General features: G+C 33.8%; 5 protein-coding genes and 1 long non-coding RNA gene across 9 annotated transcripts; 2 read left to right on the forward strand and 4 right to left on the reverse strand.

Annotated features, from left to right (window-relative positions):
- The first annotated feature begins 2,156 nt into the window (after positions 1-2,156).
- Positions 2,157-5,167, forward strand: LOC136066750 (DExH-box ATP-dependent RNA helicase DExH14-like). Its single transcript, XM_065771521.1, has 7 exons — positions 2,157-2,433; positions 2,831-2,892; positions 3,026-3,191; positions 3,677-4,127; positions 4,239-4,304; positions 4,471-4,575; positions 4,707-5,167. Exons 1-7 carry the CDS (start codon positions 2,324-2,326, stop codon positions 5,049-5,051), a joined length of 1,305 nt encoding a protein of 434 aa, XP_065627593.1. The 5' UTR covers positions 2,157-2,323; the 3' UTR covers positions 5,052-5,167.
- Positions 5,168-6,789: 1,622 nt separating this feature from the next.
- Positions 6,790-42,394, forward strand: LOC112039464 (DExH-box ATP-dependent RNA helicase DExH14). Its single transcript, XM_065771498.1, has 39 exons — positions 6,790-7,061; positions 7,459-7,520; positions 7,654-7,819; positions 8,305-8,755; positions 8,867-8,932; positions 9,099-9,203; positions 9,335-9,637; positions 11,526-11,642; positions 11,728-11,787; positions 12,285-12,356; positions 12,513-12,629; positions 12,721-12,882; positions 14,749-14,814; positions 14,936-15,088; positions 15,170-15,253; positions 16,930-17,004; positions 17,091-17,222; positions 17,310-17,375; positions 19,550-19,615; positions 19,736-19,858; positions 22,396-22,545; positions 26,842-26,937; positions 27,012-27,137; positions 27,284-27,346; positions 28,233-28,321; positions 28,706-28,817; positions 29,343-29,734; positions 29,851-30,122; positions 34,609-34,898; positions 34,983-35,126; positions 35,407-35,474; positions 35,601-35,766; positions 35,841-35,903; positions 36,635-36,730; positions 36,863-37,030; positions 40,303-40,473; positions 40,683-40,832; positions 40,899-41,030; positions 41,918-42,394. Exons 1-39 carry the CDS (start codon positions 6,952-6,954, stop codon positions 41,990-41,992), a joined length of 5,379 nt encoding a protein of 1,792 aa, XP_065627570.1. The 5' UTR covers positions 6,790-6,951; the 3' UTR covers positions 41,993-42,394.
- LOC136066751 (DExH-box ATP-dependent RNA helicase DExH14-like) lies at positions 22,649-25,968 on the reverse strand. Its single transcript, XM_065771522.1, has 9 exons — positions 25,728-25,968; positions 25,223-25,378; positions 24,875-25,099; positions 24,696-24,797; positions 24,505-24,585; positions 24,270-24,350; positions 23,560-23,763; positions 23,335-23,451; positions 22,649-23,228 (listed from the first exon to the last, which is right to left on the reverse strand). Exons 1-9 carry the CDS (start codon positions 25,860-25,862, stop codon positions 23,049-23,051), a joined length of 1,281 nt encoding a protein of 426 aa, XP_065627594.1. The 5' UTR covers positions 25,863-25,968; the 3' UTR covers positions 22,649-23,048.
- On the reverse strand, positions 32,794-34,054 carry LOC136066752 (uncharacterized). The gene is made up of 3 exons (XR_010628223.1): positions 33,883-34,054; positions 33,594-33,778; positions 32,794-33,502 (listed from the first exon to the last, which is right to left on the reverse strand). It is a non-coding gene; the product is annotated as an uncharacterized LOC136066752 (long non-coding RNA).
- A 2,057-nt stretch (positions 42,395-44,451) lies between the features above and the next one.
- LOC112039479 (protein CANDIDATE G-PROTEIN COUPLED RECEPTOR 2) lies at positions 44,452-49,424 on the reverse strand. Of its 4 annotated transcripts, none has more exons than XM_065771523.1 (6): positions 48,936-49,424; positions 47,896-48,087; positions 45,340-45,502; positions 45,144-45,252; positions 44,769-44,850; positions 44,452-44,648 (listed from the first exon to the last, which is right to left on the reverse strand). In XM_065771523.1, exons 1-6 carry the CDS (start codon positions 49,218-49,220, stop codon positions 44,571-44,573), a joined length of 909 nt encoding a protein of 302 aa, XP_065627595.1. In that variant the 5' UTR covers positions 49,221-49,424; the 3' UTR covers positions 44,452-44,570. The 4 variants fall into 4 exon arrangements, with proteins under 4 accessions (XP_065627595.1, XP_023928121.2, XP_065627596.1 ...); XM_024072353.2 differs by having other exon boundaries at positions 45,150-45,252; positions 48,936-49,421; XM_065771524.1 differs by having other exon boundaries at positions 47,896-48,090; positions 48,936-49,050.
- A 2,098-nt stretch (positions 49,425-51,522) lies between these two features.
- Positions 51,523-57,581, reverse strand: LOC112039462 (flavonoid 3'-monooxygenase). The gene is made up of 3 exons (XM_024072338.2): positions 56,579-57,581; positions 54,758-55,201; positions 51,523-52,358 (listed from the first exon to the last, which is right to left on the reverse strand). Exons 1-3 carry the CDS (start codon positions 57,503-57,505, stop codon positions 51,711-51,713), a joined length of 2,019 nt encoding a protein of 672 aa, XP_023928106.2. The 5' UTR covers positions 57,506-57,581; the 3' UTR covers positions 51,523-51,710.
- Between the last annotated feature and the right edge of the window lie 13,758 nt (positions 57,582-71,339).

A 71,339-nucleotide genomic window follows, 5' to 3' on the forward strand; every position in this document is an offset into this window, starting at 1 on the left:
TGCTACTTTTGCAACTTTTGAGGAGGTAGAGGGAACAACTAGAAATTTATAGTGTTAAAAATAACATAGTTAATCACAAGAGTGACAATTGAAGGGTTTAAACTTCAAAAGAGCGAAACGGTTTTGAAGTGAAAAATGAAGAGTTGAGAGTTGAAAGAAGGCTAAATTAATGGTGAGTTGGATTTAATAAGTTAAAAAAAAATAATGTGTAAGGTTGTTCATAGTGAGTTGGATTTAATGAGTTAGAGAATGTGTAAAGTTGTACTAATTTTTTTTATATATTAATATTGTTTAAAAAATGAAGGAACAAAATGTGACATAGTCGATGATGTTACTTAACTAGAGTGTAATAACAATAAATACTACACTTCAACTTATATATATATATATATTTATATAGATTTTGTGTCACGAGTCCTATCTAATATAAATTTTTAAATTTTTGTACCATGTTAGTTAACCAGTGTAAAAATTAGAATTTAATTTTGTGCCATGTGTCTTATCTAATGTAAGTTTTTTAATTTTTGTGTCAAGTGAGTTAATCAACTACCTTGTAATCCCATGCATATGCATGAATATACTCAAAAGATATACATTAAAATATGCATAGTATAATTCTTACATATATAATTTAAATATTATTGATAATCGTTATTATATATTTTTTTTAACTCTTTAAAAAGTCTTGTAAGAATATTATTAGGAAGAAAATGTAAATTGTCCATTTTTAATTTTTTTTCTTCTATTCATTAATTATAGACTCTTTGGTTTTTATACGCAGTAACTCACTTGGATGGATATTTATGATGTGGTTTCACATTTGACTCCAAAATTAAGAAATAAAATTCTCTCTAAAAATAAATTATTTATGACACATAACGCAAAATTGGACTTCAATTGTAGAATCTTATATATATATATATATATATATATGAGTGTGTGTAAAGTTGAGAGAAAATTCAATTAGATTTCAAATTGTAATTCAATTAGAGTTTAACTTTGTGTCACATGTTTCATCTAATCTAAATTTTTAAATTTTGGTGCCAAGTTAATTAATTCAGTATAAAAATTGGAATTCAATTAGAGTATAATTTTGCGTCAGGTGTCTCATCTAATGTTAGTTTTTTTAATTTTTGTACCAAGTGAATTAATTCAATGTAAAAAACGAGGAATTCACTATAAGTAAACCATAAAAAACCTAATCTCACACGCGCGCGCACACACACACACACACATAAACCAATGCTTAGAAAAAAATTAACTAGATTCAAAATTGAACTTTGCTTTTGTTAACTTTCCAAACAAATTAGATTTTTGTTGTTATTTTTTCCCTGAACTAATGAACATATTTTTTTATACTATTTTTATTCAGATATTTTGTATGCCAAAATCTTGAACGTAACAAATTGTAATTGAGCTGAACGATCTCATGCACCCATCCCCATTCAATTTAGAAGATATTATTAGATGAATTTATTATTTTATTTCATATTATATTTAGTAAAATTTTATGGACAGTAATTATGAATTGATATTGTATATGTAGTATCCAATAGCGATTTTCAAAATTATATACATAATAGAAATGTAATGAGAAACTTGACATAATCAATATCATAAAAATTACAAGAAAAAACTACTTCAGTATCTCTAAATGTTCTGGTTGAACCAATATTTTATATGTTATAAAACTCAACCTAACATCAATAGTACCACTACAATTTATAATTCCGGTACTAATAATATTAATAGAAGTACGCCAAGAGTTCTGTAATTTAACTAATACTTCTGTTGTGTTTAATAGACACATTCAAAATTCAAATTTATCTTCCCTTAACTATCAAATTATCTCTCTCACAGACACATATTGATAAATGCGCACCTAAGTGCAAAGACTTCCCAAAATTTAGGTGCATAATGTAAACTACGAATTGAATTAAAAAAATTTACCAAAAAAAAGAATTAAAATGCATATTCTAAAAATATAATGTGATAAATTTGAAATTAAAAAGAAATATTGGAGATATTTGCTAATAATTATGGAGATTTAAAATCAAATTGAAGTTTGGGCATTTGGGGTGTCGTCTGACTGAAAACGGCATGCCGTCTTTGCGTTTTGCCATTTTGCCATGCCTCACACATATAAATACGGAACACACCTTCAACTTCTTCTTCAACCTCTCGCTCCGGCGAAAAAAATTGCACCAAGAAAGAAACGTTTCAAGAATTTCAGAAAAAACCTTCGCACAAAGATCTTCTCCGAGAAGAAACGCTTTCTAGAGTTTCAGAAAAGTTTAAAGCTCCACACGCAAAATCGGCAAGAATGTTGGTCCAACTTCCTCGCTTGACTAACTCTCTGAGAAACCCCTTCGATGTCGACCAGGCCTATCTCCATCGGAAACTCATCCTCGAGAACCTCAACAAGCCTCGAAAGTAACCATTCCTCTCAATTCATTTTCATTCTTCGTCTATTCTCTGTTTGGTTGCCAAGAAAATCATAGGAAAGTATGGGAAACCAGAATTCTGAATCCTATATTGTTTAAATAATTAATAAAGAACAAGAATAAGAACAAGATAAAATTATATTTTCAAATCTTTTCAAGTGAGTTTAGTACAGTTTGGAAAATTTTACCAAATTTAAGGCACAGGATTTAAAATGTTATGTAATCTTGATTTTCTTTTGCTTTCTTGGCAACCAAACGGAGAGGTAACGCTTTATAGGGTCTATGACATTGATTGCTACGTTCATTTCAAGCATTTCTTTAGTTCTTATTGTTTTATGCTTGATATTATGAAAAATAATTATTTGAATTTTGTACTGTATGATTAGTTCTGCGAGCACAATTGATGAATCTGAACTTGCACGGAAAATTGTATATCAATGGGAAGAAGGTATTTTTCTAAATGCTTATATATTACTCAATATATACATGTGTATATGTATGTATCTTTGTGTAGATGTATTTATTTAGTTCTCATTGAATTTGTTATGATGTTCCTCTGTTAATGCAAATATGTGGAGCAGCTTCTTCTGAAGTTCGACAAGCATATAAACAGTTCATTGTGGCGGTAGTGGAGTTGATTGATGGAGAAGTGCCCTCTGAAGCATTTCGTGAGGTGGCACTCACTGCTTATCGTCTTTTTGGTCCAGTGGAGGAGGACAATGTTGATAGAAATATTGCTGAGAAGAAGTAAGAGTTAGATGTCCTTTTTTATTTTCTATTTTTATGTTCTTTCTGTTCAAATTGAAAATAAAATCACATTATGAAGTGTCATTTGCTATATAGTATGTGGTAAGCGGCATGTTGGTTTAATTATGATTTTCACCAATGAGCTCTAGCTCAAATGACACCTCCTCTATTTATAAGAGCAAGGTGAAGGGTGAGGTTGTTGGTTCAAATTGTGTAATTTACGAATAACACTTAAAACAGAGTTGGTTTAACTATGATTGTCGTGAACTATATTGGTGAAGAATTTGCATAATTTGAGATAAAAATGGTGACACATTAAGCATAAATTGCAGCCCAGAAGTAAAAATTCATAAAAACGGATATTACTTTCCAAATGAAATACACCATGGTGCATGAATAGTCCCCTTCATTTGGTTTATCTTAAATGTAGATTGAGTGTGTAACTTGAGCTAGTAGTGATTACAGTTAGTGATTCTGAAATGCAGGTTGGACTTGCAAAAACTTCTTGGTCACATGGTTTCTGATGCTAACCTGCGGAGAGTTGCCTCTCTAGCTCAAAATCTTTTTAGATTGCAGCCTAGTGACCATGGGCCTCCACTTGTTTCAGAGTGGCATGTAAATGGGAGTGGTGATGATATAGAATTTGGAGCTGACCTCGTTTTTCAAGCACCTGCTCGGTTTCTGGTAGATGTTTCTTTGGAGGATGGGGAATTATTGGGTGAGGAAAGGACTGTACCTTCTTTGTTTCATGAAGGCTGGTATGAACATGACAGCTCTCCACATTACCCTTCTGCTTCTGATGGGGGAAACTATAATTTGAGTTGGTTAAGAGATGCATGTGACCGGATAGTTGGGGGAAGTACTTCCCTGCTTTCACGCGACGAACTGGCGATGGCCATTTGCCGGGTGCTTGATTCAGAAAAACCTGGCGAGGCGGTATCAATAATTATTCTTATTTTGGCTTTACGAGTGTAGTTTTTGATCATGCATGTGAAGAAAATAGGTTTTTGACGATTTAAAATATCTTTATCTTGAATTTTTGTGAAGATTGCTGGTGATTTGTTGGATCTTGTTGGGGATGGTGCATTCGAGACTGTTCAAGAACTTGTATTGGTAAGAATATGAACTGTTCTTATTGATTCATGAATTTATCTTGCAACATCTGTCCCCCCATCAAAAGAAATTCATATTGCAATAGTCTTGAACAATGGATGGCATAATGTTGAAATTTAATCTGGAATTTTCCTGATGGTGGTTTAAATATTCTTTCTTTTTCCAGCATCGGAAGGAACTTGTTGATGCTATCCATCATGGTAAGCTTGTACTGAAATCTGAAAAAACGACTTCGAATACACAATCAAGAATGCCGAGTTATGGCACTCAGGTACCATCTCAATTTTGAATGAAAGAAATCTATCAAATCTCTGTGTGAAGAGAAAAAGATGTTCTTATTGATCTATAATTCATTGAAAGGTTAGATTTGTCATCAATTCTTTGCTTCCACTTCTGTTTTAGGTTACGGTTCAAACAGAGTCTGAAAGGCAAATTGATAAACTTCGGCGCAAGGAGGAAAAAAGGCATAGACGAGGAACAGAATATGGGGTTGAGAGTGACTTGTCTGCTGCAAATTTTTCTTCTTTACTTCAAGCAAGTGAAAGGAAAAGTCCATTTGATGATCTGATTGGATCTGGCCCAGGACCCCTCTCACTAGCAGTTACTGCTCTTCCTCAAGGAACTGTCAGGAAGCATTATAAGGGCTATGAGGAGGTCATCATCCCCCCATTGCCAACTGCAGAAATGAAACCTGGAGAGAAACTGGTACCTCTCTTTTGTTGTGTTATACATTCATATTCATCATAGTAAATCATCAATATCTTTTTATTGGGTGATCTCTTGTCCTTTGTGCTTTAAATTGATGACTTTGAGACACTAATTGATAAGAGAGCAAGATTCTGGGAAAAGAAAAAGATAGAACATTTTAAGGTACATGGGAAGATTTGATAATGAGCAAGTTGTGTGGCAAATTGCTGTAAGTAAGAAAAAATCTGGTTGAGATATGCTTGTTATTATTCTTACTGTACAATACTAAGGTGTTTGTTGTTTGTATGTGTGTGTATATACATATAATTTTTAAAGAATTTGTCTAAAACCAAAATCTATTATGTTCACTTAATACCTTTTTAATCCTGTTTGCCTGTTTGCATGGTGCTCTCTCTCTTTCTCTCTCTTGCTGTGTCTTTTTGACACTTTGAGATTCTATATTTCTACTGGAAGTAGTTGCAACCAAATCTGCATTTGAATTAATGTAATGTGATTTGATATGGGAAAAGTTTTTTCATTGATTTGTGGCATTGATAAGCACTTGATTTATCATTATTTTACTTGTCATTATGGGCCAAGTGTTTGGATAATTATGATAAAACACGTCAATCATTTCCTGTTCTGTATAACACTATAGCTTACTCATATCATATGACATTGGTACTGGATGAGTATAAAATCTTCCTTGTGAGTTTTTTTTTATAGGTAATAAGACTTTTATTGAAAAATTGAACATCATGTTCACGATGGTGAACACTTTGAACAATGAAACAAATACAAGAAGATCAAGAGCTAAAAGAAATAGAAACTAAAAAATCAGCTACAGCAGTACAATTCATACACCCCCAAATACGAGCCCAAAGAAACAAAGTACGAAAAAGTAAACATTTTATGTGTTCCAAAGTTCTCGCCTTGTCTTCAAAAAATCTTCCTTGTGAGTTGTAAAATGATTGTTGGGGGAGGGAGGCATTATCAGAGGATACAGTGAAAAGAAGGAATCCCTTTGTATGCATCAGATCTGGACCTCTGAATTTTAACTTCTTAGAGCATGACCCTACAATACACAGAGCCCCTTATGGGATATAAATGGCATCACTTTATGAATATGCAGATTCTTTAGTAAAGAATTAAAGATTGGCACACTTTGTTAAGAAGCGCAGTCAAGAGCAAAAATTGCTGTGCAATTTCTACATTTCGTAATAAAAATCATAAGAAATTAACTGCCAAGAGTCTTGTCACTCAATGGCATTGTTTGGTCTCCTTTAAAAGTTTTAAACCCCCCTCCCCACTTGTTGTAACAATTGAATTATCAAAAAATTATAAGAAACTGACTATTGCCATTTGTGACAGCACTAAAATATTGTCTGACCTGACTTGTTTACCTTATAGAAACTTCCCCTTTTCTTTTCTCTTTGACATTAACTGAAGACAAAGGCTTAAAGATATAAATGATTAATTTACACTAGTCAATGAGCTCTAGCTCAAATAGCACTTCCTCCTCCCACAATAATGGTATGGAGCCCACAATAATGGGATGGAGGGTGGGGTTGTGGGATCAAGATCCAGCAGGTGTGTGTAAAACAAAAAAAAAAAAAAAAAAAAAATGTGATAAATTTGAAATTAAAAAGAAATATTGGAGATATTTGCTAATAATTATGGAGATTTAAAATCAAATTGAAGTTTGGGCATTTGGGGTGTCGTCTGACTGAAAACGGCATGCCGTCTTTGCGTTTTGCCGTTTTGCCATGCCTCACACATATAAATACGGAACACACCTTCAACTTCTTCTTCAACCTCTCGCTCCGGCGAAAAAAATTGCACCAAGAAAGAAACGTTTCAAGAATTTCAGAAAAAACCTTCGCACAAAGATCTTCTCCGAGAAGAAACGCTTTCTAGAGTTTCAGAAAAGTTTAAAGCTCCACACGCAAAATCGGCAAGAATGTTGGTCCAACTTCCTCGCTTGACTAACTCTCTGAGAAACCCCTTCGATGTCGACCAGGCCTATCTCCATCGGAAACTCATCCTCGAGAACCTCAACAAGCCTCGAAAGTAACCATTCCTCTCAATTCATTTTCATTCTTCGTCTATTCTCTGTTTGGTTGCCAAGAAAATCATAGGAAAGTATGGGAAACCAGAATTCTGAATCCTATATTGTTTAAATAATTAATAAAGAACAAGAATAAGAACAAGATAAAATTATATTTTCAAATCTTTTCAAGTGAGTTTAGTACAGTTTGGAAAATTTTACCAAATTTAAGGCACAGGATTTAAAATGTTATGTAATCTTGATTTTCTTTTGCTTTCTTGGCAACCAAACGGAGAGGTAACGCTTTATAGGGTCTATGACATTGATTGCTACGTTCATTTCAAGCATTTCTTTAGTTCTTATTGTTTTATGCTTGATATTATGAAAAATAATTATTTGAATTTTGTACTGTATGATTAGTTCTGCGAGCACAATTGATGAATCTGAACTTGCACGGAAAATTGTATATCAATGGGAAGAAGGTATTTTTCTAAATGCTTATATATTACTCAATATATACATGTGTATATGTATGTATCTTTGTGTAGATGTATTTATTTAGTTCTCATTGAATTTGTTATGATGTTCCTCTGTTAATGCAAATATGTGGAGCAGCTTCTTCTGAAGTTCGACAAGCATATAAACAGTTCATTGTGGCGGTAGTGGAGTTGATTGATGGAGAAGTGCCCTCTGAAGCATTTCGTGAGGTGGCACTCACTGCTTATCGTCTTTTTGGTCCAGTGGAGGAGGACAATGTTGATAGAAATATTGCTGAGAAGAAGTAAGAGTTAGATGTCCTTTTTTATTTTCTATTTTTATGTTCTTTCTGTTCAAATTGAAAATAAAATCACATTATGAAGTGTCATTTGCTATATAGTATGTGGTAAGCGGCATGTTGGTTTAATTATGATTTTCACCAATGAGCTCTAGCTCAAATGACACCTCCTCTATTTATAAGAGCAAGGTGAAGGGTGAGGTTGTTGGTTCAAATTGTGTAATTTACGAATAACACTTAAAACAGAGTTGGTTTAACTATGATTGTCGTGAACTATATTGGTGAAGAATTTGCATAATTTGAGATAAAAATGGTGACACATTAAGCATAAATTGCAGCCCAGAAGTAAAAATTCATAAAAACGGATATTACTTTCCAAATGAAATACACCATGGTGCATGAATAGTCCCCTTCATTTGGTTTATCTTAAATGTAGATTGAGTGTGTAACTTGAGCTAGTAGTGATTACAGTTAGTGATTCTGAAATGCAGGTTGGACTTGCAAAAACTTCTTGGTCACATGGTTTCTGATGCTAACCTGCGGAGAGTTGCCTCTCTAGCTCAAAATCTTTTTAGATTGCAGCCTAGTGACCATGGGCCTCCACTTGTTTCAGAGTGGCATGTAAATGGGAGTGGTGATGATATAGAATTTGGAGCTGACCTCGTTTTTCAAGCACCTGCTCGGTTTCTGGTAGATGTTTCTTTGGAGGATGGGGAATTATTGGGTGAGGAAAGGACTGTACCTTCTTTGTTTCATGAAGGCTGGTATGAACATGACAGCTCTCCACATTACCCTTCTGCTTCTGATGGGGGAAACTATAATTTGAGTTGGTTAAGAGATGCATGTGACCGGATAGTTGGGGGAAGTACTTCCCTGCTTTCACGCGACGAACTGGCGATGGCCATTTGCCGGGTGCTTGATTCAGAAAAACCTGGGGAGGCGGTATCAATAATTATTCTTATTTTGGCTTTACGAGTGTAGTTTTTGATCATGCATGTGAAGAAAATAGGTTTTTGACGATTTAAAATATCTTTATCTTGAATTTTTGTGAAGATTGCTGGTGATTTGTTGGATCTTGTTGGGGATGGTGCATTCGAGACTGTTCAAGAACTTGTATTGGTAAGAATATGAACTGTTCTTATTGATTCATGAATTTATCTTGCAACATCTGTCCCCCCATCAAAAGAAATTCATATTGCAATAGTCTTGAACAATGGATGGCATAATGTTGAAATTTAATCTGGAATTTTCCTGATGGTGGTTTAAATATTCTTTCTTTTTCCAGCATCGGAAGGAACTTGTTGATGCTATCCATCATGGTAAGCTTGTACTGAAATCTGAAAAAACGACTTCGAATACACAATCAAGAATGCCGAGTTATGGCACTCAGGTACCATCTCAATTTTGAATGAAAGAAATCTATCAAATCTCTGTGTGAAGAGAAAAAGATGTTCTTATTGATCTATAATTCATTGAAAGGTTAGATTTGTCATCAATTCTTTGCTTCCACTTCTGTTTTAGGTTACGGTTCAAACAGAGTCTGAAAGGCAAATTGATAAACTTCGGCGCAAGGAGGAAAAAAGGCATAGACGAGGAACAGAATATGGGGTTGAGAGTGACTTGTCTGCTGCAAATTTTTCTTCTTTACTTCAAGCAAGTGAAAGGAAAAGTCCATTTGATGATCTGATTGGATCTGGCCCAGGACCCCTCTCACTAGCAGTTACTGCTCTTCCTCAAGGAACTGTCAGGAAGCATTATAAGGGCTATGAGGAGGTCATCATCCCCCCATTGCCAACTGCAGAAATGAAACCTGGAGAGAAACTGGTACCTCTCTTTTGTTGTGTTATACATTCATATTCATCATAGTAAATCATCAATATCTTTTTATTGGGTGATCTCTTGTCCTTTGTGCTTTAAATTGATGACTTTGAGACACTAATTGATAAGAGAGCAAGATTCTGGGAAAAGAAAAAGATAGAACATTTTAAGGTACATGGGAAGATTTGATAATGAGCAAGTTGTGTGGCAAATTGCTGTAAGTAAGAAAAAATCTGGTTGAGATATGCTTGTTATTATTCTTACTGTACAATACTAAGGTGTTTGTTGTTTGTATGTGTGTGTATATACATATAATTTTTAAAGAATTTGTCTAAAACCAAAATCTATTATGTTCACTTAATACCTTTTTAATCCTGTTTGCCTGTTTGCATGGTGCTCTCTCTCTTTCTCTCTCTTGCTGTGTCTTTTTGACACTTTGAGATTCTATATTTCTACTGGAAGTAGTTGCAACCAAATCTGCATTTGAATTAATGTAATGTGATTTGATATGGGAAAAGTTTTTTCATTGATTTGTGGCATTGATAAGCACTTGATTTATCATTATTTTACTTGTCATTATGGGCCAAGTGTTTGGATAATTATGATAAAACACGTCAATCATTTCCTGTTCTGTATAACACTATAGCTTACTCATATCATATGACATTGGTACTGGATGAGTATAAAATCTTCCTTGTGAGTTTTTTTTTATAGGTAATAAGACTTTTATTGAAAAATTGAACATCATGTTCACGATGGTGAACACTTTGAACAATGAAACAAATACAAGAAGATCAAGAGCTAAAAGAAATAGAAACTAAAAAATCAGCTACAGCAGTACAATTCATACACCCCCAAATACGAGCCCAAAGAAACAAAGTACGAAAAAGTAAACATTTTATGTGTTCCAAAGTTCTCGCCTTGTCTTCAAAAAATCTTCCTTGTGAGTTGTAAAATGATTGTTGGGGGAGGGAGGCATTATCAGAGGATACAGTGAAAAGAAGGAATCCCTTTGTATGCATCAGATCTGGACCTCTGAATTTTAACTTCTTAGAGCATGACCCTACAATACACAGAGCCCCTTATGGGATATAAATGGCATCACTTTATGAATATGCAGATTCTTTAGTAAAGAATTAAAGATTGGCACACTTTGTTAAGAAGCGCAGTCAAGAGCAAAAATTGCTGTGCAATTTCTACATTTCGTAATAAAAATCATAAGAAATTAACTGCCAAGAGTCTTGTCACTCAATGGCATTGTTTGGTCTCCTTTAAAAGTTTTAAACCCCCCTCCCCACTTGTTGTAACAATTGAATTATCAAAAAATTATAAGAAACTGACTATTGCCATTTGTGACAGCACTAAAATATTGTCTGACCTGACTTGTTTACCTTATAGAAACTTCCCCTTTTCTTTTCTCTTTGACATTAACTGAAGACAAAGGCTTAAAGATATAAATGATTAATTTACACTAGTCAATGAGCTCTAGCTCAAATAGCACTTCCTCCTCCCACAATAATGGTATGGAGCCCACAATAATGGGATGGAGGGTGGGGTTGTGGGATCAAGATCCAGCAGGTGTGTGTAAAACAAAAAAAAAAAAAAAAAACTTATTAATTTACACTACTTTTCATCCATAAGCTTGTAGAAACTACTCTCTTTTGGAGAACTTTATGTAAGATAGAATGCTTTGTTGCCTTGCAATGATCATTTGACCATATTTCGTTGCAGCATAGAGATTGTGACAAATTAGAGTTCTCTTTCTGGATAAGTCTATCTTGCTGGTTTTAATAACCAATTGGGTTGCTATTGCTACTCTATTATTACTTCTAGTTGTCATTTGTTCATGTTGATTTTTCTCTTCATTTTGTGTAAAACTATCGTATGCTGTCAGATTGAGATAAAGGAATTAGATGACTTTGCACAAGCTGCTTTTCGTGGCTACAAATCTCTGAACCGCATCCAGAGCCGGATATTTCAAACAGTTTATTACACTAATGAGAATATACTAGTGAGTCATCGAATTTTAGTAACAGGAACACCTTATTAGTAAAAGCGCTGCTTTTAATATTTCTGAAGTGTTCGTATACTTGCAGGTTTGTGCTCCAACAGGAGCTGGCAAAACAAATATTGCTATGATTTCTATTCTACATGAGGTGTGCAATCAGTTAGCTGTACCTTGATTACTCTACTATTTTGGGGTTTTAGATTTTGTTATTCTTTACACTTTGAGGTGGAAGTAAAATACAATTTTGGTTTTATAATAATATGTGATTCCTTGAGCACATTGTGCCGTTATATGGAAGAGGTCTATGATTTTGTATGAGCTGAGGAGTAAATACATCCAATATTTTTATAGATATCCCTCTTATTTTCACTTATTTTTTTTTAATTGATATAAAGGCATGCCTTTTGTCACATATGCATATGTAAAATTTTATGCTCTATATAAATGAGTAAAATTCAGTTTTTGACTGTTTAAGATTATTTTTAACTTATTGGTGATATTATGATATTTAAAGTTCTTCTTAGGTGTGATACATGAAATATTTTTGAACTCAAATTTAAACTTAAATGATAGAAATGATACTGGCAGTGTCTGTTGTAGTTTCTGAAATTCAGATGTATGAGTGAGTGTTATGATTTATTTCAGATTGGTCAGCACTTCAAGGATGGTTACTTGCATAAAAAAGAGTTTAAGATAGTTTATGTTGCTCCTATGAAGGTAAAACCAACCCATACATTACTCTTCCCCCCCCCCCCCCCCCCCCCCCCTCTCTCTTTCCTTCCCCTTTTTCTAAATTTTTTTTTTTTGAGGGATGGGAGGGAAGGGGCCTCAGTAACCGTGATTGATAGGTTATTTCTGGTCATGTATTTCTAGGCATTAGCTGCAGAGGTCACTTCAACATTTAGTCACCGTTTATCTCCACTGAACATGACTGTGAGAGAACTTACTGGAGACATGCAACTTTCAAAGAACGAACTTGAAGAAACTCAGGTTGCTTGTTTTTTCTTTTAAAGGCATGCTTAAGGGTGCTTTGGAGACATGCGTGGTGGAACTAATGGTTTACTAATTGCTTGTCAATCAGATGATAGTGACAACACCTGAAAAGTGGGATGTCATTACGCGCAAGAGTAGTGACATGTCACTTTCAATGCTGGTGAAGCTCTTAATTATCGATGAAGTGCATCTCTTGAATGACGATAGAGGCCCTGTAATAGAGGCACTTGTTGCTCGGACCCTCCGTCAGGTAAAGATTTAGTAGATCATCATTTCTTCTCATTGTTGTAAGTAATCACTTTCATCAATGGAAGTTAAATGGATTTGTTCCACTGTAATATATTGTTCATTATCACTCTCAGGCCTTAGCTTTAGATTACTTTTTTTAACATCATATAAATTTTATGCCCTCCTTTACTTGTGCCTCTTTTACCAGCTTGGAGAAGTCAGATACTTATGTATGTTATAATTTGATCAAGCGTTAATCCTTCTTTCCTTTCCTTTGTTGTTTTTTTGGTGGGCCACAAGTTTTTCCATTAAAATTTTTACACATCTGGTCCTGAACCTGTAGAGAGTACCAGAAAGGTTTTGATAGGTTGACAGTTGGTGTAGAACACTGTAATTTATGTGACCACCATCTATTAATGGAAGAATAATTTAAAGGACATTGCATAGAGTTGAGAGTGTGATGGATCAATAGAGATTTTTTATTTATTTTTTGATATGTAATAAAACTTTTATTAGAAATCAAAAAGTAGAAACTGGTACACAGGATATGTACAAAGAGGACAATAGGCTAAGCACCAAAAGAACAAGAATCAAGCATCCAAAACATGTTATCAATAGAAAACAGAGACGAAGCATTCATCCACTGAAATAAAGATTTGAGTCTTAAGATCATGTACTGATTTCTCGTCCCTCAAAGGTCCATGCGTTTCTTTCACACCATAGGCACCATATGAGACAATGGGGATTCGTCGATTGATGCTCCAAATCATGACTTTTGGGTCCACGCAGCCTGCGGTTCCAGCTTTTTAGGAGATCCTCCACCCCTTCTGGCTCTACATAACTCTGAACAATGCGAAAATCATGCCCTACAACTCATAAGCAATAGGGGAGTGAAGAAGTATATGAATTACAGTTTCCCCGGCTGATTTACACAAACATCACATCAACACCAATAGATTATTTTTATTGGTCAATTGGATTTTATTTTAGGACTTAATTGGTTAATTAAGTTATTAATATTATATTTAATTTCTAGAGTTGAGGTTATTTTTGTAGTCCTAGTAGTTATTTTATTTATTTATTTTTTTTGGGAGCTCAAAAACCCTAGTAGTCTATATAAGCATGTTACTCAACATTCGGCTACCACATGACAATCCAAAAGCAATCCTAATGCACAACAAAACCAAAACTGATACAACAACAACAATAACAATAACAAAGTTCAGAATGAGTGTGGCATGAAGAGATTTTTCGAGTTTGGGGGCAGCATAAGATAAACATTGAGTAACATCATATAGATTATTGGATCTTCTTGTGGAAAGTGCATTTGTGAAAATCTGAAGAAAGTGATTTTGGTACCAAAAAACCTTTGTTTTGTCATGTTTTACACTGGATAATTGTATTGAGAGTATTGGATCTTGTTGGGAATGGTGCGTTGTAGAAGATTAGGGCACCGCAAAATGCCTTAAATGCCGTATCTTATAAGATTGAATCAATTGACTGTTCCAATTATTTACATTTTCTTTTTGTAATACTCTTTCCAATTGCACAGACAAAAAAGAAAAAGAAAAAGAAAAAGAAAAAGAAAAAGAAAAAGAATTCAGTTAGTCCTATAAAGTTTAGATTTGTATCTCCAGTAACTTGTGACTGGGTGGATCATTAACTATTTTAGTGGAAAAATCTGCAATTTTTACTTGTTCTTATTGACAGACAAGTTTCACCCAACCTGATGATGTGTATGACTAAATGTCTCGGTGATGCCATGTGGATCAATATGTCAGTTTTGCAAAAGTATTTGGTTTTTGTATCATACTTTGGAAATTTAGTAGTTGTAAAATAATTGGTTGTAATTCTATGTACTTGCTTGTATTTTTTTTTTCTCTTACAGGTGGAGTCATCACAAACAATGATACGTATCGTGGGGCTTTCAGCCACCCTACCAAATTATTTGGAGGTTTTTTGGCCATATAATTCTTACTTATAATTTCCTTCTCGTTAGCCTGTAGGGGCTAAATTTGAACCTCATTTGCATTTCGCTTTTTAATATGGATTCTATCTCTTCTGTGAACACCCAGGTGGCACAATTTCTGAGAGTGAATCCAGAGGCAGGACTCTTCTTCTTTGATTCTAGTTATCGTCCTGTGCCTCTTGCTCAACAATATGTTGGAATTAGTGAGCAGAACTATTTAGCTCGCAATGAATTGCTGAATGAGATTTGCTATAAAAAGGTTTGTGCTTTCAATCTTGGCTAATGTGAGTGTAATTTGTTGAAATGTCAATATATTAGTTTATGATACTTTTTGTGCCAGATTGTTGATTCATTAAGGCAAGGTCATCAGGCAATGGTGTTTGTTCATTCACGTAAGGACACAGCAAAAACAGCTCAGAAATTGGTATACCCTTCTACTTTCCAATTAAATGTAATCAATTTGGATGTATTTTTGCCTTGAACTCCTTTTTATGCAGGTTTCCATTAATAATGTTGTTATCACTACATTAGCTTGTTATTAAGAAAGCTTTTGTGATGAGGATACCAAAATTAGTGACCATTTGGATTTGAATCACCAAATTTAGTGCTAATTGGATTGTGGAAGGCTGATGAGGATGGGATTTTAATGTAGTTATATTTCCCAGTGAAAGGCTGGCAGAAGCAGGTCCTCTCTAGCTATGTGGGAATTTTTAGACTTCATTTCTGGGCTAGTTTTGACGAAGGTTTTTATTGATGGGTGGGCGATTCATGCGGTCCAACAATCAGGAAGTTCCTTCCATATCGAGATTGGATTGATTTCTGGTTTCATAAGATTGGGAAGTACATTTTACCTCCTTAGCTCAAAGCTTGCTTCCTACTACACTTTGGACCATTTTCCTATCTTGCTTGAAAATGGGAGTTTCAAGGGGGGTAAGTCTCACTTTTAAGTTCGAAAATATGTGGCTGAGGTCAGATGTGTTTGTGTAGAAGGTGAAGCAGTGGTGGGAGAATCATCATTACCGAGGTTCTGAAAGCTTCGTTTAGGAGTTTATAAGGGAATGAAATAGAATGATCATAAGAGAATGAAAATGAATGTATTTAAGCAAGGGAAATGAATGGAAAAGAATGGAATGGAATGAAATTAAGTAACCTTGATTGAATGTTTTAAAATAAAGGAATGAAAATAAATGGAATGTAAGTAATATTGTTTGGGAGTAATATAGAGGAAATTTTATGATAATATTACTATTAGACTCCTATTTTAAAATAAAGGGTTGAATATGTAGGGGTATTTTGGGAGTTTTAGTAAAAAAATTTATTAAATCTAATTCCATTATTTCCCATTCCTCCTAATTTCAGGGAAATGAAAATTTGAGATTTTAAGGGAATAGAGAGGAATGAGTGTTCCCTCTTACCCATTCCATTCCCTCCCACTTAAACTCTCAAACAAGGGAAGAGAAGAATATTATAACATTTTTATTTTTCATTCATTTTCATTCCATTCCATTTCCTCCTCCCAAACGAGGGCTAAGTTTTGTACTTTGTCAAAATTAAGAGCTGTGAAGCAAGTCCTAAATTTGATGGAACAAAGACAAATTTGGAGATGTGGGTGTTTGGAAGAAAGAGTTGCTAAGGGAGGTTAAGGAATTGGATGTGAAAGAGGAGATGAGAGCTTTATTTGTGGAGGAAAAATCCAAATGGGAGTTGAGTGGAGGTGAGTTACAATAAATCATGTTGATTGAGGAGGTAAGTTGGAGATTGAAGTCAAGAGTTTTGCGGCTTAGGGAAGAGGACCGCAATGCTAAAATTTACATGTAGAGGAGAAAACTATTATGGATTAAGAAGAAATTAGAGAGGGCATTGTATTTTACAAACATGTATAATATTAGTGCTCATTTGAATTTGAATCACCAAATTTAATGTTTATTTGAATTTGAATTTTCATTAATGTTTTGTTATGATTGAGGATTGTGTGGGATTATGTTATTTTCCTAATTGATGTTTATGGGTATTATGTGTGTCTATGATGGGGCAATCTTATTTGAAGTTTATCAGTGTGTTCTATGCTTACACTAATCTTTTTTATGGCATGTTGAACAGGTTGAACTTGGCCGAAAATTTGATGATCTTGATCTCTTTAGCAATGATAAACATTCACAGTTTGACTTAATCAAGGCAGGGAACTTAATGCTTCGTTTTCTTTGGTTGTTCTTAGGACCTTTTTCTCTTTTTGTTCTTAGATTTTCCTTTATGCTTTTCAGAGGGAAGTAGTTAAGTCTAGAAACAAAGATCTTGTTGAACTTTTCGAATATGGAATTGGTGTTCATCATGCCGGGATGCTACGTGCTGATAGAGGTTTGACTGAGCGGCTTTTCTCTGATGGACTCTTGAAGGTAAAGCTCATTCAATTTTCACTTATAGTTCAGTACTTTTGGATTTTTACTGACATATTTGCGCATTTTTATAATTTGCTGCTTTAGGTACTTGTTTGTACAGCAACTTTGGCATGGGGTGTAAATTTGCCTGCTCACACTGTTGTGATCAAGGTTTGTGGTAATTGTTTTATTTGTTCATTGCAAGGGTTCTCTGTTTAACTGTTGCATCAGTGCAATTTAAGTAATCTATTTTCTAATTGCATAACCAAAGACAAGTGGATAATAGGCTAGTAGGAATAAAGTTTTACATTATCCTCAATATCAATTATTTTACTTCTAAGTCTGTCTATTCTTTGCTTGGTCAAACTTTTCTACTTCTTCTTTTACATGTTTTTGGAATAATAGACGAATTGGGTCGTGCTTTCAACCCTCCCTGCTGTAAAGTTTGAGCACATTTTTTTTTTTTAATTAAGGATTTTTNTAATGAAAAATATATTAAAATTTAAAAAAGAAGTGTTGCCTGAGTATACAGGAAGTATACATTAGAGACAAAGTACAATCCAGTGCATAAAGTACAAGAGTCCATTAAACCATGAACAAAAAAAAAAAAAGAACGAAATCCTAACACTGCAACTCAGTCCAAAAGGGTCTCAATGAAGAAAAGTTTAAGATCTGGAACTGTTTTTTTTTTTTTTTTGAATCCTCAAAGTGCCAGTTATTTCTCTCCCACCAAATGCACCACATCAAAAAATGAGGGACAACCATCCAAATAGCACCATTCTGATGTCGCCTAAAGTTTCCTTGCCAACAAGCCAAAAGCTCAACCATTGTCTTTGGCAAAACCCAACTTTGGCATAACCCAATGAATGCCAAACAAGGTGAACACCATAGACTATAAGTCAGAAGCAAATCGGACAATGGATAAGGAGGTGGTCTACTAATTCCCTGTTTCTCATATACAACACCAATCTAAAATCCAAAATTTCCGTTTCCGTAAATTATCAATTGTCAAAATATTCCCTAAAGTTACAATCCAAAAAAAAAAAAAAAAAAAAAAAAAAAAAAAACCTCTAGGAGGGATCTTAGGCTTCCAAATAGTCTTCCAAGGGAAGGATGGTCTATTCTTTTTGTCAATATCTGGTAATACTATTGAACCTCAAAACCTCTTCTCTTAGCAGGCATCCAGCAAATATTATCTTCCCCAACTCCCCTCAAAGAGACTCCATAAATACTATCCATGAAATTGGATAAAGACTCCAATTCTCAATCCTGAATTGCTCTTACAAAATTCAAATCCCAAAAAAGAACACCATTTGGGAATTTCATTAGATCAGCCACATAAGCCTCCTTATTTCGACTTATAGTGAATAATTCTAGATAGCACATTCTCAAAGGGGTGTCCCCACACCAAATGTCCTGCCAAAATTTAACAGTAGACCCAACCCCAACCTCAAACTGGATGTGACGAGAGAAAGAAGGCCAGTCATGGCTAATGGACTTCCACAACACTCACTCCATAAGGATCAGTTATAGGAAGAGAGCACCAACCTCCCCCTTTACAACCATACTTAATCCCTATCACTCTCCTCCGCAAAGCCTGTCGCCCATTCCTAAATCTCCTTAGCCATTTTCCAAATAGTGCTTTATTAAAAATTTTTAAACTTCTAATAGCCAAGCCCCCAGATTGAAGAGGAGCACAAACTGTAGCCCACTTCACCAAGTGAGTTTTTTTATCATCCCCCATACCACTCCAAAGAATGTTTTGTTGAAGTTGTTCAATACGGTTTGCAACCTCCACCGGGATAGGAAAAAGAGAGGAAATAAGTTGTATATTAGATAAAGTACTCTTAATTAAAGTACACATGCTGCAACTGAGATGACTTTCTTTTTGTTCAGCTTGTTGAAAACTTTGACTTGCCAGTTTTAGCAAGCAGATGCATGGCTCTGTCTAGCAGTGTGCTGAAACTGAAATTTGCATGTGCTATTACGGTTGTTTGTTACCAATAGGATCCCTTTTTCAATTCAGTTGGTTTATTTTGCATCTTTGCATAACAAGAGGACCCTTTCTTTGAAACACTTAAATGAAGTGTCGCCCCATTAAGAGAAAAGCTAGAATGAAAAGTGGTAACTTTGATGGAAATTTATGAAAGTACTAATGTTCAAAACCAATTTTGACTACATTTACTGATTTACACACACACACACACACACAAAATGTGTGCGCACACGTGTATACTTGCAAATGTTATTGGTTATGAATATATTAGCACTTGTAGCCTGATAAGTCTCATATAATTTTCACGTTTGTCCTCTTATGTTGCCATCTGCGTGGTGTCATCCTTCAGGGGACACAATTATATGATCCGAAGGCTGGTGGGTGGCGAGATCTAGGCATGCTTGATGTTATGCAGGTAAGACCTGAAGTTTTCTGTTGGAAATACATATAAAAACAAGTTCATTTAATATACAGCTGCGGTTGTTGATTTACTGTGTAGCTGTTTTTACTGATCACATTGATATATTTGTTTTAGATCTTTGGACGGGCTGGTAGACCTCAATTTGACAAAAGTGGTGAAGGCATCATCATCACATCCCATGACAAACTAGCCTACTATTTGCGGTTGCTGACGAGTCAACTCCCCATTGAAAGCCAGGTTATATGTCGTTTAACTGATTTTAAAAGATTAAAACATTTCATTAGAGATGTATGCTGTATTTTTAATGTTCATCAGAGCTGGGTCACTTAAGGAATAATTAACTCCAAAACCATATCTGAAGGTTACTTTCCTTGGGTGTTGAAAACAATTGCGACACCATTATGTGAAAATTTGGACCATGGTTAACTTAAAGTTCAAAAGCTTCGCCCTTATCATCTATTACATAGGACTATATCTATATGGTTGTTGAATTTCTTCAAGGAAGCTACACATGCACATTAAAAAGAACTCTAGTGGGTATAGTTGGGGAGTTATGGAGAAGGATGTTTTAGATTTCTTCGAGGAAGTTCATGCTTCTTGTTGCTTTGTGTGCGTTTGGCAATTGCTTATTTGCTTTTTGTCTTAGCTTGTTTGCAAATAGTCTTAACTTTTAGCCTTTTGGAAATAAACCAGCTTTTAGCTTTTTTTTTTTTTTTTTTTTTTTTTTTTTTTTTTTTTTTTTTTTTTTTTTTTTTTTTCACACATTTAACATAAAAGTTACCAAAAACTATATATTTTTTTATAAACACTATGCAAATAAGCTATTGCCAAATGGACTTGAGAAAGATTTCATTGCTTATTTATTTATTTTTTGAGCAAAGATTTCATTGCTTAATTAGCACTAGATCAGGAAATAACATTATGCTTCTTGCTTTTTCAAGTGATCAAACTGCCCCTAGAAAGGTACAATATCCAGTAGTAGATCTCCTTTTTGAGGGTGATCTTACCCAATTTAAATTTGTGAATGCTTCCACACATAAATGACCATTTTCTTTATACAAAAATCAGTGGCTTGGATGTGCTTTGAGATACTTCACAATCCTATGGGTTTTCTAGTTTGCTCAACTAGTGAAGTCTTTTGTCATCGAAAAAAAGATATGGGATTCGAACTCGTTTACACCAAAAACCAATTGGTGTCTTGGCCTAATGATAAAGAGCAATCACCGTGGAGCATATGCAATAGGTTGAAATTCTATTATATATATAATTAATATATATATATATTATATATTAATTATATATATAAAGATACTTCACAATCTTGAGAATTGCCTCCCAATGTGAGAAATGAGGAACAACCATTTACTAAATTTCAACACTAATTGCAAAGGATATAGCTAGACGAGTGATGGTGAGATAATTCAACTTACCAACTAGATGACGGCGGCGCTTAGGATTGGATAACAACTTCCCCAAATCCACATAAAGTTGACATTAGGATCCATAGGCATTTGTACAAGTTTATAGCCTAACAAACCTGTTTCTTCTGAAATGTCTTAACACATATTTTCGCTGTGAGAAAATAATTCCTTCTTTAGATTGCACCATCTCAATGCCCAAGTAGTAGCACAACTTTACTAAATCCTTAGTGCAAAACAAGTTTTGAACGAATGTCTTCCAACTTGTTAATTTCCTTCTTGTCCTCACTAGTGATAATTATGCAATCAACATACACAATTAACGAGATCTTTCCTCTTTCAAAGGTATAAGAGAAGATAGAGTGATTAGATTGGTAATGATGCGATTTAAATTTGATCACTGCTTCACTGAACTTACCAAAACAAGCTTGAGAGATTGCTTAAGGCCATGTATGGCTTTATGAAGTCTGTACACCTTACCTGACTTCCCCCGAGCAACAAAGCCAGGTGGTTGAATGTTGTACTATGTTGGGGTACCTTGTAACTCTTTGGTTGATTTCATGGATCTCTAAATCTACGATTGTACTTCCCCCACACCACCCCCCCCCCAACTATGTTGGGGTACCTTGTAACTCTTTGGTTGATTTCATGGATCTCTAAATCTACGATTGTACTTCCCCCACACCACCCCCCCCCCTCTCCCCCCAAAAAAAAGAAAAAAATCTAGTGGGTACTGAAGTTTTAAACATTTATGCTTATTCTACACCTAAATGTGTTTGAAACAAAAATAGAAACCATAATAATAATTTATTGAGTTTAGAGTGTTGTTGTTTATGATCTGAGTTACTAGGATAAGATGTAATAGAATAGAAGTGATAGAAGGGTTGGGCTTTATGCAAAATTTTGTTAATTTACTTAGTTAAGTTATCTCTATTATGCCTCATTCTCTCTCGTAGGATTTATGCACAAACAAGATGTTGAAAACAGCCCCCTTTTTGGTTGGTATAGTTTGGGCAAATTTCATGATGAAGTAAAGGTGTTAATCAGACTGGAAAAAGGAAACTTTTCACAAACTATATTTATCATTAGACCCCCTTTTTTTTTTCCAAGCTAGTGCAAAGTGAGATTTTAAGTTCATAAATTGTTTGTAAGAGCAGGAATTAGAAGGAGATAGATAATACATTTGGTGTTTCATTATTTCAGATTAATTATTCGGCGATGCTGCAATTCATATGTTTTTTATTTCCCTATACTGCAAGTTTTTCCATGTATGCATCGTCCAATAAATCTAAAGATTATATTGTTTATTATTGCTTCACTTTTTTATTTTGTGATTTCTTTCTTTATATTTTGCAGTTTATTAGCTCCCTAAAAGATAATTTAAATGCGGAAGTAGCTTTGGGTACAGTCACTAATGTTAAGGAAGCTTGTGCATGGCTTGGATATACATATCTTTTTATAAGGATGAGGTTGAATCCGTTGGCATATGGTATCGGATGGGATGAGGTATTGTATGTCTGTTCATACTATTCTCTGATGCAAATATGATGATCTGATTTGATATAGTCTAGCTCCTGATAATGTCTGGTTGGACAAGTAAATATAGACATTTACTGTTTTTGGGTTTCCTAAACTCTAACCCAATAACTAAGCATCCATATAATTTGACATACTACTAAAGGAGTATATCTAGCAATACTGATTTGCCCATCAATAGAATTGCCCAATCAGCAAACATCCACCCAAAAAACCCTTGTCCTTTTTTTTTTTTTTTTTTTTTTTTGGTATTTGTCTCTATCATATTGTTATATGCTGATCCACTTTTTGTTGTGCAGAGAAAATTTTGTACACATCTTTGTATCAGACTGAGGTTTTTTTCCTGATACGCATATTTCATTCAAAAAGAAAACAAAACGGTTGTAGCCTCAACACATGAAAAATATATGAGAGATATGCAAAAGAAGAAAGAAAAAATGAAAGAGGAAAAAAATAAAAAGCAAAACTAAGATCTATAGAGACAATACTCTTCTAGTTTTATAATGCACGGAGAAAATTAATTTACATACCTTCATATCAGGCTGAGTATTAAAGAGGCGAAGCATAGCAAGTTCAGCAGATATGGTTTTCCCACTTCCAGTGGGAGCTCCTAAAAGGACATTATTGTCTGTGTGATACAGGACGTGAAAAGTCTGCCCAATTCCAGCAAATGCATCAAACCACAAATTCAAATTGTCATTGTTCTGAAATAGTAAAGTATCAACTAACAATACTTGTGCTAAAATTTTGGAACCAAACCTGCGTTTGTATAGGATTAAAATGTGAAAATTTGTACAAGGCTTCATAAGAACTGTTACCCAGTGAAGTCACTGGAAGAGGTTTTAAATCTAGAAGTTCTGTGTGTGAAGTACGACCCTGAAGGAACCATAGTCTTTATATGAGAAAGACTGGCATGAGCAAGTAGCAATACAAAACCACTACAATTTGAGTTGAGTCAAAATTGAAAAAATAAGATATTGATACCTCTGGCAGTGCTAAATTATGGAAAGAAATGGTATAGAAAGCCTCTGCATGCAACCAAGAATCACAAACAGCACGAATGTAGTATTGGGGTGGATGTGGTTCAAATATCGGCACAGTGAAGGAAAGCTTCTGAGGTTCCCCTCTAGCCATCCGCTTTGTCAGATTGAAAAGTTCAGAGTGGTAGATATGGTCATTCTCTGAATCCTGTTTTAAAGATTGATCAGGCATCCAATGCAGATGTTGGAAAATATGGAAACCTAATTATTACCATGACCCACAAGGAATGACAGTAAAACCTAGTCAGGACGTATTTTCCACCAAAAGTTTTAAACTACCAGTAGTGTACCAAGAATGAGATCAATTTCAAATGACATGAGCAATCCCTAGAAAACCTAGCAAAGTAAAATTTTCTATATTTAATCTAGTACAAACAGAATTGCCAGATATTAGCCACCATGATAAAAATTAAAGATAGCATTGGTTGCTGAGAGTCTGAACTCATCAACCCTATTAAAATTTAAAGGATTTTTTCCTGTGCACTTAAAAATTCACATTCTACACGTATTAATCAACAATATTTTTCCCACAATTAAACCCTCAACCTTTTAAAGTGAAGTGATTCTTTAAGACAATTTAGCAGCTAATAAAGTAGGTGCTAAATTCCCAAATTTTAACCAAGAAAGTAATTGTCAAGTCAGCAGACTCAGCACCTCAACTAGAATCCACCAACGCAAAGCAACACCATGAAAACGATCTTTCCATGTAAAGTCTGGCGTTATGAACAGATCCACCTGAGAAATAAAAATTGATTACATAAAAAATGATAATCAATTTAATCCAACAGAAAAATATATAAATTTTAATTTCACATGGTTAGAAAGAAAGTTTCAATTTCAAAGATTTAACAGGAAAAATTCATTGGTTTCAAAGATTACACAGAATTACCTTCAGAACAGTTCTGGTGATTGGACTTACAGTTGCTGATAACTGGATCCATGGGAAATATCCTAAATATTGCTTAACCAACTTCCATCACCCAAAGAAACAAAAGAGAGAGGGTTATTTAGAATCTAATTTTCATATGAATCCAAGACTGTTTAAAATTTTAAAACACCAATTTATGAAATGATTGATACCTTTCCTCCATGTGCATAACGAATCAGTGCTCCAATATCCTTTTCCTGCATCTCATACAGGCGATCTAAATCAGCCCCTCGTTCTTCAAGCTTTCGCGTTATCTGGACCAACCAACATAGTTAATAAAAGAGGCAACAAAAGTTTAGTTTGAGAGATAGTAAAGGTATATCAGACAAACTTCTGCTGAAATATCCCTATCAAATTGTCTAAGTGGATGTTGATGGGGCCAAATTTGCCGATCCACAGCCTTGCAATATTCCAACATTAACAAAGACATCTCGGACCAGCCTCTGCGCAAACAAATTTCAAATAAAGCCCTCATAATACGAGCCAAACTAGCACTTATATATGCAGCATCAGAAACCAATGAAAAGGTATCAATCGAGCCTCGAGATATGTACAACTGCAAGTAAAATAACCAATATATTAGTCACTACATATTTCCTTTTCTTTCAGTTAAAAATTAGCAATAGTGCCAACTGCCAAAAAAAAGCAAAAGAAAAAAAGGCGAAAGAAGAAATGTAACCTGAATAAGAATGGAAATTTTTCCATGTTTATTTGAAGGACCACCCTTAACTTCCAACGGACATGAATTGCGTGCCATCATCTCTAACTCATTCTGTTCCTCTTCACGAACAACAATATTTTCAAATTCAGAGGAATGGGCAACCATTTCAATTACCTACAGTAGAAACAAAGTGGTATCAGGCATCAGCATATATAAAATGAAATGAAAATTAACACAAAGAAAAGAACCTTGAGAAAAGAAACTACAGATAAGTGTTTCATAGGGCTCTGCATCTAGAGAATTAAGACAACACAAAAGAAGACCAATCACTGAAAAGGTAATTGGCCTTTGGTCTCTAGGTAAGTATTCCTTAATCTATGTTTTCTTTAAAGGAATTTTTTATAAGTAAAGTTTAGCATAACAAAAGAAGTTAAATAATATATCAAAAAGTAGCCCAAAAAATTTAAACATCAAGTACACCAAAGGAAACATGTAGCATAAGCAATAGGTTGTAAACAATAACCTCGCTATCATTCATGTGGCGTCTCAACATTTCATTGTAAGTTTCAACACTAGAATACTGAATATAGAAGTGGCTTGCAATGCGACCAAGCTCTGTACAGTAAAAATTGCCACTTTTCTCATCAAACCGCATCATTTTTGCTTTGTCAAGTGACCGTGCAGCGTCTGTTACAAGAGCTCTTTGCTTTGAACTTAAACCAGGATCTGCAATAACCTGTCAAAAAAAAGTAAAAGATCCATTGTGTAAGCACCCGTACAGTCAAAAAAAAATATACATTTGTGAGCACTTTATTAGTACCAAATTCTGACCAATAACCAAGAAAATGTTCAACAAGTGTCAGAGGAGGCAAAATGTCAGACATTTCTTCCAAGCTAAGTGCTCATAGTATATGCATTCCTTAGACATTCTACCAAGAAGAGAAACTTGCCCACTGGAGAGAGAAAAAACTGGAAAGATCAACCCTTGTAGAAAGTTTAGTAATTGGGACTCGGGAGACATATTCCTCTCACCGGGCTGCTCATTATTCATTAACAAATAGCCACCCACAGATTAAATCTGTAGATTTTTTATTCATTCTGTATTGATTTTATTTGCATTTGCATTAAGGCTTGTTACATGTCACCATCTCTCTATGTATCATTTCATAGCTAATATCCAAGATCACTCATTGGACTTCAAGGAGTACTCAACGGGTATTACTAAAATTTTCATTAGGGAAAATCTTATTCAATGTGTGGTAACAGATATTATAGTAGTCTGTTAATCGGAAAATGTGAAAAAGCTAAAATCCAAAAATGTAGGGGAAAACAAATGGCATAGACATCAGTAAAAATGTTCAACAAAAGAAAAAAAAAACAAAAAAAAAAAAAAAAAAAAAGAAGTAAAGAAAAGAAAAGAAGAAGATGTGTTCTCACCTTAAGATATGTCCATTTTCATATGGTACCAGAGTATATGTTTTTTACACGTTCTATGGTTCTTTTAAAAACATTATCAAAAGACAAACTAGGTTCCTTATTATGCAGGTGAACTAAATGGTTTCATAATCAGTGTTTTAGTCTTTAAATTTTTTAGATACTTTATTTCATGAAGGGCAGTATGCTTAATTGTTGTCTAAATGCAGGTTATTTATATAGCACCATTGAAGGCTATTGTTCGGGAAAGAATGAATGATTGGAAAAAGCGTCTTGTCTCTCAGCTTGGAAAGGAGATGGTGACAGTATTTGCTTATTAGTCATTAACGAATTTTAACATTGGTACTGGTATTAACAAGATATTTTTTATCAGGTTGAAATGACTGGAGATTATACTCCAGATATGATGGCCCTCTTGTCAGCTGATATCATAATATCTACTCCTGAGAAGTGGGATGGTATCAGTCGTAATTGGCATAGTCGAAGCTATGTCACAAAGGTGCATCTATTTGTTGTTATTTTATTTAATGGAATTTTTTTTTTCCTTTCATTTTTGTACATTTTATAGATATTACAATACTGAATTGCTAGATCATATGCATATTTCTGCCAGTTAGGTATTGATGTGTAATATCTAATCAATAGGTTGGTCTTATGATTTTGGATGAGATTCACTTACTGGGAGCTGATCGTGGTCCTATCCTTGAGGTATTACTCAACAACTGCTGTAACCTTTTCCTTAGTGCTGCCACTATAATGGAATCTAAGTTCTCTGAGTTTCATTATTTTTGTCTTGTCTTTCTTGATGGTTTTCTTAGTGAAGAACTGATTCTTTATTATCTTGTATCAAAATGTAATGCATAGCACATTGAAAGAAATTTCACTGTTAAGATTTCCGGACTCACTGGTCTGTTAGATTCCTGTTGTGAAATATTGCTAGGTTTTTTCACATTAGAGTTGTGTACATTCATGTAATTTCCGCAAGTGGATATCTTTTTTTTTTGATTTTCAAGAGAGATACATAATTTTTTTGCTGGTGAAAGGGCAAAAATGGACTGGAGAAAAATTTACAGCAGAAAATAGCTGAGACATTTCTCATTTTATTTGAATAAATATTCTGTTTTTTTTTTGCTAACGAGGGTGTTGCAAGTTCTTTGAGCACCTGATTATCCCCCCAGGGAGTGTCTCCCCTCTTCACATACAAAAGTAATTATGGGGAGGAATTGGGTGGCCCTTGATGCTGGTTAGAGGTTTCAAACCTAGTACCTCTCAGTTTAAAGGAATAAATATTTTTCCTTTTCTTTCTTGTTTCATTAACCTACAAATTTATAATGTTATATTTAATTCTACAAATTTTTTCTTCATTTAGTCTATGGATGGTCATCTGTCCTGGGTCTTAGTGACAGTGGAAATCTTACTGAGTTTGTTTATTTGATTTCTTTTGTTTGGAATTCTATGGTTACAATTCTTTAGGCTATCTTTTTTTTTATATTGGTCATGAGGTGCTTCCAATGTAATAAAATCCTTTTCTTATCCAAAAAAGAAAAAAGAAAAAGGAAAGAGAAATCTCAATTATAAAACTAAATGTTTCCAGGTTATTGTTTCAAGGATGAGATATATATCCTCACAAACAGAGCGGGCAGTACGGTTTGTAGGCCTTTCAACAGCTTTAGCAAATGCAGGGTATGTTTATACATAATTTTATAGTTTCTTTGAATCTTCAGAATGCTCTTGCTTCTTTTCTGTTGGATCTCACTTCCATGCCTAGAATTATCATTATTATGTTTGTGTTTCATTTCTCAACTATTTGGCCTCAGCAGAGCATAAATATATATATATATATATTTTTGGCTTCCATTCCTGTCTATCTATAATAATATTTTGTGAAATAATTTTTTGATTAAGTTAATGTCATGAAATATTTTTTGTTAATTTTATATGTTAACAAAATGTTTGCACTACTACTTAAAAAAAATTTGTTTGAACATTGAATAACCAGAACAATGTCTGCAACCACTATGCTCAATACCTTTTACTTTATGATTTTCTCATGTTCTTTTAATTTAGTGATTTGGCTGATTGGTTGGGCGTTGGGGAAATCGGTATCTTCAATTTCAAGCCAAGTGTGAGGCCTGTACCTCTTGAAGTTCATATCCAGGTAGTTACTTCTTCTCAGACTGTCTGATATTTCTTGAGATGTTCTTCAATTATATTATGTATTCTATGATATATACTCCCTCTGTACTCAAAAGCATTTTCTGTGAAAGAGACACTTGTTTGGGGTTTTTTTTTTGGGGGGGGGGGGGGATATAAAATCTTGGCTAAGGTTTTGGCAAATCGTATGAGAATGGTTTTAGATCCATCGATTTCTGAAACTCAAAATAGCTTTGTGGGTGAGAGACAAATCCTTGATTCAGTTCTTATTGCAAATGAATGTGTTGATAGCCAAGTGAAGAGTCGGGTTCCTAGGGTCATATGTAAACTTGATGTTGAGAAAGCCTACGGTCATGTGAATTGGGAGGCTCTTCTAGATTTGTTGAATAGGATGGGCTTTGGGGTGAAATGGTATAAGTGGATTCGTACTTGTATATCCATAGTTCAGTTCTCTGTCTTGATTAAAGGGTCTCCAACGGATTTTTTTGGTAGCTCAAGGGGCTTAGGACAAGGGGATCCGCTATCCCCTATGCTGTTTTTTATTATGAAGGAGGTTTTTAGTAGGATGTTGAGAAGAGTGGAAGGAGCTGGCTTAATCCGTGGTTTTAAAGTTGAGGAAAGGAGGGGTGGTGGGGAATGTGTTTCACATCTATTGTTTGCAGATGACACTATTCTTTCTTGTGATGCAGACGTGGAGCAAATTCTTCATATTCAGTTGTTGTCACTTTGTTTTCAGGCTGTAACGGGTTTGAAAGTCAATGTGCAAAAGAGTGAAATGGTTCCAATAGGGGAGGTACATGATGTGCATGCCTTGGCTGAAATTTTGGGCTGCAAAGTTGGAACTTTACCCATGACTTATCTTGGCATACCACTAGGGGCTGCGCATAACTCTCCTTCAATTTGGAATCCTATCTTGGAAAAAATTGAGCAGAAATTGGCCGGGTGAAAGAAGTTGTATTTGTCTAGGGGGTAGATTGACATTACTTAAGAGCACATTATCTAGTCTTCCTACCTCTTTTTCTATCGCTATTCACCATTCCTACTTATGTGGCTAACAGAATTGAAAAACTGCAAAGGAATTTTCTATGGAGTGATAGTAAGACCCATTTGGTAGGATGTGATAAAGTTTGTGCACCCATAGCTAACGGTGGTTTAGGTATAAGGAAACTTACCACATTCAATAAGGCATTATTGGGGAAATGGTTGTGGCGGTTTGGGAAAGAGGAGAATCGGCTATGGAGGAGGGTGGTAGCTTCAAAGTTTGGGGACGAGTGGGGGGGATGGACTTCTAAGTTAGGTAGGGGAGTTCATGGGTGTGGTTTGTGGAGAGGTATTCGTATGGGCTGAGAGGATTTTTAGCAAAAACTTTCAGTTTGTTGTTGGGTTGGGGAATAGAGTGAGATTTTAGCAGGACGGATGGTATTGGAATTAACCTTTTCAAGTGGCTTTCCCGAGGCTGTATGGTATTGCTATTAACAAGGAGGCCTCTGTAGAAGCCTCTTTGTCAAGGCAAGGGGTGGAGGATAGAAGAATTTGAGATGTTCGTTTTATTCGGAAATTTAATGATTGGGAGATGGACGAAGGGCTGCATTTTCTTCGTATCTTGGGAGCCAATACTCCTTCAATGGATGTTGGAGGCCGGTTGAGATGGAAGTTGAAGCCTAATGAGGATTTTGACATCCAATCGTAGGATAACAAGTTGTGGGATTCTCCTTCAGTTGTCTTTCCTTGGAAAGGTATATGGAGAGTTAAGGTCCCTAGACGTGTTTCTTTCTTCGTTTGGTGTGTAGTTTGGAATAAGATCCTAACGGGTGATAACTTGAGATTGAGTGGCTTGGATTTTGTGGACTAGTGCATTATGTGTCGACATTGTGGGGAGACAGTGGACCGCTTACTCCTTCATTGTGAGATAGCTTATCGGTTATGGAGCTTTGTTTTTATAACTTTTAGAGTGTCGTGAGTCATACCTAGATCGATTCTAGAATTGTTTTTTGGCTGGTAGAACTGGTTGGGAAAGCATTCGTCTCAAATCTGGAATTTAGTTCTGTTGTGCATATTATGGTGTCTTTGGAAGGAACGGAATCGACAGACTTTTGAGGATTTGGATAGTTCTAGTGATCAAATGCTTGCTTCTTTTAGTAGAACTTTTTTTGATTAGTCTCGGGCTTGGGGACTCACAACTAGTGATTCTCTCCCTTCTTTTCTTAGCTCTCTTTTTCTTTGTAATTAATCTGTTGTTTGGTTTTCTATTATGTATTTTCTCTGTTTTCTTTTTTCTCTTCTTGTAATTTTCTGATTTGCCCTATGCTTTTCTTGCATAGAGTAGCCTTCCGTATATATATCATTCTTACTTATCCAAAAAAAAAAAAAAAAAAAACACTGTAGAAGTTATAAACTGAAGTTACCTAGAAATTCCTCTCCACCTCCCTAGAAATGGAATGCACTCTCTCTCTCTCTCTCTCTCTCTCTCTCTCTCTCTCTCTCTCTGTACAGAAGTAATAGATTCTGTACCTAGAAAACACACTATTCCAGCTGACACAATTGGTGGTGGTCAATCTCTCTCTCTCTCTCTCTCTCACTCACTCAAGGGCAATAACTAATTCCTCAGGCCAAGTTTTTTTTTTAATTTCTTACCTCGAAGTAGGTTCCAAATTCAATCAACACTATTAATTTATTTATTTTCGCCTATTCTATAGTCCAAGTGCAAGTGGGCATTTTATTATAATACAATATTTAACTGGAATAAAGTGAAATATTTTAATAAAAGTCTACTACTAGTGTCATTTAGAGTTAAAGTCATTCTTTTACTCCATGGATATCACAATGGTGAGTAGTATAATATTACATTTAATTGGAATAAAGTTTACCACAATAGTTTCTAAGTTGTATTACTGAAGTTATAAACTGAAGTATGACGTGTCAAAGCATCATGTCCCCAACCCCCCCCCCCCCCAAAAAAAAAACCCNAAATGTTGCAACATCTTTCAAGTGGTACTTAATCCGTGACAGAAAAGCTTCTTCTTTTTTTTTCCTCAAAATTATTTTAAACTCCTGAAATCTGAAATGCTCACTCTCTTCCTCACACAAACTGAAACATGATTCTATATTGCAACATCTATCCATGACAGAAACTTTTTTTTTTCCTTAAAATTTCTTGTAAACTCATGAAATGTCAAACTCCTTGTCTCACCTTTAACATATCCTAAAAAACATTGCTAAATAATATACACAAGTTTCTGTAAAGATTATAGATATGTGTATAAAACTACACCATAGTTCTCAAAAACAAAGTCCAAGCTCCTCTCCAAATGATAAAAATATGGTTGATCAATTATCAATAAGGATTCGTCCCTGCTGAAATCTGTAAGTTCAACTAACTATAAGGCAGCTCCCTTTCCAGATGCTTTACAAATTACATGAGCTGCAAGTATAAAATGTATATTCTTTCCAGATCATATTAGGTTCATGAATCCTGACACCAACTTTTAGTAAAACAAAGTTTGTTGGGTTCACTCCTAGATCAGCTGTTCTTGATTCAAATTGTCATAACATGAGTGCGACACAATTTCACTTGAAATAGCTCAGGATTTTAATAAGTTAAGCAAAACAACACTAGGTAAAAATAAAATGCTAACTCAAAAAATTCCAAATTTCATTGTGTGGAAATATATGAAAACACTAGCTAGAGATAAAATTGCACATATAATTGCAATCTTGTTATATGGAAGATGGAATTTTGTTTTAAGTGAAAAATTATGTCCCAATGGCTTGGGGGCAGATCAGTATCCCTGTACTTATCTCAAATCTTCATACAAATGACCGACTTAATACAACCTAAGAATACCACAAGTACAATATATCTCATGAAGGAGACAAAGTAGAACACTTGGAATCAAGTATGAATACCTTTCACCTACAATGAAATATGATTTCTGCAGAATTTCAGGTGACAAAATGATAAAATACCTTGAAGAAAATTTTTGAAATCTTTTTTCTCTTTTTTTTTTTTTTGATAAGTAACAGAAAATATATATTAAAGAAGAACACAGCCCCGTACATAGGAAATGTACTAGACAGGCAAAAACATCAAGAAACCAAATTACAATGATCAAACAAAACAGGAAGAGAAAGACAAGAAAAAGATAGTATAACTAAACACCACTCGAGAAGAGTAAAAAAGAAAAAAGACTTAAACTCAAGAATGGACCGTTCGTGACCCTTAAAGCTTCTGGCATAACCCTCAACAAAGTGCACCAAAGCTTTCAGTTAAAACATCATTTGGATTTTCTTCAAAAATTCAATAATAATTTACAGATGAAATTTGAATGGTCTAGAAGTTCAAATGAAATTTTCGAAATCAAGTGTAATGTGTATAACATCCAAAATCTATCAAAATCAGTTAAGAAAGGCTTACAAAACAAGTGCACTTGATTTGAGGAGTATTTTTGAGCCAATTAGTAGGTGCTTGGACTGTTTCATGAAGACTAAAGTGACTTAATTTGTCACCAGAAGACCAGATACATAGACCAATCTCTTGGATATTTATCTCAAAAGAACTTTGTCACTTTTTAATGCTTGCAATTTTCCTTTGCATGTAAAAGTGTGAAAAAGAACTTCATGACACCATATTTAATTTTTGTTCACCTTGATAATGACCAGATGTGCTGGAAGGTTCACACCCCACGCCAATGTGCTGGTACAAACCAATACCTATAATTGTATGGTGTAATTCATTAGTATAAAAAGTTGAAACAATTTTTTTTCCTAATTAGGAAATAAATGAAAGACTATAGAGTAGTGCCTGGATCTTGTTGTTTGCAAAAAGTTCCTCTGCCAGAGATCTATCCTTGTCATTCAAACCAGCATGGTGCAACCCAATGCCAAATTGTAATGTGTGCCTCAGGTTTTGATCAGTGACCTGAGATAGAACCATTTGAAATGCTTCTTCTGGCATATTAAGAAACTGCCTTGGATGCTCATCTGAAGCTGCAAACTTCCATTACCAAAAAAAAAAAAAAAAAAAAAAACAGAGCAATTTAACGGCACTGGAAATTAAACAATTCATATTCAAGGTATGAAATGGATCACACCTGAATGAGGTCCAGAGCAGTAAGCCTTGTTTGGCGACGAGATGAAACAAATATAAGAACTGGTTTTGTAGGTGAATGGGTGCATATTGCAGCATATGTGGGTTTATTCATGCTATTCATCCTTGGGCAGTAAAACTTTCCAGGATAACCCTGTTCATAGAAACTGACATCAGAATTGAAATATGCAAGTATATAAGGCCTCAATCAACCTTCACATCAACCAGAAGAAGTAATCATGAACAGGGGATTTGTTACTATCTCATTTACCATCCACTAAGAATATCATTGTAGTTTGAACAAATAAAGATTTATAAATCCAGAGCAAAAGATTCCAAATTTTGTAATAGTAGTTAGTTATACATGAAACAATTTTCAGAAATCTTGCGATGGTTAGACATGACAAAAAAGAAGAGAATAAAACCTTGTCTAGACCTCAAACAAATCTTCTTACAAAGTAAATTGTCAATGGTGGCAATGATCAGGTAAAAATGTGGATCACTTTCTATACTACACTTCAACAACTATTGGTACTTACATGGCTTGAATGTTTTAGGGGGTGCCCAGGGGTTTTGGGGGGGGGGGGGTGTTGCTAAATAAAGGCAAGGGGATCAAACCCTGGATCTTGATGACCACACGGGTAGGAGTGCCACTTTTCCAATGAAGTTTGTAAACAAAATTATTTCATATGATATAAGTAGTACAGATTTATCACTGGTCAATCATAAGATCATGAGTCTTATGCTAGGCAAGAAAGTACTGCCTTCAAATTCATGCTATTCTGGCAGCTCACAATACTCTCTTTCCATTGTGAGATCCTTTTTTTCTCCATATTGTTAAGAAAACCTGTGTTTCTGTTGCAGGGAACAGAATATTATGATGGAAAAGCAAAGAGATATGTTGATTTTCCAATCACAGATATCTTGCAAATGATGGGTCGGGCTGGCCGCCCACAATTTGATCAACATGGGAAAGCAGTCATTCTTGTTCATGAACCCAAAAAGAGCTTCTATAAAAAGGTTAAACTCAAAATGGTAACTGTATATGCTTTCAATGGTCCTTTGTTTGGGAATCTAGAGTAAGTTTGATGTTTTTGCATGCAGTTTTTGTATGAACCATTTCCGGTTGAGAGTAGTCTCAGAGAGCGGTTGCATGATCACATCAATGCAGAGATAGTTTCCAGCACAATTTGCCATAAGGAGGATGCAGTGCATTACCTTACCTGGACTTATTTATTCCGTAGACTGGTATTGTTTTGGTGATTACAGAAACAAATATTTGGTTGCTAGACTGGAATTTGTAATACAAGTTATTTTAAACACTCTTGAATGTTTGGAAGATGCAATATACCTATCAGATCTAATCCTCCCCCGTTCTTCCTCTTCAAGTGCTAGATTTGAAGATCATGAAAACCTTTTTTCAGAGAAAGGATTCACAACATGATTTATCAAATATGGAAAAAAGATTAAGATAATATTGTGCACATCAATGCTTATGATTTTTTATTTTCATGTTTTATTTTTACAGACGGTTAATCCTGCTTACTACGGCTTGGAGAGTACAGATTCTGAAATTATAAGTTCTTATTTATCTCGGTAGTAATTCTAAGTTCTTATTTATATCAGTAGTAATTTATTAGCCAGACCTTATGGAATTTTGTTGGGATGTGCCATCTTATCTGTGATAGTGCTAAGTTGGGTAACTCTTTTATCTTTTTGCAGGTTAGTGCAAAATACATTTGAGGATCTGGAAGACAGTGGATGCATCAAGATGAGTGACGACATTGTGGAGCCTATGATGTTGGGCTCAATAGCTTCTCAGTATTACCTCAGCTACATGACTGTTTCTATGTTTGGTTCAAATATTGGTCCAGACACGTCGCTTGAAGTAAGTTGTAGTTATATTGGTTTCATTTTTACTATTATTTTAATCATGAATCTTACAAAAATTCTTCATTGTAGGTGTTTCTGCATATTCTTTCTGCTGCTTCTGAGTACAATGAACTTCCTGTGCGGCATAATGAGGTATTTCTGATTATGTGTAGCCCATACTTGTATCCTGACTATCTTTATATTCTAATCGAGTGTGACAAGTTTGAAAGGAATAAATTATATATAATATATCTGAGACTTTGCCCATATTATTTGGAAATGAACTTACGTGTTGGTTTACTGAATTCTGAGAAATGTCTTTCTTGTCAAGCTGAATAGCACTTGATACTTTGTTCAGCGGGCAGCTAATTAAAACTTGGAAGAAAAAGAAAGGACCTCAAAATTATATTCATACTTATTTTCATTCCTGTTGTCAGTTCTATATCTACCCTTGAGATATTTTCTTTATGACATGTAAAATTATTATGCTGATTATTTTTCTACAGTTCAGGCCTAAAAAAGGTCAATGTAATTTTTTGTTGATTATTATTGTTCTGAAACAGTTTGTTCATCATAAGCTCATTCTTTTTAAATTCCAATGAGCTCTAGCTCAAATGACAATTCCTCCTCCCTTAATAATGGGATGGAGAGTAAGGTTGTGGTTTCAAGACTCACATAGTGCGTATGTAATTTACTGATAAACAAAATCTCATTCTTTTAAATTATTCATGAATTTTTGCTATTGTTTCTTCAATTTCTGACACATGCACACTGAATTCTAACATTCATGCCATCCATTGCTTGCATGGCCTCATCTTAGTTGATATTTTACAAGACATATTTGAATTTTGTATGTATATCTGTTTCGTCTCTACCCTTCATAGGAAAATTACAATGAAGCATTGTCTGAAAGAGTTCGATATATGGTGGATAAGAATCGCCTTGATGATCCACATGTCAAAGCAAATCTGCTATTTCAGGTTGAAGCTGCTTTTGACATCAATTTTAGCATGTCTTTTTTTTTTTGTCTTCTCTATCCTTCTATCTTTCTATTGAACTTTCCCTTTCCCTAATAGTTTTTCTACTTACCATACATATTTTTTGGGAGACAGGCACATTTTTCTCAGTTAGAATTACCAATCAGCGACTATGTCACAGATTTAAAGTCAGTGTTGGATCAAAGTATACGTATCATCCAGGCCATGATAGATATATGTGCAAACAGTGGATGGCTATCAAGCTCAATTACTTGCATGCGTCTTTTACAAATGATCATGCAGGTATCCTCTGTACCAATCATGATGAAGCTATGGAAGATTAATTTGTTACTTTTTGCAAATTTGTCTATTCAATTTGGGTTAAAACAAATTTGTCTATTTTGCAAATTTGTCTATTCAATTTTAAAGGTCTAATTATATGTGTCTTAGGGTTAAAACAGTTTTTAATTTGGGTTTTTATTTAACAAGTTGTGGTCAATTTTATATTCAGGGGCTAATTTGAATTTTTGAGATCCCTGTGAATTAAGGTTTTTTGATAATTTATTTGAGTCTAAAATTGGGGGAAGGCAGCCTACTAATCACCTCTCCTAGAGCCCCCTAGAATTGGGAGTTTTGTGCACTAGGTATGGCTTTTATTTGAGTCTAGAATTTTCTAGGAAATCCTAATTATTTCATGTTTTCTTTTCTTTGAGTTCATTTCAGTCTTTTATTAGTTATTTCTTCAAGGACAAGGTTTCTCTCCAAACTAGTTTGGAGAGAAACCCTTCAAATTCCTATATCTTTTTATGCATAATTTTGTTCCACAAAAACTTGAAATTTAAATATTTAATTGATGACATAGTTATTGATCTTTGATCTTCTTGAAATTTTGTAAGCATGAAGAATATAATAAAAATATGCAATCCAAAAGTTAGATTTTCAAATTCACATCCAGTAAAAAAATATAGGAGGAGTTTGAGTTTGCATATTAATGTTCCATGTACTTGATGATTAAATGGAATTGATCAATAAAAATAATGAGTGTTTAGTATTGAGACATGTTCCCCTTGTTAGTCTTCTTCCCTTTTTTCTCTCTTTGTTTTTCCTTTTCTTCCCCGTGGTACCGTTTGTACAGGCCTTGAACTCTAAATTTATCTATCTTTCTTTCTTCTTCCCTACAGCCCCAACTAAAGTCTTTCCTTTTACTAATAAACCCTAAAACGTCATATACTTTCTCTATCAAATAGTCATAAAAAACTTGTCAACCCTAGCTAATTTTGAACCCTAACCTTTTCTTGTACAACTCCTTAAACCCTTGATCCACTATAGGTATCTTGGAAAAGCCAAGAGTAAGTAAGATATTGATGTTATTGCTATGGATCAATTCAAGAAGGGTTTAAGTTCAAAAGTCTTCCAAACCGCGCACACTAGGTGTGATGGTCACTCCACAAGTATAAAGTTTTTGTGAGATGTGGGGCAAGGGCTGAGGTTCAAGTCTCCAGAAGGGAGCTTTATACAAATATACACTTAGATTACGTTAGAGTAGAATTTCTATCTTTTTGACACGCGTGTTCACACCTATAACACACAGGTTCGACCCATAGTAAAAGCATTTTTACTAATCAAAAAAAAATGTTGAAAAGTTTTCCAAGCATTGATTTTATCATTTCAATTTCAAACGAATTTAATGATTAATGATGTGTTGCGGAAGAAAAATTCATTATCCTTAGTGCTTTGATTTGAAGGTGATTGAAGAGTTTGTGCAAATTTCAAATTCAAATGTTCTTGTATGTCAACACTTTAAACTTGACGTTGAGGCTCCAACCAAGGGAGAATGATACAATTATGGAAGATTAATTTGTTACTATGCAAATTTGTGCCCATTTGATACAATTTATTTTTCAGATTTTTGAAATAGGGTATTTAAAAAGGTTGTACCTAGGAAAAAAAAGAATGAGGCTTTAAAAATTTATACCTTTGAAAAATTGCGGTTTTCAAACCACTGAAGCAAACATGCCCTTAGTCTATTCAATATTTTTTTTATGTGATCCACATGTGAAGTAAAAGTCATGTGTTTTTAAATGTTCAGTTATATGCATCCCAGGATTACAACAAGAAGTTATGGTCAATTTTGTATTCAGGGGTAAAACTGTAATTTCGTCACTTCCTATTAATTAAGGTTTTGTATGACATATTGGTATTTCATTTGTCTAATTTCAAGGAGATCCTAGGTATCTTATGTTTTATTTTCTTTAAGTCCATGTCAATCTTTTATAGTTATTACTTTATTAGGTTTTAGTTTACTAGTTAGGAGCTCTAATACTACTAGTACAAGAACGATTATATATATATATATATGTCCAATGTACTCGAAGAATAGATGAACTTGATTAATAAATATTTTGTTCATTTAGTATTGAGGCATGTTAATCTTATTGTTCTTTTACTCCTTTTTTATTTATATTCTCTTTCCTCCTCTTTCTTGTGGATACCCTTAAAACAGTGTACAATTTCCTTTTTCCTTATAACTCCAAGTCAAGCCCTTCCTCTTAACTATGGAAACCCTAAATTGTCCATAAAAACTTATCAAACCCTTGCCAATTTTGAACCCTAACCCTTTTTGTCAACAACTCCCTAAACCCTAGATCCACAAATCCTTCTAAATCAAAACCAACCACAAGCACAGACAAGGTTCATAATTTGTTCTCATTTAGCCACATATGACTATTTATAATGAATGATAAATTCAATAAACCTGTAGCGATCATGCAGTATTTCATATTAACATGATTATCTTCTTTGATGTTGCCAGCTAAATGGCTGAAGCCATGGTTGAACATTCTTAGATTTCATTACTTCCCGTCTCTTTACTGTGTTTTACATCTGGTGTTACTGTAATGAAAGCTCCTGTTTGCTGTATTTTTCTTCTTTTAATAATTATTTTCCCAAGTGAAATATTTCCTTAAAAGGCACAATCTTAGACAATAAACATTCCCACTGAAGTTGGGAGATTTAACCAAAGTCAGAATAGAATATGGGTCTTGATGCCAGCTGACCGAATGAAATAAGAAAAATGAGGCTTTCTCAAAAATGACCCTTGTTAGGTTCATATTTGTGGATTTGTTTGTTCTGGGTTCTGGTTAAGAGTTTGAAGGATTTGGGTTTTATGAGTTATATACTGAGTCTAAGAAATATGAGAGAACATAACTCATAGATTATCTTTTCTACAGCAATGAAATCCAATGGTAAATTACGTTTTTCGATAAATTATATTTCACCAGTAAGCAGAAGGCATAGGGAATCAGCCTTTAATAAAAACCTTGGGGGCTTCCTACCAATCACCTCTCCCAAACCCCCTTAGAAGTGGGAGTTTTGTGCATTATATATGACCTTTTTGTAAGCAAAAGGAATACTTGCACCTACTTGGTATGTGATTGGTGAATTTACCCTAATTGTTCTTAATTTAGTTATTAAATTGGATTTTAAAAAGATCTTGCTCTTTTGCTCAGTCTATTTGTTTTTATAAAAATATCACTTTCTCCCTCCGGACCTCTGATCTTTTCGATTGTTTTCAGGGTTTATGGTTTGATGAGGATTCCAATTTTTGGATGTTGCCATCCATGAATGTTGATCTTGCAAGTTCATTAAACAAAAGAGGAATTTCCAACGTGCAGCAACTGTTGGATCTTCCAAAGGCTACTTTCCAGACTGTGGTTGGAAATTCTCCTGCTTCAAGATTGAATCAGGTGTGGAGTGCCCCTCTAAAGTGGTTTAATTTTTTAATGCTTCTAACAACTTTTGTCTTTGCAACTACATGCCCACGTGGAGGGTGGTGACAATATGAGGCATCAGTTGTCTGATTATTTAGAAATACAGCTGCTATTTTGTATTCTTAGCTGGCAAGAATGTCAAATGATTTCAGTAGTTGTTAATCTTCTATATTTTGTTTTACCAGGATTTGCAGCATTTTCCTATTGTTCAAGTGAGATTAAAACTTCAGAAAAGGGACACTGATGGTGCAAAATCCCCTACTCTAACCATCAGATTGGAGAAGATCAATTTCAAACGGAACAAATCAAGAGCTTTTACCCCCCGGTTTCCCAAGGTAAAATTTCACCCCATTATATATTAGCAGTCAGTTGCACCAACTAAGCCTGGATTGTTTTTACAGGTTAAAGTTGAAGCATGGTGGTTGGTTCTTGGTAACACCTCCACCTCTGACTTATATGCTCTGAAAAGGATTTCTTTCTCTGATCGCTTAGTCACCCACATGGAGTTACCATCAACCCTGGGCAGTCTCCAGGTCAAATTTAATTCCCTCTTTCTATTTCAGTCCTGCAGCCCCCTCTATTTTCTTCTTATTCTAAATGTTCTTTTACATGTTAAAAGGTTTTTAATAGTTAGGGATGGAAACAAGTTAGGTTTGGGATGGGAAAGCCCTCCCAAAACACCAAAAACAATTAAAATATTCAATTGAGAAACCTGTTCCCATTTCAACCCAATTAATTATTCAATCGAAAAACCTGTCCCAATCCAATCAGGTTTAGGATTTGCCCCATCTAATTCCATAACACCCAAAACCTGACTCACCAGACCATAAATTTAGTCTGCCAATCAATAATACATAAAAAGGGGCAGGCAAAAGAAAGTGTGAGATGACAAAAACATCCATCCGAAGGTCTTTACTACTTGTCAACAATCAAAATGATTTCATTGTATTAAAGGAAGCTTAGCATCATAGACTAGTTGATATGGCTTTACAGACTAGTCATCTATTTCCTCTATTTGGATGTTTTAAAATGTTAAGAGGGAGAAGAGGAGATTAGATGTTGTTTTCTTTTGTTTGGTTGTAGTATGGGAAGAAGAGAAAATGATGTAGTATCATATAAAGGGCAAAACTTCAGTACTGTATATTAGGTCCCTATCTAAATTCAGATTCATGTTCACATTGACTAATACATCACAAATAGCATTATCTTTTCCCAAGGAGGATTAAATTCAATCAAGTTATATGAATTATGTCTCTCTTTTTTTTTAATAATTTTAAATTCAAACATATTTATCATAAAAAGGGGATTTTTTTTTTAATCAAAAATCTATTTGTAAATAAATAAAACAGTATTTATTTAAGTTACTTCGTCAAAAAAATAAAAAGGAGTAATACTTGGATATTGTATTTTTTTTTTTCAGGGTATGAAATTGATTTTAGTTTCAGATTGTTATCTTGGTTTTGAACAAGAATACTCCCTCGAAGATCTTCATTGAATGTTAGCAAATAGAGGGAATGTGGATGTTTTAAAACCACCACATTTGCTGCCCCAGAGCTGGAACTGGGGCGAAGCTTTGTGAAATAAATTATTTCATGTTCTTCCCAGCACCAGGGGTGGCTTGCTGATTGAACATCAAAGGGGGTTATGGAGTGTCAGCTCATCTTGACAAATAAATATATATAAATATATATATATATATATATTCGAGATAACTTCACCTGTATATGATGAATATATATATATATATATATACACACATAGTTTTTGATTCATTTTATTATTGTGACGAATGTGCTGTCAGCCTTAAAATCGTTATTATAGGTATCAGCAATAGTATTTGAGAGTACATATTTGGAATTTATTAATACTAGCTTGTAGCATGTGCATTTTACGGATTTTTTGAAATACCTTTATATGGAAGTTTTAAGTTGGAAATAGTAACAATAAATAATTTGCTTTATAAACAACATTTTCAATCCACATTTCTTCAAAATTTAGCTGAAGATAATGTACACACATATGTTGATGGAATCTCTCATATGCGACCAAGAAGAGAACTACTATTTTCATGATTATTAGTTGTATATATAATATATGTAGCAAAATCTATAAGTTAACATAGCCATATGTCTATAATATGATATCCGTAACTTGTAATCTTAATAAAAAAAGTTTAAATATCCATGTAATATCTATAAGCATAGTTTGATTGTTAATGATGTGATAATAGCATGATGTGAAAATGTATTTATAGAAAAGAATAGGCTGGGCTTAAAATTGGAACAAGTTCTAATTGTTCAAATTATATTGTGATAAGATATTATGATCAGCTAACCTTATTTGGCTTCTTAAGCATTTACATTTGAAATACTAAAAAATTTAGCTTTTAGTAATTCAAAAACTTACTTTATCTATTTTAATACGAAAGATGCTACGTTTACAATAATTTTACAATATTTTTACAACAAATCATAGGTGGTTAGTTATTATTGGTTCAAATTTGAAACTAATAATAAGATTACTTTTTTGCCCCAACAATAATAACCAGTAACAACCTGTCACTTAGGATTTGTTGTAAAATTGTTGTAAAAATGTTGTAGACATAGGATTTCTCTTTTAATATCTCACTTAACAATATACTTTATATCTCATTTCCTATTTTAATTTCAACTCATTAAAATAATATAAAATAATTTCAAAATTTTCTTTTTTTTTTTTTTTTTTTTTTTTTTAACCACCACAATATCACAGCCACACCAACACCTTCCACAAGTCTCCCACATTTTTGCACGGCCTGGCAGAGATCTCTCTGCCTCTTCCACATTTTCCCATTCTTTCATCACATTCTCCTCCAGTGACATCACACAAGAAACCCAAAAAAATCACCCACAAATCCACTGCAATACTCGAAAATATGCCAGCCATGAAACCTCAAAATCACTTTGAAAACCCAGAAAAATTTCCAGAAAAATACAATTCCCATACATCTTTTTATTTTCAACCCCAAGCTTAAAGTCAAAACTCCTCTACAAACTCATACCCACCGCAACACATGGCACTCAAAACCCACTAGCACACCAAACGCATCCCAAGACCACCACACCTCAAATCTTAGCATGAACCACCGCTCGTAACCAAGACCACCACACCAAATTCAACCCATGGCCCATGAGGTGAACCACCAACTCAACCACCGCAAGCCAATCAACACCCACCACAATTGCAACAACCCACAACAAAATCGTAACCAAAGAACCCAACCACCACAACTCAATCAAACCAACCCACCACCATAACCCGATATGAGAGAGAGAGAGAGAGAGAGAGAGAGTTGAAATAAAAAAGAATTAGTCAAAATTAGCAACTTGTTACGATGAGCTGCTACTAATAGCCGTTCATAGTAGCATGTAGTCATTTTTTTAGATTTAGCAGTTCCAATATAATATGTTTTTTGGTGTTTGGCGTTCTAAAATAGTATTTTAACTATTTTAGCAGACCCTATTTGAATGCTCTAGAGAGTAACTATTCATTGCCAAAATCTATAAACAAACTCAGCTTTATTAAATGATATGATGAGAACATCTGTTAACCATATCGGAAAACCTAAATTATTTGAAATTTATATATGAGCTTAACGTTAAATTCCTATCTAGAATTTTTCTGTTGGTAAATTTCATAGGCAGCTGATGAGTCTAGAACCAGAACCCAAGACCTCATCTGCCCCCTATAATTTATATCATGCAAGTTTTGAGACAAGCGTAATAAAAATTTTCCAAAAATAAAATAGATTTATCCCACCATTTTTATCGGCTCCGTTAATGCGACTTTTATCGTGGTTATCATCCACATAAATTATGATGCAAGAGTCTTGCAACTTTCATAACATTTCATCACCAAGTTTCATTCATAATGATAATGAATTGACTGATTGAATAATTTTTTAAGGGATGCAACTAATAAACCTTTCCTCTTCATTTTATCAACAGAATCCAACAGTGTGACTTTCTTTAAAACAATTTACACAGTATACAACAAAGGCTGTAGTCCCATTTACAAATTGTTCTTGGACAGGACTAATCCCAATCTGCATCGAAGAATCCAGCATCTTTCATCTCAGAGTAATATGCATTTTCCAAAAGAAAATCGTCCTCCTGTAAAAAAAGAAAAAAAAAAAAGAAAAAAGGTTGTGTAATTAATACCTTCATGACACACCAAAAAAAAAAAAAAGCTAGAAAAGTTTGTATAACCACGATATGTGGTGGAAGGATCACCTGGAAAAAATCAGCTAGAAAAGTTACATACAGAAGAGGAAGATAGAGTGAGTGATAGCAGGTAACTGTGAGATTGTACAACCTGCAGTGGAAGTGTAATAGATGAGGGGGAAGAAAAATCAAGTGCCAAATTAAAGTATGGGAAATGTTAATCAATGCTCTAAGGACATTTGTTTAAGAACTATTTTTAGAAACATTTTATGAGAAAATGATAAAACAATTAATTTTTCTGTCAACTCTTATATTTCCCATGAAAGTGGTTGTAAAACTTTTCTAATATGGTTTATTAACAATTGCCCTAAGAGCACCGGTTAAGTATAATAGATGAAAGTACTAGCACAATTTTAATTTCATTTTAAGAAAATTGAAATTTACAGGTACCAAATTCCAAAGCCGGCCCCAAGCCCAGCAAGCCCACAAGCAAATAATGCTACAGCATTAATGACAAACATTATGACAATGTAGTTGTAGAATCCTGGTCTGGCTGCAGAAGATAAAAGAGAGAAGTGCATGTTAAATAAGATTAAATCCTGCAAGAAAATGATGATAACAGAATCAGAAATGTACTCACGGGGCAGCCTGGCTCTCCATTTTGAGAAATGCACAAACAATATGAAGCCATAAACTGCAGTCAGCAATAGTTTGTGGATTATCCACAAACTCCACTTCAGCTTATTAGTGATTCCAACACCATCAATGAACAGCGGGACCCCAAACCCAAATACATAAATTACCTGAAAATTAAGTGTTAAAGAATATGAACAAGCTGATGGTCACAACACTAGTTGTACAAGTAAATATACGAAGTGGAGACTACTCCTCACTTCCTTACGTAGCCAGACCAAAAAACAAAAACAAAAACGAGACCAATTAATATTATATCCAGCTATACAGACAAGTGCATGCAGATGTTGGATAGAAATTTGCCACTCACATGTCTACCAAAAAATGAGACCAAATATATCCAGTTATACATCATACATGCACATGTAGGACAGAAATTTGCTACTCACTTGTCTACCAAAACCAACTTCAGAATAATTCCAGGAAAAAAAATGTAGATTCAAGCCAACTACCAAATCATAAGAAATTTTTTTTTTGTTTACATGTAAAAATCTACCAAATCTACGGGACAGATAGTTGCCACTCACTTGTCTACTGAAAATGAGACCAATTTATATCCAGCCATACAGAACACATACATGCACATGTAGGAGATAAATTTGCCACTCACTTGTCCGCCAAAACCAACTTCAGAATAATTCCAGGAAACAAAAAATAATAATAATCGCTACAACTACCAGATCATAAGAACCTTTTTTTTTTTTTTAAAAAAAGTAAAAATCTACCAGATGTGTGGGACAGAAATTTGCCACTCACTTGTCTACCGAAAATGAGACCAATTATATCCAGCTATATAATTTGATACACACTTGTCTACCAAATCCAACTTCAGAATAATTCCAGAAAAGAAAAGAAAAAAAATAGTAGCTTCAACTACCAAAATATAAGAACTTTTTTTTATTTTATTATCATTGATAAGTAAAAATCTACCAAACCATAAAGACCTAGGAAACTGCAATTAATAATCTCACCAAATATGACAACGAGTTATCATCGTTGGAACTATTAATGACCTAGGCTGCTTCTAACAAGCATAAAACAGGTGACAAATATAACAATTGAACAGCCTGCTTCGAGCAATGGGATCTCCTCTTGCAATCAGTGAATAATATGACTCAATGCCTGCGTTTGGATAGCAAGTTTTGCTACTCAAAGTAAAGTTGCGTTTTACCCTTTTTTTTTTTTTTTTGCCGCACTTCGTTGACTTTGGGGGGACAAAATTTACCGTGCATGAACAGTGCGTGCACTGTTTATGCACTGTTCACGCACTATTCATGCAATATTTAATATTAAAAGTGGGTCTCACAACACTATTCACACATTTAAAAATTATTTTGCTACAGTGTTTTCAGCAACCATCAGTTTTTATCAACTTTCAGCAACAATAAGTACTATCCAAACGGACCCATTGAATGTATCACTGAATGAACAAAAGGCATGCCAGAGGTAGGAAAGAACCCTGAGATCCTACTCTCAGAATCTTCATTGAAGATGGACTGTGAGCAAACTTGGTAGAATTTACAATATGAGCAAATATGCATGTACATTCTGTGAATAAGTATAACTAAACCCCAGGATATGTAAATTAAATCAACCACTTCCCACTGTATCAGTTTGTGCCAGTGCAATGCCAGCACCACATCTGAAATTATAATGTATTCATTACAATTTTGTTATTGCACAATCCACGTCCAACAGGAGTACAGCTGTGCCCAAGCTCTTGTAGTAACAATCACACTAAGTTATTCAAAAAAGTCACAATCACACTAAGTTATTCAAAAAAGTCACTCTCTCTCTCTCTCTCTCTCTCTCTCTCTCTCTCTCTCTCTCTCTCTCTCTCTAACATACAGCAATTTGCATTTAATCACACTAAGTTATTCAAAAAAGTCACTCTCTCTCTCTCTCTCTCTCTCTCTCTCTCTCTCTCTCTCTCTCTCTCTCTCTAACATACAGCAATTTGCATTTACATCATACTAGTACAAAGCCATGAGTTGCACAGAGAGGTCTAAAATAGATTCCACTAATATCCCCCAAAAAATCTTAAAATGTAAGCAATAACTTGCTTAAGCTCTCCGATTTTTATTGCTAGAGAGAGTATCTAATGGGAAAATAGACGCTGACCCAAAATCACTCTTGAACTCTTGCATTCTTTTTCAGTAATAAACTTTTAAGCACTTTTATGTAAGAATAATGTAATATGCCAAAAGGGCAACTTGGTCAGCTTAAAGATTTGTCTAGATAGGCCCTGTTTAGCATTCACTATTTCAATAAAATAACAGTAAGAGAATCAAATAACAGAAACTGTAATCATTGAGATAAGAGACAATGTTTACAGACCAATCGCACAGACTATTACCATAAAAATGATCACTCATAAGCAGAAGGTATGATAAGAAGACGGAAAAATAAACCCTCAACATAGGACCTAAATGGGCCTCAGTGACAAAACTAAAAACACAACCACCCAAAAAAAGTGCCTCTTAGAGCAAAAGCCAAATATTACCTTAAGAAGCATATCCACACCTACAATGATCCCCGATACCATGAAATTATGTGCTAAAGCATCCAACCCACTTGTGTAATCTTCCTGGAGTAAGAAAGCCAACAAGCTAATCTCCAAACAAAGCATTCCGGATGTCGTGAACAATGACAGTAGATTCCACGCCACCTCCTTCCCCAGCGAGCATTGCCATGTCTACTTCATCACAATCAAATCTTAACCATTCAAAAATCAGCAAAAAAAAAAAAAAAAAAAACTGCCAGTCAAATACAATGAATGACAATCTCTTTAACTATCTAGTTTCTACATACTTTTCATTCTGCAATATTACAACCTAGCACTCTCCACCACTAGAACTACAACACCACCCAAGCCTTAGTCCCCAAAATTTGGGGTCAACTATGGATTCTCACCACTAGAAAAACTATAATGATGAATATTATAATCAGAGTTATTATTATTCATTAAGGTTGAGCCAGTATAATGTTTCATTAGGAACAAAATGCAACCTCACCAAAACCCTTACACATGCTGTGTCGAACAAACAATCGGGATTTAGTTATAAAAATCATCACATGCGTGTCCATTTCCCACCAGCTTTTTTCCTTTAGCTTTTAGCTTATAGCTTATTTTGTTTATATACAAAATTATAAAACCTCACTTTTTCTCACTTTTTCAAAGTACAAGTATACTTTTAACCCATTTTCAGCAAAAAGAATCCAATTAAGCTGATGCAAAATGGACACACATCTTATTTTGAACTGAAACAGTAAATTCTTTTTACTACTGCTATTATATTAACTGCATTTTTTTTTTTTTGCTAGATTTATTAACTGAATTCCATGCCTCTTATCCATACCATTGATTTGAATGAAAGTTAAACATACAAATTGATAACAACTGAATTGTCATATTAAGGGTCCATTTGGTTAGGCATTCTGGGACAATTGATAATATATTAACAATTACCAAAAAATTTAATTAAAAAAATTAAATTAAATTAAATAAATTTTTTTTTTTTAGAAAGAAAGTAAATAGGGGACCTGAAGAGAGGACCAAGTGAGGTTGAGTAAGGTAGCGAACCAGAGAAGGGCATAATAGGAAATTAAAATGTACGAGCCTCGATTGTACAGTTTCTTCAGGTTCTTCTTCGCGTGGATCGATAGGTACCCTATGAACATCACTGACGCCACCACCAATACCACGTCGAACCATACTCCGTGGCATCCCGGTGAACCATCGTGGCCGTCGGCGTTGGCCGGAATGAGCAGTGGCTGGAGAGATAAGGGAGGAGACTCGGGGTTGATTTGGAGGCTCGTCGTCGACATTTTTCCGGTCTTTGTTTGGTCGGTGGGGGTTATGGAAACCCTAATTTTGGACTGTTGGGCATTGTTTGGTTGGTGAGAAAATAAGAGAGAAAGGAGAAGAAAATTAAAAAAAAAAAAAAAAAGTTTTCTTAAGAGATTGCGATGAAATGAAAAGTTTGCGAGTCGTTGGAATTGGAAGAGTGGAATTTCGATGAACTTGCAGAGAGCAGAAGTAACTGGTTGACACGACGCCGTATTATTTTAAATTACATTTTTTTCCCAACTTATGACAACTAATAAAACTCAATTGGTTGAGACTTGTTAACTAATATTTTCATAATATTTTTACAATAAATATATTAAGTAGTAAATTGTTATTGATTGTTATATACAGACAAATAAGTGATTTTAGTAATGGGTTAAAATTAGAATAATAACAACTTACCACTTATAATTTGTTATGAAAATGTTGTAAAAATGTTGTGGTTAACAACTAACTACCTAGACGGTTGTGAAATTTTTTTGTCTCCAAAATCATTGTATTTAGAAAAATTAGAGTTAATAACAACTTACTGTCTATGATTTATATTTTCACAACACTTTTATAACAAATTAGTGGGTTAAAATTAGAATTGATAACAACTTGACTTTTATAATTTGTTGTGATAATGTTGTGATTAACAACTAATTGTCTAGACGATTGTGAAATTTTTTGTGTCTCCAAAGTCATTGTATTTAGAAAGTTAGTTAGTTAGTTTTTTTTTTTTTTTTTTTAAAGGAAAATTTAAAAAGTTAGTTGATATTTGACAAAGAATGTGAAGTTTCTTTTAAAAAAGAAAAGATTTATTTAAGCAAAATTGACTTGAAAGTTTTGTGAGCAATAATAATAGATGTAAATAATCCTTGGACTTTGTCTATTCCTCGGATTTTAAAGAGAAATAATTTTCCTCTTATTTGTATTATCAACATCTTGAGATTGAGAGGTTGTAAAAAAGATAAATAGAAATCAAGTTTATGTCTTTTGTAATTCACTTAATTCTAGATTTTTATTTATTTATTACTATCTAGGGTAGTAAAGCATCTTCTTTTATATCGATCATTTATGTTTAAGATATGTAAATAGTGGAGAGGGGAGATGAAAATCAAACTACACACATAAAACACTACAAATGACTTCGTTACTATTGAACTATCACCTAATCGGCTAAACCCCAATTCAACCCTCAATTATTTATATCACAGTTGAAGTTGTTAATGAATCCTTTTTAGAAAAAAGGTAATTCATCTTCCATTCTTGTCCCTCTATATCCCATGCATATATGATTTTTAATTAATAAGGCTTCAATTTTTTGTATAATTTCTAAAATGCCAGTCAAAAAAACCTAACTTGTCTACTTGAAGCTTACTGCTTATGAGCCAAAAAAAGGAAAATTAAAGCCTCGATGCTTAGGCAATTTGTAGGCCATGAATCATTTTAGTTATTGTATAAAACATTTTGGACTAAGTTTGTTTACAAATCAAGTTGAAGGCAAATTCTTCTAAACATTACATATAAAATTATCATGTACACCTAGTCATATAACCTATTTAATGGGTCATCTGACTTGTTTAAATAATTTAATGAGTTATGTGATTTAATATACATAAACGATTTTACAAATATAATGATATAATAGGTCGGAGAAAATTCATTCAAACTCGTTTGAGGTAAACTCTGTCCAACTTGTTTGTTTTTGGAAGTTTTAGGCTTGAAGGCATGAAATACTTAGGGTAGGGAGTATGAAAACAAACCAAAGTACTGAAGGAGAGGCTCATCTAGTCCTTCAGAGTAGATATGATCATATGATCAACCCACGTTAAAAAAAAAGTTTGTAAAAGCCATTCCCTTTTGACAAAGCCCACATGGTCACATTGTCTTTTATTTGCAATAAATCTCAAAGCCAATGAATGGATCCAACTCTCCACCACATATATGAAAGGTTGAATTGAAGCAAAGAGATCACAAAAAGTAATGACCTGCTAAAAATATTGCCTTCTAATTAGTGTTAGTTTTGGATACAAACGCGTTTGCGTTTGTGCTAGCGGCTGCATTTTCTGTGTGGGCCCTGTGCACTGTTCACGGGACCCGCAAGTATGGATTTAAGCAAAATTTTCTTTAAAACTAGGTCCCGCGGCACTATTCACACATTTAAAAATTATTTTGCTACCGTGTTTTTAGTAATAAGCGGTATTCAAACAGTCCCTTAATTTCAAGTCTATTGATTTAATTAGTTCTACAACTAAGTGAAACTATAGAAAGTAAGACGTTTGATGCACTAGGATATGGCGACTAAGTATTTATTGAGTTATTCCATATTTCATATATACTGATCACACAAAACCATCATGGAAAACTAAGATAAATAAACCTTGGTGGCACTGATTTGTGCAAATCAACCACCTACTTAACCAAATATAGCGTTGAAAAAAAAAACGTACAAGGTCCAATTTTTTGTTATATATGAAAACCTTTCAAGAGGATGCCCGATAGAGGTGTGGGGAGAGCCTCGGCCGAGGGTGCACCATCAAGGGCGCGGCTCGCTGCAAGGTCAACCCATATGCCTCATCCATGTTCAGTTTCTCAGGCATCAATCCATCAGGCAGGTCCCAATCATATGCATGAACTAAGGTTGCAGTTAATAGTTGAACCATGCGTAAACCTAAGCTCATCCCAGCACATATTCTCCGCCCAGCACCAAATGGTATGGCTTCAAAATCATTTCCCTTAATATCAACATGGGCCTTTTCGCTACCTGGTAGGAAGCGTTCGGGCCTAAACTCTAATGGGTTGATCCATTGTTTTGGATCACGAGCTATGGCCCAAACATTGACTAAAAGAGTGGAGCCCTTTGGAATGTGGTAGCCATCGATTTCACAACTTTCGGCTGCCATGCGTGGCAGAGAGAGCGGGGTTGAAGGGTGGAGCCGGAAGGTTTCCTTAACCACAGCTTGGAGGTAAGTGAGTTGGGCTAGGTCTAATTCACCTACGAGCCGGTCTCGGCCCACAACGGAGTCAAGCTCTTGTTGGACTTGGGCCAGGATCTTAGGGTGCCGGATGAGTTCGGCTATGGCCCATTCCACTGTGCTAGATGACGTGTCAGTGCCTGCCGTGAACATATTCTGCAAAGATGAATTAATCACAAAGGTTGTCAGCTATGTTCAATCATGTCATAGCAAAATATGTAAAATTTCTATGTAAAATTTACTTTTATAGGAAAATATATATATAAAAGCAAGCACTTTTCTTTGTTTGGGAGTTCTTGCTCTCATTGATTTAGGGTCTTAAAAAAAGGGTAAAAATACAAATTATACAATTATACCTAACAAAAAATATAAAGGGTTTAAAAAAAATGGTAAAAATAAAAATTACAAAATTATACCTAACCCCAAAAAAAAAAAAAAATTTTAGAAAATTGTAATGTAATCTAGATAGAATAGAACAAGAAAAGATACAAGCAAGTGCAGTGGCTTAAGGTAGGTAGGTAGGTAGTAAAGGCAAGCACATAGACAAGAGATAGACATTTGAATCACTATCTTCAAATAGTGTATATAAGAGAAAGAATGGCTGAAAGAATGGCTCATGCAATATTTTCTTCTTTGGGACAATTCTATTAGGCAAGGGAATTGTTAATTTGTTATGGTAGGTATAAGCTAGCAAGCATGAAAGGGAATGAGCAATTATTCTAATTGCATTTGAAACGACAACAAGTGCATGCATTTCCTTTAAAAAAAAAAAACCCTTGAGCTAACCATTTTAGGCACAAAGAGCATTTTGAGGACACGTATATAAAGTAAATAAACTCGTTTAGTTGTTTAAAATTTGCTTATTTTCCTTAAAAGTCAGCTTAGTTTTTTTTTTTTTTTTTTTTTAAAGTAATTTATTTTTTAAACACGCACTTATTCTTTTAGATAATAATTAATAAAAACGATCTTCTCAAAAAAAAAAAAAAAAAAATGATAAAAACGATAGTTATTTTGGTGTATATGTGGTTAAGAGGATGATAAAAATGGAAATAAAAAAAATATAGAGATGATAGAAAAAGTGGGAGGAAAAGAAAACAATTTTTTTTGTTTTCTTCCTGTGTTTGGTAAGAGAGATAAAGAAGTAAAATGATAGAAATTATATTACTATACTTTTATTATAGTTACGGATAATTTTGTAATTTTATTATTCCTAGCCATTTTCTCTCTGATTTGAAAAAAATTAAATTGCTCGGTCCAAATGACACATCTCCATCTGTACTTTTTGAAAGGCCTCAATTATTATTCTTTTTTTTTTATGAGGCCTCAATTAATTTTTTTTTTTTGAAGGTAGGCCTCAATTAATTCAATTGTGATAGTTGGGATTGGGACATGTAAATGTTATACGTGTAGCAATTGCATCCGATCTTCCTATCTACGTCAATCACCTAATAACTCCACAAAGATTTTATAAGAAAATACCTGTAGCAATCCTATCAAAACTTTATGTTAGTTGTATGTCAATTTAAATTTGTACTACCCTCATATAAGAGATTAACACGTCACTTTTTAGTACTCTTTAATGGTATATGTTTGATTAAAACAAATCATATTCAAAGTATACATTCCCACAAAGATAATCATATGATATATACATTAATTAATTCGTTCACAACTTGCTACTTGTGCGATTATGACTGATCGACAAAAATTATTGGATCGTACAAGTCAGTAATAAGCATGAAGAACATTATGAAAATGTATGAAAGTATAAATTATTTTGATTCAAGGTGGACCCTATTTTTCTTTGCATTTACAAGTTGAGTAGCTAAGTAAATTTTTTTTTTCTTCGTGTATTTGGTAAGAGACGCGGAAAAGTAAAATGATAGAAATTAAATTGATTGGTCCGAATAAAAATCTCCATCCGTACGTTTAAAAAAAAAAAAAGCCTCGACAGTACCACATAAGACCTCAATTCAATTGTGATAGTTCCAGCTATATGGACTTTAAATGTTATACGTGTATCAAGTGCATCCGAGTTTTCAATTCCATGTCCATTACGTAATAACTCCTCTACGATTTTTTGAGAAAATTTGTGTAGCAATGTCAATTTAAAATTGTACTACCCTCGTTTAAAAATCAATACCCCATCTCTCACTTTTTAGCACTCTTTTATGTAATATGATGATTCATTAAAACAAAGCATATTTAAAGTATAAGTTCCCCTATGTACATTAGTTAATCAATTCTTATATATCATAATTTTTGTTTTAAGCCCATTTCACTGTATCGTGTTACATTTTCATTTTAATGTTTTATTTCCCATGCTCAATTTTACAACTTGTTAATTTGTGTTATTGTAAGTAATTGATAAAAAGTGGTGGGTTGTACAAAGTTAATAGTGAGCATAAAATGCAAACTATTTATAATTGCACAAATTAACAAATTGTGAAATTATGTGTGCGATTGAGTGTATCTAGAATTATTCTTTAACTCAAAGAGAAAGATTGGCCAAAAAAATAAGAGAATTAAAATTAAGGAGAGAGATTGATAGGTACCAAAAGCAAGGCTTTGATCTCTGTGTCTGTGAGCTTCTCTCCCTCATCGTGAGCAACCTCTTTCAATGAAAGCAAGGTACTCAACATGTCCTTGTGCTGCCCACCAGTGTTAGTCTTGTGCTCCTCAACAATTGTGGTCAAGAATGCATCAAACCTCTTGTGTAGCTTCTTCATCTTAGCTGCTACCCCTTGTAAGTCTAGCCACTCCAATGCTGGAATAAAGTCACCTATGTTGAACACTCCAGCCAACACCATCACCTCCACCACCATTGATTTGAATTCATCTGCCTTGGCATCACCACCACCACTACCATCACCGAAAACCCTCCGCCCTAGCATCACTCGCCCTAGGGCGTTTACGGTACATACATTGAGCAATTGTCCTAAATTCACGAGCTTTGAGTTTTCATTTGCTATAGCACGTATCAACACTGACACTTCTTCCTGGATATTCATGTAGATTGAATCAATACAATTTACTTGCACAGAAAAAGGGAGATTTGGTGGTTTCAACTTTTGTTCTATTAACAAAGTTTTTATAAATAAATAAATACTTATATGTTGAATGCTTTATTAAATTAATTTTTATAATATTTTACGAAATTGTACTAATGGTATAGTATGCTATTAAATTGGAATAAATAGAATAATAGATGAAATAATTTTACACAGTCTTTCTTTTAGTCTCAAAATTATCACTCAAATTTGTAATATACTAATACGTACGTCTATTTATGTTCTTTCATTTTTCATTTTTATTTTGAATATTTAATATATATATATATATATATATTTTTTTTTAAATTTTGAACCAAACAAACGTGTGNTAAAGTAAACAATAATTGAAAAAAAAAATATGCTCATTAATTTATTTTCACTTTTGAAAATAATTATATATTTTAAAATATAAATATAAAAATATATTTATTTCTTTTGTGCTAAGAGCATTGTTGTTCAATTGATGATTCCTAAAATATTCAACTAAGATATCATGGTTCAAATCCTGTCTCTACTAAATATCGAATCATAAAAATAAAAAAAAATAAAAAAAATACAATATTCCATCATGAAAATTGAAAACTACATACCCTTATGAGAGACAGACTCATAAAAAACGCAATTAAAGAGTAATCAAAAACCTTCCTATGCAGGAACTATGCTCCATTAATGGGGGTCCCTTTTACGGGTCCCCCTACCTATATGCTGTTACATGAGATCTCATGATTCATGAACTAGTGGTCCATAATAGTCTAAAATACATCTTTCTCGTGATATATACTTCACAGGTCGAATCCTCCCTTATTCATGCTTAGCAAAAACAGGAAGAGAAAACAACAAAACGCTGGAAAAGGACATCTGGTTAAATAATTATAATAAAAAAATTAAAGAAAAATTATGCAATTTTCTAATGGGACCGGTCAACTCATTGAATTATTGAAATAGTGATCATGCCCTCGAATAAAATATTTTCATTTTTGTGGTCACACTGTAAAAAAAATATTTTATATAAAATAATATCACATCCTTCCCATCAAAACTTAATAAATAATAAATGAAAAACGTATGTATAAAAATAATTACCTATAAATATATATCTTCCATTTATTAATTAGGTTTACATAGTATTATTTAATAACAAATAACTTTTCCACTCTGTGACGTAAACTGAGGCGTGAAATACATATTTTATATATTATCCATAATTACTCTTATGTACACGCCATACACTTATTTTGTTTTTAACGAAAAGACAAAAAAAAAGACAGAAAGAATACTCTATGACAGCATTGAAATTGGAAAATGTTGAATTTGGTATCTAACCTGACGAACATGTCTAAAATCATCCAAGGCTTTTCCAGAGAACAAATGAACTGAGCTGATCTTCCTTAGCATGCGCCAACGTGGGCCGTACGGTGCAAACACAAGGTCCTGATAGTTATACGCAATATGCTTAGCACCCGAGTTTGGTGGTCTGCTTGAAAAATTTGCGTCATGGGCTTTCAAGAACTGTGCAGCAACAGAAGCCGAGGCCGCCACGACAACATCAACAAAGCCTAGACGGAGGTGCATGAGAGGACCATAGGTTCGAGCCATGTCTGCTAGAGAGTGGTGAGGTACTGTGCCCAAGTGAGGCAAGTTTCCAACGATGGGCCATGGTTTAGGACCTGGTGGAAGAGGAAGACCGCTACTACTACGGCTACGAAGGTTTAGGAGGTAATAGACGAAGATTGCTATGGCTATGGTGACCAAAATGAGAGAGAACGGAGACATGGTTTTTTCTTGTGTGTTTAGCTTTTGCCGAGTGTCTTGTTTGTAATCATCCAAGGCTTTTCCAGAGAACAAATGAACTGAGCTGATCTTCCTTAGCATGCGCCAACGTGGGCCGTACGGTGCAAACACAAGGTCCTGATAGTTATACGCAATATGCTTAGCACCCGAGTTTGGTGGTCTGCTTGAAAAATTTGCGTCATGGGCTTTCAAGAACTGTGCAGCAACAGAAGCCGAGGCCGCCACGACAACATCAACAAAGCCTAGACGGAGGTGCATGAGAGGACCATAGGTTCGAGCCATGTCTGCTAGAGAGTGGTGAGGTACTGTGCCCAAGTGAGGCAAGTTTCCAACGATGGGCCATGGTTTAGGACCTGGTGGAAGAGGAAGACCGCTACTACTACGGCTACGAAGGTTTAGGAGGTAATAGACGAAGATTGCTATGGCTATGGTGACCAAAATGAGAGAGAACGGAGACATGGTTTTTTCTTGTGTGTTTAGCTTTTGCCGAGTGTCTTGTTTGTACTTTGTAGAGCTTATAAACAATATTTGATGAGATGGCGGGTGAGTCACGCACTCAATAGAGTTAGATTGAAACGTGATTTTATTTATTGATATTATTGTTGAGTGGTAGATCAACTTGACTGTTAGATAGCTACATAGCACATGTACATCATCTACCATTTTATATCCTATCTGCCCCTAGGCAAGTTATATCTTTTGTCCGTAAATTTTGTTGACAAATTAAAAAAAAAATAAAAAATGTAAGTCAGTGGGTTCCCTTTAATCCGCCTAGTAAAATTTTTTGTTGTAGGATAAGAAATCTGAACTTCAAACTCTGTTTATACCATAAACTAGTTGATATAATAACCTAAATAATAAAAATTAATCATCATGAAGTGAATACCATAAATTGAAATTCTATTATATCTATTACAAATATATATATAAATTTGATCCTATTTGTAAAAGTAGGATGATTTTTTCTTTTTAAAATTTTTTTTCTAACCAATTTAGAGGAGTTTGGAGAAAATTTCCTCTAATTTTGCAAAAATAGTAGTTTCATTGTATCCATAAGACAAATTTGTTGTAAATCTCTTAACAAACTCTTGCGTGGGGGAAATATTGTCTTTTAGATAGAATTTTTTAGGAATGACAATTTTGCCCCACCTTACTTGATCCGCCCCTCCCTCTTTGCCCTGCACTAGTTTTCCTTGCCTTGCAAAGGTGGTAAGGCAGGCATACGGCGAGATTTTAGCCTTGCACCACGGGGTTGAGTAGGGATGGGTTTAGACTTTTTAGACCCACCTTGCCTTGGCCCACTGCGCCCTGTGTTGATAAATGTAATAATTATAATTTTTTTATACTTTAAAATCCTACTATTTAAACAAATATATCAATATTAACTTATTTTATTTTACCTAACGTGACTCTTTATCTTTATTTTGTTATTTCTTATACCATGAGATTTTTGTTTTTATTGTAATTTGTCTTGTTAACACTTGAATAATATTATTCAATTTTTACTAAAAATTAGTTTGATTTGATGAGATAAATTTAGTTGTAATTTCAATCGAAGCATGGTTTTATTAAAAAAATTATAATAGTTATGAGACAAATTAACAAAAAGTAAAGTTTCACATAGTGGAAGCAGGGTTTCGTGGGACCCAATGGACAGAGATAAGGCAAGACAAAACTACGTAAGGCGGGGGCAAAGACCCCCTGCCCCACCCCATTGCCACCTCTAGCATTTTTCATTCCTATAAACCATTAAAGTCTCATTTTTGCTTTCATTATCAACCCCATAATCCACAATAATTAAAGTAGATGTGCATGGATGGTATTAATTGCGATTATGAATAGATTGTAGTAGTCTGATTTGGGAGTGGGGTAGGCTAATAATTATATTTGTGTTGTTTGCGTTTGGAAGGAGGCAGTGAAAGAGAAAGCAGAGAAGGAGAGAAACAAGGATTGGGAATAGGTTGTGGAGGTCTGATTTTATCATTGAAAATCATATTTCTTGTTGCTTCTACCTGCTGTATTTCTAATGTTTGGTGTTGTGTTATGCATGGCCTTTTTATTTATTATTTTTTTAATGTTAATTTAATTGTGTGCATAGTAATTTCAGATTGCATTATTTGCGTTGAATCCATTACTTATGAACCACTTCGTAGCTCTTGTGAATTCAACAAGCTTGTAGACACATTATTAGTTATATACCTATTATATATTTTATTATAATTTTAAAATCATTAATTAATTATTTGTGACATCATTAATCCAACCTTGGTTAAATAAAAAAAAATTAGGAATCAGTCTCTTTTTTGGTTCTTTGCCTGATATAATTTTTAAACCATGGCTAAGCCCCCAAAACTGCAAGCCACTGTGCCAACCTCCACTTATGATCTTGTAGCTAGATTCCAACAAGGACCCTCTTAGCCATTGTAGGATAATAATGTGCACAAGGCTCACCCAAGGTTTTATATAAAACATTTCAATCAACCCTAACAATGTTTAATTATATCAAATTCAAACAATTTTAGACGTGTAGCTAACAATGCAAACACCTTAAGCATGTTATTCAAACCTTAAGCATGTTTTTAGCATACTTCTAAAAGCTGGAAACAAATCAAACAACAAACCAAACTATAAACTCCTAAAATATAGGTTTTTAGGTGAGCCTATGCTCACATGTTCAATCTATGTACAAAGGCTCCTTAATATGGAAAAACTCTAAAATGTTTTCAATGCATGTTACCTCTCTCTCACAAGGGAGTGGACCCCACACTTGTGGGCTCCACTCCCTTGTGAGAGAGAGGTAACATGCACCGGAAACATGTAAGACCTTCTCATCAATATGCGTATGTAGGTACCTACGAACAAGCCTGGGTACGCGCCTTGGGGAAGAAACCATAAATTCAATCTAAGCTAGCCTAGACATGTTCCTAACCTAAGAAAATCTATGGCAAGAAAGCAATTAATCTACAAAGTAAAATAACTAAATAAAAGGTCATAAAAAAAGAGTTTACCTCGAAATGAGAACCAAAGGTCCAAATTATGCTTTAAATTTGATCGTTTCCCTCAGTTAATTTGTGCATATATTATATCACACAAATAAAGAAATCAGTACTAACGTTTGAACTGAAGGCCAGTGATCTGGAAGAGGCTTTGGCCAAGCAAGAACTAAGAACTCAAAGGAATTTAAAACAACTCCCTCTTTTATTTAGGAGGAATCGCTTTGGTAGTAATTATAATGTGTCTTTTGTGAAGGGGGTGAGTGGGGATTTTTATTGCTAAAAATCTAAGTTCAAAGTCTTCTCCAACGATGTAGGATCAGTCTTGCAACTGATTTCCGAGTAGAAATTTCCTTAAGCAACATATGTATGGATGGACCAATTCTACGTAATGATTAAAGAAACCATAAATTCAATCTAAGCTAGCCTAGACATGTTCCTAACCTAAGAAAATCTATGGCAAGAAAGCAATTAATCTACAAAGTAAAATAACTAAATAAAAGGTCATAAAAAAAGAGTTTACCTCGAAATGAGAACCAAAGGTCCAAATTATGCTTTAAATTTGATCGTTTCCCTCAGTTAATTTGTGCATATATTATATCACACAAATAAAGAAATCAGTACTAACGTTTAAACTGAAGGCCAGTGATCTGGAAGAGGCTTTGGCCAAGCAAGAACTAAGAACTCAAAGGAATTTAAAACAACTCCCTCTTTTATTTAGGAGGAATCGCTTTGGTAGTAATTATAATGTGTCTTTTGTGAAGGGGGTGAGTGGGGATTTTTATTGCTAAAAATCTAAGTTCAAAGTCTTCTCCAACGATGTAGGATCAGTCTTGCAACTGATTTCCGAGTAGAAATTTCCTTAAGCAACATATGTATGGATGGACCAATTCTACGTAATGATTAATTCCTTCATGTATTATCATTGAGGAATGGGACTAAACTCATTGTATGAGATACAAAATGAGATGTCTAGAAGCATGAGCGGAGCCAAGGAGGTGGAGGGAGTGGGGGAGAGAGCAATTGTCTTTTTACATTTCCTTATGTATTATATGTCAAATTTTATTGAAAAAAAAATAGAAGAAGAAAAAAATATTTCTTATGTTATCAGTGTTTTTAAGGTTCAAAAGTCATAAAAGAAAAACAAAGATAGGGAAAAAATATTTTAAATAAGCAGAAGTTCTCATTGAAGAGAAAAAAAAATTTTAAAAACAAAAAAAAAACAAAAATTATTACCTTCCAAATTAAAGTGTAAAGAGCTCAAATTATTTATGACTTATTCATATTTAACAAACAAACAAAATATATTTGATATTTAACTGTGTTTTATCCTTTTATCTTTTAATGTACTTCTAACATTGAAATAGTGTTGGTATTCACAGGAGTTGTGTGTCTAGCACACACGACACGCTTGCTCATTCAAAGACATACGTATATATTATTTATATATAACTTTTGTACCCTTTAAAATTAAATCTTGGCTCCATTATTAGTTTATTACCTACCAGGCTACAAACACTGCATTTTCATTTTGATTTGACAATTGGGTTCCTTGTGGTCATAATAATTCAAATTCTTTACAGTTTCATCTAATTATCCTTCATATTGGCTTAGTCATATTCAATATAAAGAAAAAAAGATGTTATTCTAGAGATTCTTTATTTCTTTGAATATATATATGGTCATGATAGTAAACTTTAACCACCAATTATGACTTAGTGCCTGTTTGGATGAAGGGGGAATGAGGAGGAGTAGAGGAGAGTAGAATTAGCTAAAAATAAGCTAATTTTAGATCAAATCTACTCTTCTCTCTCTCTCTCTCTCCCTCAATTCAAACGGACCATTAGTCTTCTTCGAAGTTTTAAACTTTAACCACCAATCCTGCATTACATGTGGTTTAATTGAAGCCTTTTGTATCCTCTGCAACCTATTTCTTGTTCTAAACTTCAATTTATGAAAGGAACCCACTTAATTCATATTCAATTATCACTTAAAAAAGGGGGGCGGGGGGGGGGAACTCTAAAATTTAACTATTTCTGTCTAAGCAATTTTTTTTTTTAATTAATCAAGATTGGCACCTAACCCGTCCTGTCTTTTTCATAGCTCTTAATTTTATTGTACCACTAACGGACATGTTATTATATTACAAATTACAGTCAGAAAATCCGATTGGTACCTACAACCTCACCCACTTTTTCATAGGCTCCCAAGTCCCAATTATTACTATAACTATGAAGTGGATTTCAGATTTTTAATATGAAAATGGAATGAAAGATGAATGTTAGAATGAAATTTTGAAAAGTAAAGAGTCAAGATGAAAAACAACTCCTAACTTTTAAGGTTAGGAATATACTTTAATCTATATTTTATTTTTATGTCAAGGTGATGGTCATTATATTTTTTGTCAACATGATGGTTGATCACCACTTAGTTTTTGTTTGGTTAGCTTATTTTTTGCCAATTTATTTTACTATTTAGCTTATTTTTATTGTTTCACTGCAATTTTTGGTACTATTTATGGATCTCTTTGTACCATTTCAACTAACATTTACTTTTATCAATAGTATTTTTAGCAAAAAGTTTTCAATTTTAGCAAAATAAGCGAATCCTAAACAGACATTTATGAGCTACATAAATTAATACAACATTTATTAATTTTATATCTCTATATATCATCTACTATATAATACTGTAAAAGTTAGGTCTTAAAAGTGGTAATTATGTCAAGAGGATACACTTTCCTTTTTAATGAACCTCATTTTCTCTTTATGTCATGTGATGCATTATAAGTACATTAAAATAATTAACATACTAGCTTTTTGCGATGCAAAATATATTGTAAAACTAATTATTAATTAACTAAAAGGAAGAATTAATTTATACATTTCAAATCTCTTGTAATGTACGTAAGCTGAATTTATTAGAAGAAAAAGAAAAGATTAAGAGTAGAGGGGCATATGATTATTACATTTATGCAAAACATTTATAACGCTCATATAATTATCAGCATCAATAAGAAGCTGCATTCTAGAAGTAGAATTCAAGATATAATAGTACACAAACAATAACAAGACTTGTCAAATAATTCAATTGGAGTTGGAGTAGAAATGTGTAGAACTTCTACAGATAAGACATCTCTTCATGCTTAATTAACACCAATTCAATTCCTTAAGAAAGATTTTATATGACTCAGCCATGCGTAACACAAATTTGAGAAATGATACAAAGAATTTATATAACATTCAATTTTATAGGGTGCACACGTGCGCGCGTGCACACACACACACACAAAACCCCTCAAATATTCAATTACAATTCATATTCAATTACTATGCATAGGCACAAATATTTACCTCACATGTAAAAGCAAGATAATTTTATTTGAAGTATAAAGATATTTGACATACATTAGAATGAAATTAACTAAATAAAATTAAAACAAATGCATTTGAGCAGACCAAAGCTATCGAATTTTTTTTTTTTTTTTTTTACATTTAAGCATAAAAAGAAAAAGGGAGAAATTATTGTTTAACAAAATGCAAAGTATAAACAAAGAAGCAATGAAGCAATACTTCTATTAGGAATTCTATCAAGCACATTATAGATGTTAATCATTAAAGACATATCATTAAATACAAATTGCACTCCTTAAGGTTGATTGATATTTATTTCAGTCCTCTAACTTTACTTTTGTTCAATTTAGTCTTCTAAGTTTTAAACTTATTCAATTCAAGTTTTTCATCCAATTTTGTTTTAAAAACAATTGTCGTTAAATATGCAATTACCTAATGAAAAAAATTCTCACATAAAAAATCTATAACATATTTTTATTAATTTTATAGATTTTTTTTTTTTCATGTGAAAAAAATATTTTTTTAATGGAAAATTTTTAATGAAATTGGACAGAACGTTTAAATTGAATAAATTTGAAATTTGGATTACTCAACTGAATAGAAGTAAAGTTAGAGATTTGAAATGAATTTCAATCAAACTTAGAAAGTGTAATTTGCATTTTAGCAAAAAATAAATAAACATTTAAGTCATATTCAGAAACCTACATTAGAAGACAAAGAAAGCTAAATAATTAGCATACTACCTGTTAAACTGTGCAATGCAAAGGAGATTGTAAAACTAAGCATTAGGATGTTAAACAAATTAACTGAAAGGCAGAATTCGATTTTACACTTTAAATCTCTTGAAGAGTAAGTAAGAAAAATATATTAGAAGAAAAAGAAAAGATTAAGAAAGTTATACATGAAATGCTAAAATAGTCTAGAAGGGTATATGATTATTTACATTTATGAAGAACATTTATAACGCTCATAATGATCAGCATCATAACAGTAGAATTCAAGATATAATAGTACACAACATTTAAAAATATTTTTCAAACAATTCAATTAGAGTTGGAGTAGAAATATGCAGAAGATCTACGCATAAGACATCATCTACCTTCCCCTAATAAAAAAAAGGGGAAAATAATACTTTACCACCCTAAATTATGTCTCAGATTACACTTTGCATCCTAAACTATTCGAATGCACAGTTTACACCCTAAATTATGACTCTTGTTACACTTTGTACTCTGACGTTAGTTTTACAATTAAGTTTAACGGAAATATGAAGCATGTGACTTGCATGTGTGTATTGCTTAAGTGACACAAACTTAAAAGACAAAAAACTCCATCTTTCCAATTAATTAAAAACAAAACTTCCCTTTTTTCTATTTTCTTTTTTTCTAGCTTTTACTCTCATGGGTATCATCCCTCCCCCTAAATCAAAAGTGTGTAACCCTAAATTCCCAAATCAAAATCATCCTTAACACCACCACTACTTCACCACTACGACACAATGTCTGTCCCTAAGACCGGTAATGCTTCACCATAATAAAGGGCTATGTAGGGTCCATTGCTATTGTCCTTCTAGTCCCCATTGGTATGTGGACTCTTAGAGGCTATTTGGTTCACTTGTTTCCATAACTCAATTATCTATTTCCATAACTCATAACTCAAAAATAGTGAGACCCATAGCAAAAAGGTTGTTTGGTTGCATAATAACTCTGTTTCCATCACTCAATTATCTAATTTTTGAATTATGAGTTATGGAAACTGAAAACACATTTTGGCTGTTTTCAGTTTCCATAACTCATAACTCAATGGCAATATTGTAATTAAACACACATAGGGGACCCACAAACATTACTCAGTTGCACCTTTTGACCACCTTTTGACTTTTTTTTTTCCCTTCTCCTAGGTTGGCTGTTTTTTTTTTTTTTTTTTTTCACTGGGTTCGGTGAGTTTGGGTACTGAAAGAAACAAAAAAAAAAAAAGAAAAAAAAAAGAAGAAGAAAAAGCTGCACCGGGTGACAGGTATGGGGTCCACAAATTGTGTGAAAAATATTAAGTGATGAGAACTGAGTGATGGTGCCAAACAAACATGGTATTTTAGAGTGATAAGTGATGAGTGATGAGTGATGGAAATTGAGTGATAAAAAAAAAATGAACCAAACAGCCTCTTAAGTTCCCCGTATGTAGTCGCGAAACAAAGTCAGCAGAATAGAGGCATAAAGGTCATGAGGTGAAGAAGTATTTGAGAGAGAAACAACATTTGGCTAAGTGACAATTCCGACCCATAGCACGTGGAGCCCCTATCATAGCTTGCTATAATTGCTTGAGCCCTGCATTTACCTGCAGATTTTGTTCTCTTCCGAAGGAGGTTTCATTCGCTTAGGTTGGGTGTTTATTCAGAGCTGGAAAAAAAAGTAGGAATTTTTGCTTTTAATTGATTGGGAAAGGGGTTTTTTGGATCTTTAAATTTGTCACTTAAATAATACACACATGCAAGTCACATGCTTACTTCATATTTCCGTTAAACTTAACTGTAAAAAAACTTAACCGTAAAACTAACGTCGGGATGCAAAGTGTAACAAGAGTTATAGTTTAAGGTATAAGCTGTGCATTCAAATAGTTTAGGGTGTAATGTGTAATCTAAGGCATAGTTTAGGGTGGTAAAGTGTAATTTTTCCAACAACAAAAAAGAGAAAAAAGACATCATCTACCACCGCACATCGTTGGTGCGATGGTCACTCTACAAGTATAAGTGCTTCTAGGGTGTGAGGGATATGGGTCGGGGTTCAAGTCTCTAGAAGGGAGTTTCACACACATATACACTTAAATTATTTTGGAGTAGAATTTCTATCTTGTAAAAGAAAAAAAAAAATTAACACCAAATTCAATTCCTTAAGCAATACCCATTACCCAATATGATCCAGCCAACGTTCCATTTTTAGACACACACAACCAAAATTAAATAAAACCCTTAAATAATCAATTATTGTGCTTATTAGGCACAAATATTTAAAAGGTTAGCCGTACATTTCATGTTTTTACTGTACAACTCAATGTAAATATTATATACAACATGATTTTCTCATGTAACTCATTACAAGTACATTAAAAATATTAACATATATATATATACCTTACTTTAAGTAAAACTGTATCACTAAAGTTCCTTTTTTTTTTTTTTTTTTTTTTTAAAAAAAAAAAAAAAAAAAAAAAAAAAAAAAAAAGCAGTGTTATGTGATGATGACCCTAACTCTATTATTAGGAAACCTAAATTTAGGATATCCCATCTGGCTCTCCTGGCTGGGTTGGGCAATAAAAACCGTCATGCCATGCACCCGAGACGATTAAATAGTCGTCTTTCATTCCCTTGTTAGACTTGGGAAGACAGGAAATGAGCCTAACTAGGTCAGATCGGCATTTGAGGTAATATCCCGCTCCCTTTTGGCTATGACATTCGTACATATGTACTATGTCAAGCCAGGTGAGTCCCAAGCCTAAATGACGACTCAAAGCGTCAATCACTTCTAGGATCCTAAAGACGCCAGGTGCGCATTGATCAGGGGAAAGCCTATGGTTACGAAGATAATCTCTTGTAATAGGACCTATAGGGAGAGTCATTCCCCCTTCTATGAATACTATTATAGGGATTATAACTTCTCCCTTTCTTCGGTCGGTTAGTAATCATTCTGGGGGACAATACCTCAGGTTCACTCCCTATGGTATGTCATAGGTTCCCTTAAATGTCTCTATTAAAGTAGCACTATCAACCAAATATTTAAATTTACCCATCTTGGATAAACAGAAAGAAGGAAATACAGAATAACAACTGGGAAACGAGAGTTTGAAGGCCGAGAAGAAAATGAAGGTTTGAGGAAATTAGAACTTACACAAACTGGGTTGGGAAATGATCTTTAAATCTTTGAAAGAATTTGCGTGGGTGTTTAAAGAAATGAGAGATGATTTGAAAAGCTTGATGAACTTGAGAGTTTGGGTTCGATGGAAAGTCTAAGAAATTGCAAAGTAGAAAAAGAAATGATCTTCTTTGAGGCTTTATATAAGGGCCAGAAAATGGGTGGGAGTTATCCTGCCCAAATCTTGAGGAAGAATATCGTTCGTTGGATCAATAGTTCACCATTAGATGTCAAAGACATAGTGTCACCTGGAGTAATTAATAGCGCTTCGTGAGTATCGAAACATCAGCGACAATGATGAAACACTTAAATCTATGCTCCCACGTGTGTAAACTCAGGTATTTTTCACAGTTTCAGTTTTATTCTTCTGTAATAAATCAAAATCTTATTCTTTCTCCTCATATACGAGGGAAAAGTTAAAATTTTGAGGGGCTATTATGGGAGTAGAAACCCAAATTTATGTCTTTGGCCTAGGGCCCTATTTGAAGACTGAGGTGTGTCCGAAGAGGAGTAAATGATTGAGAAGGATCCCAAAAGGGATACATATGCGCGGAAATGATTAAAGAATATAGTCCAAAGAGTGTGTCCTCCTCGGATATGAAGCATATCGATTAAGTAAGTACCTGAGAGGTTTGAGTGACTTTCCTAGCAATTTCAATGATAAGGATGAACCTCAGGCACGTATAAAGATGATAAGAACAAATAAATATCTAAAGAAAAAGTTGCTACCACCACATTAAACGCACTGTAAAAACTTTTTTGGTTGCATTAATGTGGAGAAGACCCCTGAACAGTGCAGTCTCAACTACCACCACTCATAGAGGACCGACGAAGATACCTGACGGGACATATACTCAAGTGAACGTTTAGATGACTAACAAGTGTACGATCAAGATGTTTTGAAAGAAAACTATATAATGTAAAAGACCTCCCATAAGAGAGGGGGAGGCCCGAAAAATCAAAGGAGAAAAGAAAGGTTTATTATAGCTTTGAGAATTATATAAGCAAAAGTTTGTCTCCTCGGACAACACTTTATCCAAGTTTTAAGTTTGTTCTTACAATTATTTATCTGTTGGATCTTTGTAAGACGTTGTTTAGTTCATTACCAGCCTAAATCTTTCACCCACTCTCTACAAATTCATTATATTGGACTTGTTGGACTCTTATTCTATACCTTTTGAGTTTAGGCCACAAATATAGACCCTACATATATATGTATATATATATATATTTAAAGTTTCATATAAATTAGGGGTGTGCATGTGTCAAGTTTGAGAGTTTTTTCAACCCAACCCGACCTTGCCGAATTGAAAAATTGCCAACCCAACCTAACTCTTCATATGTGTAGAATTAGGGTTTTATTAATTATTAAATTTTCTTAATAAATTGTATAAATCATATAATATTCTTAAATTATATTCCAAATTTATAAATTCATTAAAGTAATTTTTAAAATGTCAAAATCAATCAAACTAAAAAAATTAAAGTAATGGTAGTAAAATATACTTAAATACATGGTGGATCAAGTTGGGTCAAATGAGTTGAAAAAACTGTAAGGGTAATAGGTCCAAAAGCCCATATTTATGTATATATTGGGCTAGAAGCCCAACCCGAGGATGTTAAACAATCCGAGGACGGGTAAACATTTTCATAAGGATAAGGGAAGAAGTGAAATTCGATTAAAGCCATCCAGAAGGGTGGTCCAAGGAAGAATGCTTCCTCGACTGAGGGTATGGTCTGCCATCGGGAGTAACATTCTGGATCATTCCATGGATGAAGATAAGTATCATGAAGGAACAGGACAAAGGAAAGTCATGAAATATCTAAAAGGAAAGCTACTACCACCGCATTAAATGCTCTGCACCTAACTCTCTGACCGCATTAATGAGGAAGTGATACATGAACAGTAACTTTCAGCCTTATAGCTACTACCCAAAGACTTCAAAAATGTGCTGATGGAACAAGGATCAACAAGGATCAAGACCAACAATCTGATCTACACGTGGAGGGTGGTGATGAAAGGTGAAGATAGTATAAAATGGGGGAGATACCCTATAGAAAAGGATGGAGAAGTTAAGAGAAAAACACTGTAGCAATCAAGAATTGAATTTGTAATCAAAGTTTAGAGAAATATATAAGAGCTGATGTCCTCGGACTGTGCTGAGGACGATTTTCTTTAGTTTGAATCAATCTATCTTCAATCTATCTTCATTTTTAGCCTTACAGCTACTATCCAAAGACTTTAGAAAGGTGCTGATTGAACAAGAATCAAGACCAACAATCTGATCTGCACGTGGAGGGTGGTGAAGAAAGGTGAAGATAGTATAAAATGGGGGAGATACCCTGATAGAAAAGGATGGAGAAGTTAAGAGAAAAACACTGTAGCAATCAAGAATTGAATTTGTAATCAAACTTTAGAGAAATATATAAGAGCTGATGTCCTCGGATTGTGCTGAGGACGATTTTCTTTAGTTTGAATCAATCTATCTTCATTTTCTTGTCATCTGAACCCGCTTTACTTGTTGTCCAACTCATTTAAGTCCAATTTTCCAATTCACTCTCTACAAATTCATTATATTGGACTTTCTGGGCCTACATTCATTTATCTTTGGGGCTAGGGACTCAAACTGCGTCATTTATTTTGCCAACTTATTTTAATATTTAGCTTATTTTACTATTTAGCTTATTTTTGCTATGATTCATGGGTCTTACTGCACTTTTTGATACTATTCATGAGTCTCACTGTATTATTTCAACTAACATTTACCTTTATCTAAAATACTTTCAGTAAAAAGTTTTCAGTTTCAACAAATTAAGCAAATTCCAAACAGACCTTAATGAGCTACATAAATTAATACAACATCTATTAATTTTATATCTCTATATATCATCTACCATATATTATAATACTATAAAAGTTAGGTCTTAAAAGTGGTAATTATGTCAAGAGGATACACTCTTCCTTTTTTTTTATTAACCCCCTTTTCTCTTTGTGTCGTGTGATGCATTATAAGTACATTAATATACTACCTTTTTGCGATGCAAAATATATTGTAAAACTAATAATTAATTAACTAAAAGGAAGAATTAATTTATACATTTCAAATCTCTTGTAATGTACGTAAGCTGAATTTATTAGAAGAAAAAGAAAAGATTAAGAGTAGAGGGGCATATGATTATTATATTTATGCAAAACATTTATAACGCTCATATAATTATCAGCATCAATAAGAAGCTGCATTCTAGAAGTAGAATTCAAGATATAATAGTACACAAATTATAAAAAGACTTGTCAAATAATTCAATTGGAGTTGGTGTAGAAATGTATAGAACTTCTACAGAGTACAGACAAGACATCTCTTCATGCTTAATTAACACCAATTCAATTCCTTAAGAAAGATTTTATATGACTCAGCCATGCGTAACACAAATTTGAGAAATGATACAAAGAATTTATATAACATTCAATTTTATAGGGTGCACACGTGCACGCACAAACACACACACCACACACACAAAACCCCTCAAATATTCAATTACAATTCATATTTAATCACTATGCATAGGCTCAAATATTTACCTCACGTGGAAAAGCAAGATAATTTTATGTGAAGTATAAAGATATTTGACATACATCAGAATGAAATTAACTAAATAAAATTAAAACCAATTGCATTTGAGCAGACCAAAGCTATCGAAATTATTTTTTTACATTTAAGCATAAAAAGAAAAAGGGAGAAATTATTGTTTAACAAAATGCAAAGTATAAACAAAGAAGTAAAGAAGCAATACTTCTATTAGGAATTCTATCAAGCACATTATAGATGTTAATCATTAAAGACATATCATTAAATACAAATTGCACTCTTTAAGGTTGATTGATATTCATTTTAATCCTCTAATTTTACTTTTGTTCAATTTAGTCCTCTAAGTTTTAAACTTATTCAATTCAAATTTTTCGTCCAATTTTGTTTTAAAAATAGTTGTCGTTAAATATGTAATTACCTAATGAAAAAAATTTTGAAAAAAAAAATTCTCACAT

Source organism: Quercus suber, unplaced genomic scaffold (genome assembly GCF_002906115.3).
Source record: "Quercus suber isolate HL8 unplaced genomic scaffold, Cork oak 2.0 scaffold_45, whole genome shotgun sequence".
Taxonomy (NCBI): domain Eukaryota; kingdom Viridiplantae; phylum Streptophyta; class Magnoliopsida; order Fagales; family Fagaceae; genus Quercus; species Quercus suber.

Bases quoted from the DNA above. Each gene is read 5' to 3' on its own strand.
- LOC136066750 (XM_065771521.1), top strand. From the start codon at position 2,324: ATGTTGGTCCAACTTCCTCGCTTGACTAACTCTCTGAGAAACCCCTTC. The intron at 4,305-4,470 runs GTAAGAATATGA...TTCTTTTTCCAG, and splicing joins CTGTTCAAGAACTTGTATTG to CATCGGAAGGAACTTGTTGA. The intron at 4,576-4,706 runs GTACCATCTCAA...CTTCTGTTTTAG, and splicing joins TGCCGAGTTATGGCACTCAG to GTTACGGTTCAAACAGAGTC.
- LOC112039464 (XM_065771498.1), top strand. From the start codon at position 6,952: ATGTTGGTCCAACTTCCTCGCTTGACTAACTCTCTGAGAAACCCCTTC. The intron at 34,899-34,982 runs GTTAAACTCAAA...TTTTGCATGCAG, and splicing joins AAAAGAGCTTCTATAAAAAG to TTTTTGTATGAACCATTTCC. The intron at 37,031-40,302 runs GTATCCTCTGTA...GATTGTTTTCAG, and splicing joins TTTTACAAATGATCATGCAG to GGTTTATGGTTTGATGAGGA.
- LOC136066751 (XM_065771522.1), bottom strand. From the start codon at position 25,862: ATGATGCGGTTTGATGAGAAAAGTGGCAATTTTTACTGTACAGAGCTT. The intron at 23,452-23,559 runs GTATCAATATCT...TGGTTCCTTCAG, and splicing joins ATAATTTAGCACTGCCAGAG to GGTCGTACTTCACACACAGA. The intron at 23,229-23,334 runs GTTTGGTTCCAA...GGAATTGGGCAG, and splicing joins TTAATCCTATACAAACGCAG to ACTTTTCACGTCCTGTATCA.
- LOC112039479 (XM_065771523.1), bottom strand. From the start codon at position 49,220: ATGTCGACGACGAGCCTCCAAATCAACCCCGAGTCTCCTCCCTTATCT. The intron at 45,253-45,339 runs GTGAGTACATTT...TATCTTCTGCAG, and splicing joins ATGGAGAGCCAGGCTGCCCC to CCAGACCAGGATTCTACAAC. The intron at 44,851-45,143 runs GTAAATTTCAAT...CTTCCACTGCAG, and splicing joins GGCTTTGGAATTTGGTACCT to GTTGTACAATCTCACAGTTA.
- LOC112039462 (XM_024072338.2), bottom strand. From the start codon at position 57,505: ATGTCTCCGTTCTCTCTCATTTTGGTCACCATAGCCATAGCAATCTTC. The intron at 55,202-56,578 runs GTTAGATACCAA...ATGAATATCCAG, and splicing joins ATTTTAGACATGTTCGTCAG to GAAGAAGTGTCAGTGTTGAT. The intron at 52,359-54,757 runs GTACCTATCAAT...TCATCTTTGCAG, and splicing joins AGATCAAAGCCTTGCTTTTG to AATATGTTCACGGCAGGCAC.